This window comes from Cryptomeria japonica, chromosome 6, assembly GCF_030272615.1.
Source record: "Cryptomeria japonica chromosome 6, Sugi_1.0, whole genome shotgun sequence".
In the NCBI taxonomy this organism is placed as follows: Eukaryota; Viridiplantae; Streptophyta; class Pinopsida; order Cupressales; family Cupressaceae; genus Cryptomeria; species Cryptomeria japonica.
Window position 1 is genome coordinate 349,915,112 of NC_081410.1, and position 72,089 is coordinate 349,987,200.

Consider the following 72,089-nt stretch of genomic DNA (forward strand, 5'->3'; position numbering starts at 1 on the left):
TGTTAGTGATTCAGATGATGAGACTCCTTCAACTTCGACTCGCAGGGTTACACCTCCGCAGGGTCCACTTGCAGTTGAGGAGCCTCGTTCTCCACCTCCACCTAGACCTCGTTGGGCTCGACAGACACTTGAGTCCATGGGTTCTTTTGTTGGGGATCCTTCAGATACACAGAGAACTCAATCACAACATCAGGATCTTCCACATGCATTCATTACTACCGCTTCTGATCCACAGTCATTTAGGGAAGCATCAGGGGTTCTTGAGTGGGACCACGCTATGGAGGAAGAGTATAGTTCCTTGATGAGGAACAACACATAGGATTTAGTCCATCTCCCTAAGGGGAGAAAGATGGTTCGATGTAAGTGGATCTATCGGACCAAGTTTGCAGTGGATGGTAGTGTGGATAAGTATAAGGCTTGGCTTGTTGTGAAAGGTTTCTCGCAGGTTGCAGGTGTTGACTATACTGAGACCTTTGCACCCGTAGCCAAGATGAACTCCATTCGTTTGACACTTGCTATTGCTGCAGCTCATGGTTGGGCTGTACATCAGATGGATGTGAAGAGTGCTTTTCTTCATGGTGATCTTGATGAGGAGATTTATATGGAGCAGCCACAGGGTTTCATCCAGGATACTTCCTTGGTTTGTAGACTAAGGAAATCTCTTTATGGCCTTAAGCAGGCCCCCAGGGCTTGGTATGCCAAGATGGATTCCTTTCTTCTCTCCACAGGGTTCACCAGGTGTCATTCCGATCCGAATGTCTACATTTTGCGACAGGATGACTCTCACTTGATACTTGTGCTCTATGTTGATGACTTGATCATTACAGGGAGTACTTCATCCATCATTAGCAGGGTCAAATCTATTTTGCATGATAGATTTGCTATGACTAACTTGGGTCTTTTGCACTACTTTCTTGGGATAGAGATTTCACAGTCACCTTCCGGGATTACACTATTGCAGCCCAAGTATGCTCTTGATCTACTTGCACGCTTTCATATGGCTGATTGTAAGCCTGCCCCGACTCCCTTTCTTTCAGGAGTCAAACTTGAGGCTCAGTGTTCTTCTCCACCAGTTGATGCCACTTTGTATCGTCAGCTTGTGGGTAGTCTCATCTACTTGACTCATACATGCCCTGATATTTCTTTTGCAGTTGTCATGGTTTCCCGCTTCATGCAGGAACCACATGAGCTTCATTGGAAAGCCGCCAAATGAATCCTTCATTACATCCAGGGTACACATCACTATGGGATTCACTATGCAGCAGGCATAGGACTTCACTTGGTTGGTTACACAGACTCCGATTGGGCTGGCGATCTAGTTGATCATAAGTCTACTTCTGGTTACAGTTTTCACCTTGGTTTGGGCCCCATTGTTGGCAGAGAAAGAAGCAACATGCTATTGCTCTCTCTTCGACTGAGGTTGAGTATCGAGGTGCTGTTAATGCAGCGACTGAGACCATTTGGCTCCAACAAATTCTCACAGAGTTTGGATTCACCACTCCACGGCCGACAGTTCTACATTGTGACAATCAGAGTGCTATTGCAATCTCAAAGAACCCGGTCCAGCACCAGCGGACCAAACACATCGAGATCCATATGCACTATATCCGAGAGCTCATCCAAGAGCAGGTCATTAATTTGCAGTATTGTCCTATAGCAGAGCAGGTTGCTGACATATTCACCAAACCTTTCACCGAGAGTAAGTTCCAGCAGTTGCGAGCTCTCTTGGGGGTGCGGGATGTGTCATTAGGGGGGGTCGGCTGACTTCTCCTTCCTCTCTTATGGGGGGGACTTTTTCCTCTTTGAGGTTTTGTCCTTCTTCTTTGAGAGTCTTTTGTACATTCCTCTCTCTTTTGGGGGGGAGTTTTTTCCCATTGGGTTTTCTCCCTTTCTCCGTTTGTGAGAGATTGCATTGCATAGTTTTGCTTGCATTTGCATATTGTACATGGGTACCTATCATGGCCTAGTAGCCGGGACCCATCTTGCATTGTTGACTTGAGTCTTCATTCCCCTAAGTTGCACTTAAGGGGGGGTGTTGGTGTAAATAAATATTCATTTTGGATATTATTACACTTACTTAAGTTAACTTAGGATAATGCATCTCTTCGTAGTTTGGATTTGAGACACTTAGGGAAGTGTGCACATAGGGATAGAGCTTGTAGGAGAAATTCCACCTTTTGTGGTTTTATTTTGCTGTTACACTCCACATTCGGTGGGTCATCCACCTCTTGTGGAATATTATATTATTTCTCCTACCTACCCTTAGTATTTCCTACCTACCCTTGTTTCTCATTGAGCCACATGTCATATTTGTGTGCTCATACATCCATATGGCCTTGCCTATATAAGCAGGCCTCTATTCATTGTATTGGTTAATCCAGTTGATCATTTGCATATTGATGAGAATACAGTTTGTTCTTGTCATTCTATTGTCTCTTTTATGCTTTTCATTGTGCCCTTGATCTTGGCAAAATCCTACAAGACCCAACCCTAGGTATGGTCATAACCTCCTAAATAGTAGGGATATCCTCCATAAATGTAGGAACTGTCTCCTAAAAATAAGGAATTGCTCCAAACTGATCAACTACTGCCAGAACACCAAGTCCCAGACACTGTATAACCACACTGAGTCTCTATCCATCGTTGTCAGCCTACAAGACCCCATAATAAGCTAACTCACATGTCTCTGCTAGATAGAGCTAAAGAGGGGACATGACATTCCTACACTTGGTCTAACCGAAGGGATGGTGAAGATCTCATCCAGGTAAGACTTGATAGATCCCTTCTTTCTAATGATTGGATTCTTTCTCATAGATGCTCCCTTTCTGTTATTAATAGAATTGGGTCAGATCATTATCCCATTACTTTTGTTGCTAAGAATTTTAAGAATAATTAGAGATTCCCTTTCCGATTTGAAAAGATGTGGACCTCCCACCCTAATCTTGAAAAAATCTATTGCTAACTGGTGGAATCTTGATGTTAATGGAACTGTCATGTATAAAGTTGCCAAAAAACTTTAAAACATCAAAATCAACATTAAGACTTGGAACAAGAAGGTCTTTGGTGATATATTTGATTCAAAGAAAAAATTAAAGGAGGAACTAGACCAGATACAAAACTCAATCCAGAAAGAAGGCTACAAAAAGTATTCCAAAGCCATGGAAGATGATGTTCTAGTCAAAATCCACAACATCATATCTAGGGAATAAATCTATTGGAGGCAGAGATCTAGGGCCAAATGGTTGAAGGCAGGGGATAGAAACACTAAATTTTTCCACATGACTTCTCTAAAACATAAGGCAGCGAATAGAATCACAAGACTGATTGTTGAAAACAACACTCTGCTTATCAAGGATGAAATCAGGGATGAAGCTATCAGATTCTTCAAGTAGCTCCTTTCTAGTAACAAGGACATTGATTAGACCCATCAACTCAATTTGGTTAATATTATTCCTAAGGTTATTAACCCTATTCAGAATAAGGCCCTTATTGCTATCCCGTATACTGGAGAAATAAAAAAAGTTGTCTTTTCGTTTCAAGGGGATAAAGCTTCGGGTCCTGATGGTTTCCCTATGTTTTTCTTCCAAGATTTCTGGCATATTGTGGGGGAAGACATGGTTAATGCGGTCAAAGAATTCTTTGGATCTAGAAGAATCCTTAAGGAACTTAATTCCACTTTTATTGCCTTAATCCCCAAAGTTGATGGGGCAGACTCTATGGGAAACTTTAGGCCAATTAGGCTATGCAATTCTTTCTACAAAATCATATCCAAAGTTATGACCACTAGAATTTTGGTGGTGCTTCCCTTCATCATCTCTGAGGAGCAAAAAGGTTTTGTTCCTGGTAGGCAGATCTTGGACTCAATTATTCTTGTTCATGAGAACATTCATTCCCTTAGTGCTGCAAAAAAAGAAGGTTTCTTGATAAAGTTGGATTTGGCGAAGGCTTATGATAGAGTTGAGTGGGATGTTCTCTTCAAAATCATGGGGGCTTTTGGTTTTGATGATAAAGTAATCAAAATAATCAGAGAATTGATCACTACTCCTATGTTCTCTATCCTGATTAATGGATCTCCTACAAACTTTTTTAAAACTTCAAGAGGGCTCAGACAAGGAGATCCCATATCTCCTATCCTTTTTACCATATTGGCTGAAAGTATGAGCAGATTGATTCATAAGTCGAAACAAAGCAAAACTATCAAAGGTCTTCAACCTTCCTTCGCTAATGTTTTTTGCACTCATCAACAATTTGTTGATGACACTATCCTCATGGGATATTCTTCGGTTAAGGAGGCTGATGCCTTCAAAACAACTCTTAACTCCTATGCTTTGGCTACTAGTCAGCAAGTCAATTGGGACAAATCGGCTATGTACTTCCTCAATACTCCGGTCACAAGACAACAGAAAATTGCTAAAATTATTGGGTGCAAAGTGGAAATGCTCCCTTCCACCTATCTGGGCCTTCCCTTGGGGTTAGTTCCCCCAAATTCCTTCTGGAATATGCTTATTGATAAAATTAATAAAAGACTTGCTGGATGGAAAGGCTCAATGTTATCTTAGGCTGGGAAAATGCAGCTCCTTCAAGCTACTCTTCAAAATCTCCCTATTTATGCACTCAGCCTGTTTGGTATCCCGACTAAATTTGCTAAAGCTATGGAAAGAATCCAGAAGAGATTCTTATGGTCAGGAGTGGAAGAAAAAAAGAGAATACCCTTGGTTTCCTGGGACAAAGTGTGTAGACCAAAGAACAAAGGAGGGTTGGGGATTAAAGCTCTAAAAACCTTTAACAAAGCTCTTCTTGCTAAATAATTATGGAGAGCCTATGATACTAAGAAATATTGGAATCAAATTTGGTTTGACAAATATATTCAGAATCAGACTATCCAAGGGATCCTTAACTCTGAAGATATCCCTACTAGATCCTTCATCTGGAATAGCATTACCAAATCCATAAAAGTGGCAAAAGCTGGGGCTGGATGGGTCCTTGGAAAAGGTGATAGAATAAGGTTTTGGGAAGACCCCTAGATGAAGAATGAAGCCCTTTATGATCAAAACAATAGTCAAATTATTGCGGAGTGTAAAAGTAGGTTTGGGCTTATGGTATGTGACTACTGGAAGGAGGACAAGTGGGTTAAACTTGATGACATCCATTCTGGATTTTCCTCTCTCCAGAAGGAGTTGCTGTCCTTTTCCCCTAACAAAGGCTATGATGATGTTTTCCTCTGGAAAAGTGATCCTAAAGGTGAATTTACGGTTGCCTCCGCCTATAAACACACATTTTCTCAAACCAGCAATCCCATTTGGAGTAAAGTTTGGAACAACATTCTGATACCTAAAGTCAACATTTTCTTTTGGCTTACCTCTTGTAATAGCACCCTTACTCTTGACAATTTAATCCGAAGAAGTTTCAAATTCCCTAATAGATGTGAGCTATGCCAAAAGGAGGGGGAATCAGTTGATCATCTCTTTTTTCACTGTTGCTTTACCTGGGAAATTTGGTGCAAAATGTGGGAAAAATGGAAAGTTAATTGGGTCATGAACAAGAGCATCAAGGATATTATTTGGCAATGGAATTTTCCAACCAAATGCCAAATCATCAAGAACCTTTGGTCCTTGACCCTCCCCATGATTTGCTGGGGCATCTGGAAAGAAAGAAATAATAGGATATTTAGGGAAGCTAAGTGTAATACTTAGGTGGTCTTTGAAAAAATATGCAGGGCTATAAAGGAAAACATCAACATTCCTCACAAGAATAATCAGCAATGGTCTATTACTGATATGAATGATATGGAAAGAGACATCCTCACTGAATGGAACCTAATGCATAAGGTCTACAAATCGAAAAATAAGAATAAGAGAGATAACATTGTATGGCAATTTCCTGAATATGACTGGATAAAGGTCAATTTTGATGGGGTTGCTAAAGGGAACCCTGGAAAGGCTGGTGGAGGAGGAGTTATTAGAGATGCTCAAGGAATTTGCATTACTGCTTTTGCTTCTCCTTTGGGGGTCCAAAATAACCATGTGGCTGAAGCTCTGGCAATGCTAAAGAGCCTCTAACTAGCTCAGGAATTCAAATTCCAAAAAATTTGGCTTGAAGGGGACTCTTCAAACATCATACAAGCCCTCAAAGGTACATGTTCTGTTTCCTGGAATATTACCAATTTAATTAAAAATGCTAAAGATATTCTAAAAATCTATGTTAGCGTTAGTATAACTCATACCTTTAGAGAGGGCAATAAGGTTGCGGATATCCTTGCTAATGAAGGGGTCAATTTGGAGAAGGATGTCAAATACATTGGAGAAACTCACATCAAACGGGAAGTTAGAGAGCAATTATACTTTGATCGCATCAATGGGTCAAGTTAATCTCATGATTAATTTTTGGGGAATGAGTTCCAAAGATAGACTTTGGGGGCGGATTAATTGTTAGATTATGAGTGTTTTTCGGCATTATATCCAAGATCATATGTGTGTGAAAGATTATAGTAATAATAGCTGGGTTTGTGCGGCTAGAAGCAGCAATTTCAAAACTACGAAAGAGTCTTTACACGGGAAGCCCAAAAATAACAAGCTTTCAGAGTTTTATCTGCGGATTGAGAATTGCAGCAGTGGGTATCTTTACTTGAAGCTCAGAATGGGCGGTAATCTAAACATGAACGAGCCTCCAGGATGTGAGAATTGGAAGAGTGAAAGAAAGGTTTGGAGAAGGCTCCATAGACACGGTTTCACTGACTATATGGAAAAGTTTCACGGAAGTAGAAACTCTGTGTCTTACGGTTTTGCTAGAAGCTGGAGTAACAATAGAGCCACCCCGTTTGGGGAGATTTGGCAAATCGATGAAAACTTGATTGCAGAGGTCACAGGGCTCAAGACGGAGGGGACTAAATTCTACAGGGATCGGAAGTATGCAGCTGAAGCTTTCAAAAAAATTTCGAAGATGGAGGATGAGAAGGGCAAGCTTGCGAAGAAGGACAACATCTCCTACTACACTCCCTAGCAGGTAAAGCCTTTCTGGCAAAAAGTTCTTAGGACTTTAATGGAATATTTGACTGTGGATGGCAGATTTACAAAAAATTATAACTATCATTTCGCTATCCTGAACCATTTCTGTCATGGGGCTAAAATTTCCTTGCCCTTTTATTTAGCATCCTCTCTAAATGAGAGCCTTGCAGACCATGCTAAATAGCCTAATTCTTATCCTTTAGCCCACCAGGGGCTCATTTTGCTGATATATGAACATATTAAGGAAAAGGCTAGGGCTACCAAGGATGATCCTTTGATCATTAACGCTCATATATCTGAGAGTTGCAAAGACTCTAACTCGAATGGGGATCAACCCAACACCCCTACCCATAAAAAAAGGAAAGTTGAAACAGAGCATGAAGAAAAGGAGGTGCATTATGATGAAGAAGAGGAAAAGGATAAGGACACTGATACTGAAATGGAGCTAAACAAGGATGAGAACTTTGGTGAAGGGGAGGAAGGGGGTAATTCTGAAATCCCTCACTCTAACCCTAAGGGTTCGGAAAGCGAGAATGAGGCACTGAATTCTAAGGAGTATGACAACCCTAACGCCGAGGAGACCAAACATGGCAAGGACTCTACAGACACCATCTTGGACACCGCCTGCAACTGCACTCTTGAATTCTTCAATTTCCAGAAATGGGTTGTTGAAAACATCACCAGTATGCAGGGTAAGCAAAGGGAGTTGGAAGATAAGATTAATAAGCTGATTAAGATGTCTGACTCTGGGAAACAAAATGAGGATATGGAAAACAGTGAAGCAGAGGAGGAAATGGAAATGGAGGATTGGTTGGAGAAAGATCTGATTAAAGGGGACCTGAAACATTTGGAGGATTTTATTAGAACTATGAAAGAGCAGGTGGAGGAGGACAAAGACAACGTCAACACCCGGATTGCCCGTAATGAGAAGGCTTTGAAAAGCCTTATGAACCACAGCCTCCAGGTCCTTAAAGTTTCTTCCCAGAATATGAACGCGCTGGTGGATCATTTGGAAAAGAAAAATCAGGACAAGAACCTGGTAATAATTGAAGATGTTCCAACTTCCAGCCCTACCCACCAGAACCCTAGGCGCAGAACTAGGCAGACCACTATTGAGAGGGACACCAAAATGAAAGAGAGTCAGATTAGATAGGAAAACAATGACTTGAGGGAAGCGGCCAAGGCGATGATGCTCTTGGTACAGAATGCTGAGGAAACTATGAAGAGTTTTTAATTATCTTGTAATGCTGGGCTTGGGGTCAATTTCTTGCTGGCCTCTTGCTGTCCTTTTCTCTCCTGCGGTTTTTTTGCTGGTCTTTTGCATCTATCTTGTTTTGTTTCCTTCTTGAATATCTTTTGAATGTAATCGAGTTTCGGGTCCCTTAAAACCTGTTTTTACTTAATCAAAAACAAAAATCAGAATTAAAGGTGTAGGGTGTCGGGTTCACCAAAATGTAGTGTGGAAAATTGATTTAGGGTTTGACAATATAGAAGGGGGAAACCACTAAATCGATTTTCACTTAGGACCATTACATTCAAAAGAGGAAGGGAGTCCACTAGATTCAATCACTAATCAGATAAGGATTTAATACTAAATGGATTGAATTAATTTTGGGTTTCCTCTTTTATAAATTGAAATGTTGAAACCAGGTAAAGTGCTAAAAAATGAAGGTAAAACTGAGAAAACAATGAGCTAGATATGCGAGATTTTTGCATGCACTTGGATCTGAGTAGTATAAGCCAAGTCAGATCTAATCCTCGAAAAAGCTTCTAAAAAGCTGAGACCATGATGCGTCACAACGGTCCTCCGAACCTTTCACATGCCAAATGGGGATGATTCATTTTTGTGAATAAAGCTTATTCCGAAGAGTACAACTTTGTACCTATTTCCTGCACACAAAAAGAAAGGGAAAAAGGTTGGGAATAGGGGTTTGCCTAAGACAAACCTTGGTTTGGAATCAACTTTGAATGAAATATTGCAAATACTTGAAATAAATGATGGAATGGTATACCTTAGATCTCCAATGACTGATAATGATGCTTTGCTTCTTGAATGTAATCACATATGTTGTATGAAATGGCATGAACATGACAAAACCTTAACACACACATGCTTGCAAATGAATAACGTAAAGTTGCTCCACAATGGATAGATGAAGAACATGTAGCCTATGAATGCTCGATGATGAATACTTCAATGCTTGAATGCTTGTGCTCCCAATTTCACCTATCACGAATGTATATCCAAATGAGAGGGGAAAACCTCTTTATGTACTTGCTCGTCATCAAACAAATTAATTTCATGACATAGGCCGACATGAAGCAAGGTTTCCTACTCAAATTTGGGATAGGGCAAAGGGTTTAAATTGGGGCCCAATTAGGGAGGACCATGGCGTGGTGCCATGGTCCCAATGAGGACCAGGGATATTTGGACCAGGGTTAAGGTGCGATGCAAGGTGGAATGTGATATTGATGCCAACACGCCATGGTCCCAATGAGGACCAGGGATATTTGGACCAGGGTTAAGGTGCGATGCAAGGTGGAATGTGATATTGATGCCAATTTTGCATGGTACAAGCATAAATGGGTCCCGATTAAGCACGAGGATGAGAACACTAAGGTAAGGGTCCCAAATGCGGTCAAAATTGCAAAGGTTGCAATTTTAGGATGCTACAACTAGTAAAGTTGCACTTGAAGTTGCTCATCTCTAGGAGTTGTTGGACTATTGAAGGAATGCCCCTTGCATTGTTGCTCAGGTTCCTCTCGACTCCACTTCTCCTCGTGGGCATAGCCACTCTCTAGACTAGACATCAAGGTAATTACAGGTCTTGCTCTCATGGTCTAACTCCTTGATTCTGCTACTAGTGGAGGATGGTATCAACCCTTGTGTTTGCCTTCTCGACAGAGCATTAGTTGGCTAGGCACTAGCAAATTTCCCCATGTGCCACTTGCCATCTCTTTGGTCCACATTCAGTTGCCCCTAGAAGAGAAACCAAATGATAATGACCCTCCTTTGCAAGGAATTACTTTAATTGCTTATTTTATGTCAAACTTGACCCGTTTTTATTCTTTTGTTTCTTAAGACTAGACCCTTATGATAAGACTCATGAATGTCCCTTTCTACTACATTTTTATTTGATATTATACTATTTTTTAAATTAATACAAAGCTAAATAAAATTTATTCATAGAAAATATGAAAAAAATAGTATTTGTCTTCCTTAAAAAATTCTAAATAACACTAATAAATAAAAAAACTATGATTTCTCATTTCTTGTATTTGGGGGTGTTGGAAAGATTTGCAATGAAATTTGAAAGGTTAAAAGAAATCATAAGATTGAGATTTGCATGACTTCCAAAATTCAAATAGGGAAGGAGAGCAATGGGGTAAACTATTATAGCATAACTCCAAACGAAAGACAACCACTTATGATGGGCACGTGCGATCTCCGCGTCTGCTCCGCGTTAAAGAAATCATAAAAAGTTTTAAATTTTTTTTCCAAATTATACAGAAATTTTCTGGAACCCAACAAAATAAAAGAGTCGACCGGTTAAAAGCATTGGCAACTGGCAAACCTAAAGGTAAATGAAATTGAAAAGAAAAACAAATGAGAAAAGGAGGTTTTTTAACTCGCTATAATTGTAAGAGGCAAAAACGCGAACCGAATTTAACCATGCGGCCAAACAAATTTGTTTCCTCTTCTTGGAATTGAATCCATATCGGCAAGAACACTGCCTGTAGCAGAACAAAAGCTTCCCTTGAGGTCTGGGTTGAGATTCATTCCAAAAAAATTGAATCAGATCTCATCACAGAGTTAACTAAATTGCATAAATTTTGCCACTTCATTTTAATGTAGAAAACAGGCGCAATGGAATTCTCATTTCTCGTATCAACATCAATGGAGTTGCATTGATCAATAAAATAACAGCAGAGTCTTTGATCGTTACAGACTGGTTTTTGCGTGCATATGAACTGAGTAAGACCAGTACAGTAACTTGGTGACTTATAATCAAATGTACCATATCTACTTTGGCTTTGTTGACCTTTGTTGCATGCCAGTTTTGACTGTGGAGCTACGGAAACTGAGTATCACTGTCGTCTGATGATGAACACTAATGTTGCTGTGTTATTGTATTGGTTTTAAGTGGAATTTGATGTTGTAGGTATAAATGGGCAAGTGGGTAATCGGAAGAAAACAGATTCCTTATGCCCTGGTCATCAAAAAACAGTATTTGTATTGCCGCATTTGCAGTTTTTAAACGAGATCGTGATTCCGAAATAGATTGATTGCCTCTGAGCTGCCAAGGTTTACAAAGAAGGCATAAAACCGAGATTTCAATACTTGTGCATTGTACCCACTTGTTGAGTCGGTCTCAGGACTTGGGAGGGGATCTGAAGAGGAAAGTGACCCACCGTGCTTTCCAATGAAAAAGAAAGGCCATGAGTTGAATAAATACCGTCTTGACACAAATTTGAGCTCTGTTTCCTAGATCTGCAATAAGCAATGAAAGGAAGCATGGGGTGTGGCAGTGATATGGTGTTTGAGGGAGAGATTGGATGGTAGAATTTGTGTGTTTAAGTGAGAAGATCTCACAATGCAGGTCCACATATCTCCTAGCATGGGGCAAATCACCATCTCGGCTACAAATGGCTTCCTGGACTTTACAAAGGTTAAGGGTGCTGCACGCCATATTTCCTATAGAAGCATTTTCTATACTGTATTGATTCTAGCCTTCCTTTTACCTTTCGTCTTTATTTTAACAGCATTAGTTACACTGGAGGGGGTCAACAACTGTTCCTCCCTAGGTAAGTAATAAATATTCCTTCAGAAATTGCTTTGATTTCGATGTGCTCACTCCTTGTTTTTCCGTTCTTTTTCGGCTAAGATTAAGATAATGTGCAGGAAGTCACTTTTGTTTTTTTTGCCCTTGTTTAGATTGCATTGGCAGAAGATTAGGTCCGAGGCTTTTGGGGAGAGTAGATGTTTCTCCTGTAAGTTCTAAAGATTCTCTACCACTATCAATTATATTGTGTGCCAATATTTTGTTTGAAGGAAAATCTCAGAAAACAATCTCTTACGCTGAAACAAAACTATATACTCATGGAATAGGCAGTATTTTCCTATGCGTGCCCTTGCTACTTAAGACGTGTGATAAAAATCTCTACTGGTGTAGAAAACCAGGGTAAAATATCAACCCAATTTGCATAATTGTAACGGAGAGTGATCAATGTTTTTTGTGTGAGTGCCAGAGCTTGTCTCTTAAACTTTCAGCACATTTATGCTGTTCATATGCACGGTGTATTGCCGGGGATGCAAATGTGCTTCATTCTACTTTGGTTACTCGCTTTTGTGGGGCATGCTTGAAGTTGATTAGGTGTTAAACGATCAATTTGTTTCTATCCTGGGGTTTCTGCATTTATTGGAATCTAAAACTAGAGTATGTGGCATTTTGCAGAGAATGGGAAGAGAAATATACCAACTTCTCTTACAGGCAAGCAATGAAGCACTTCCAGAAGGATTAACAATCCCAGAATCATTCCCTGATCTCATTACTGATATGAAGACGAATCCATATGATGCTAAGACATTTGCTTTGAAGATGAAAGCAATGGTATGTTTTAAATTTATCTATATTATTTTTTGGAGGTTTTCACATGCACTTATTTGTCATTTTTTTGTTCTCTGATACATTCTATTATTAACATAAATGACCAGGATATATAGAATCTTTCTCTGTTTTAAAATTATGTTTGATCAATTGACAGTTAATTTTTGTTCAATGTGCTGGACCTTAATACCAATCTGAATTACTGGGTTGCAATTAATGGATCCAACCTAGAAGGAGACAGAAAACAAATATTTCATATACAACAGATCCGAAAGGACTGATGTATGTGTTAAATGTAAAATCTATACTATCAAACCACAAGTTGTAGTACAGAGGATGATTAGAATCACACTTCATAGTGAGGAATAGTTACACAAAGAATATAGGGAATGATGCTTTTAATTTATCATTAGTGCTCAATAAAGTGCTTACGGGGAGAACCTATCATAAATCGACACCCTTAAGTCAACATTGGAAATACAATTTGAAGGACCGACAGTTGTTGGTTAAGACACAACCATTGGTCTAACCACCCACAACCATTCTATAACGTGCTCTACCTAAGCTGACAAATGTTAACAATATAACAAAGTGAACACAAAACATTTATCAACTGTAACTTATAACAATTGGCAGAATCATTTTCTGCTGAATCCTCCAGTCCTGAAACTTAAAGAACTTTTTCTTCTATATTATAGTTCTATAAGACTAAACGATGAACAGAAATCACAATGTTGGAAACAACTCTTTACACAATTTTAACTTCAAAATCCTTGACCCTTGACCCTTGACCAGATCTCTTCATTCTAAGTAATTGGGTCCTTGCAGAATCAACCCTGTCACTATACTGAATGGGAGAGGGATTGGGAGTGGCTTGGGGAAAACCACATATCCACAGGGTACCTGGGTTGTTTCTGACTATTCCCAGGACTGGAGAACCCATGCAATTTTTTTTTTTTTTTAAATCAATTATAAAACCAAATTTTTAATATCCCTTGAAGCAGAAGTCAGAACTATCGACATCTCCTTACTCCCCTTGCATGGCTCCTGCAATGCATTGTTTGGCCATCTTGTTTATATCTGCAACGTCTCTTAATCAAATGAATAAAGACTTTATGTGAATCATCTATCTCGAGCTGTGTTCTCTGCAAGTATTTGAATCTGAGAATGATCGATTAGAAAGTCACAGTTATAGGAATGTTTTGCATGTAACAGGATAGATCATAACAGTTTTGAAACTGTTTCATATCTTGCCACATTGATAACAAATAAGCAGGCATAATTGCAAGCAGAGGATAAAATATTTTTGTTGTTTAATGTGCACAAAGTTAATTGTTATAAAGGGCTAGACTTAAGTTTAATATATCATGATGTTTTATCCTCTGCTTACCTGGGAAAAAGAAATTGCCATACGAGAAAATTCAAACCCTACTTGATCCCATATCCAAACTGGCAACTTAGCCTCCAATATAGGGATTAACAGAAACTTTAGATATAATACCAATGTAAGTATCATTAAACCCGTACAAAGGAGTTCTCCAAGACGATCATGTTTGTTCTTTACTCAAACTTAGATATCACAAAAATAAAGTTAATTCCAGTTGTATGACGTTATTCAGTGTATTATCCCTTGCCAATTTACAAAAAGAACAATTCCCATATCTCCAAGTACAACCATCCCAGCAGGGAATAGGCTTGCTCCAAGTTCTGTAATACATCCTAGGGGGATTTGTCACATACATGGGATGTTTCAAAAACGTTACACAACAGCATTTGGCAACTGAGAGTGCCAATTAACCGTTGAAATTTAACTCTTAATGATCCTTTAATTTGGTTCTTTAGTTATTTAAAATATGTTCTATCCAGCAAATGGATAAAAAAGACACCACACAAACTGAAACAGGGAAAAACAGTGTTGTGTGGGTGGCCGTTCCATAGTTGCATATTTTTCATATGTTGCCAAGGCCTTTGTCATTTATGGGTTATATTGTTTCATGTAAGAAACTTTTCTTTATTTCTATGCAATGCAAATGGAGATGTAGCATCTCCTTCATTCCATTTCATGAACATGCCATTGGTTTTCTCCAGGTTTTGGAGTCATCTACAACATACTGTTGCATGTAATAATACGGACTAATAATTTTGGAACTTGTGTTTAACAAAATGATATACATATGTAGTAATAATGGTTTTGAACCAAGTGAGCCAACTTTTCTCTTCTTCCTTTGATCTTCTGTATTCTTGTTCGACATTATCAAATTTAATAGATCTTTTGATTTATTAATTCTTTCGGAGCCTTGCAAGATACATGTTGACTTGTAATTGGTTATAATATATTTTCTTTTCACTAGTACGATAATGTCAACTATTGATTGCTTGCAGATTTGTGCGTAATATTTTACAATGTCATACCATTCCATGTTTGTAAGCAACCCTGTTATTTTGCTAGAAACAGTAGGTGCAGATTCAATTCCTATTCATCGAAGGATACAATGTCTTACACATGTACTAGAAAGTAAAGGTCTGTGTATATATATGCTAAAAACTTAAAATTGTTCTTTCCTTGATTGAAACAGATTTATAAAGATATATTTGCTATTGTGAGAGACCAAGGGACGTCCCTAGAAGATAATTTTTTCAGATTTTATCTTAAATTGCATAGTCTAGCTGTTTATCTCGTTTCTGATGTGGTCCTGGTACTGGTTCAAAACTCCTAGAAAATTCACTTTTCGTTCAGTTTGGTTCCAAAGGCATAGCTGAAATGAAATTAACACCAAATTTAGTAGTTTAACATGACCTCATACAGCACTTGCTCTTCACCCTCTTCCTGCCCTATTTTTCTCTGCGATATTTATTTTTTTCTACTTCGAAAATGGTTAAGATAGTGGATCCTTGTTTGGCCATGGATGGATTATTCATTATCAAATTTTTCAGAAGTTATCAAGGTTAAACGTTTCCTAAATTTGCTACAAAAAGGTTGCTTATGTTGACATAAGTTTGTATAGCATTTTTTAGTCACTGGATTTATCTAATTTATAGTAAGAAACATTACTTGTAACATCTGATTGAAACTCATGACTGCATTAATCAGATTCTTGCCATTCAAACTTTGCTAAGTATTTCAAGTATATATTTATTTCCGCACTCTTTCTATTCGTCATAACTTAGAAACATGGAATGTCATTGCTTGTTGATAGCCACAACTTTATATAAACAAATATTGCCTTATGTCAATGCGCGGGGTCTCATAGCTAGGAAAGTTACCATCCCTCAACCATTATGCTTTTTATCTGGTGCTTGTCAATTTTTATCATCCTTATGAATTAAGCTGTATGAATATAAAGATGCATGAGGATTATAACTATTTGTATTGGGTGCATTATATAGCTGACAATCTGTGACAGTCTCTTGATGCCTATTGGCAGACAGCAGCCAGACAAAGGGTCAAATCATTTAGTTTGAGAGAGATGAGTGATGAATGTGCCTTTGATTCGCCAAAGAGGTTTAAATGGCATGCTTAAAAGGCCTTTTGAACTGATCACATTAAATGCTGTCGAATGTAACAAGCTGAATGCCTTTTGAACATACATGTCAAATGTCTCTACCAGAAATCAGCATCAGAAGAATGGCAATCTATGATCATTTTACTTGAGTAAGCACTGTGCACAACTTCTCTGTAATTCTCATAGGCCCCATTTACAATCTTTTCACCCATTATGATATGATCCAAGTCAGTGTAATGCAAATTTCTTTTGAAGACAAAAATAACAGCATTTTCCATGGATAACATGATTAAGCCTGTCTTGGCCATCTAAAATACCATGATTAGCCCCAGAAACTATTGACATGTGTTTTAGTGTGCTTAGGGTGCTGATGTGACGGCATAGATTCCTTGCCTAGTAAATTATTCACATATGTACATCTGGCTATCATTCTACCTAGATCATAAGCATATACTTCAGTGATATCTTCTGTCTCACTTGGGTTTATGGCCATTTTAGAACATCCAACAAAAGTAGTTTAAGACCATATTAGTGATGTTAAAATTTATAGAAATCATGATCCAAGATTGAACAGTGACAACTTGCAATCCGACTTCAAGAAAATGTTTATTGTCATTGAAATGTATGTCTTGTTTGATACTGTCCTCTTTGCTCAGACCTTTGAATGTCATAACTCATATGACATATCCAATTGCTTTGCACATCTGTTTTTGTTTAGTAAAATCTCTTTGATAAATTGAGTGGCACACTTTAAAATTTCATAACTCAAATCCAATTGCTTTTCACATCTGTTTTTGTTAAGTGGAATCTCTTTGTTAAATTGAGTGGCTTATTTGTTGTGTGAGAATGATCTAATTATTTTTAATTTCCTTAATACATCTTCCAATTTTCCTATCAAGCTTTGTAGTTCTAAAATCTGGTATTCATTGCTTGTCTTACCTAATTCTCATATTTTTTCTTTTTTGTACTTCAGACATGACTCTAATTTTGTGTGGGCATCTCTTGTGCTATTCTCCCCATGGTTTTTCCTTGATGCCTATCTGTTTCCATGCTTATTCTCATTTGCCTATGTTCTTTCACTTAATGCTTTATATCTTTCATGTATGTCTTCTTGATCTTCTAATTGCTTTTGATTTTTTAGTAATTTGGCACTTAATTTGGTACCTCTCATGCATGATGAGATCTATATTTAATTTTTCACTTGAGTCTAAGTTCATACAAAGAGACTTATTTACCAGCATTTATCTATCAATGGCTGTAGGTGAAACACTCATATTCATAACTGAGATTATAATTCAATCTTATAGTGCCCAAGAAATATAGGGCACTTGAAATAGCAAAAACTATTGGCAGCGTTGTTGTTCATACAAGTACTAATGGATGGAAATATATTTTTTGCAGATTATATTACACTATTTACAACTTATTACATGTTGAGCAATTTCAATAACAAAAGTAATTCTCCAGATAAAATACAAACTCATAAAATACCAATGGTTGCCATGAAGGTTGCCAAAATGTTTCAAAACCTAAGAAATAGTGGAGCCTCCATGTGTAGTTGTCATTTCCCATAATTATCACTCCATTCTTTTTATTTTTGTTAATCGTAGGTCGTGCAAATGTTTGCAATAATTGGCACTCTTGTGTCTGGGGATATGATACTCTGCCAACACTTGGTTATAATTGGCAGGGGATATGATACTCTGTGCCAATGCTTGCAAATAATTGGCATTCTTGTTTTGTATTATCAGTTTGCATAAAAACTGCACTGCATTTACTTCAAGCAGTTCTTCTTGGTGAGATCTATGGACAAGCAATTATACTTAGCTTCTTATATCTGAAAGTTTTCCAACTCTGCTAGTGGATATGCATATTTACATTTGTGGTTGAAAGGATGTTTATTAGATTTTTTTCAAAGCACTTTGTTTTGCATATTCTTTTATTATAATTAAAAAATTTGCAATTATGCAAACAAAGTGTCCTGTTTATCTGCAATAAATGGATGGTGTGACCAGTAAAAATCGCAAGAGCAATTTATTTTTCTTTCAGGCTTTTAATACTCTGTTATCAGCAATTTATTTGATCACACTTATAGTGTTTGTTAGCCTCGTTGAGGTCCTCTGAAGCTTGTTATCTTTTTGGGTAATTGGCAGCCTACTACCTATGATCCGTGTCTGTCAGGAATGTTTACCTAATGAAATAATCAAATTTCTTACATGTTTATCCTAATCATAATTGGTTAAGTTTGTTAGAATTTTTGGCATTTCCCTTAGAAAGGATTGGGCCCATGAGATTACCTAGAAGGGTCCAGCTTCTAAAATGAATGGATTAATCATGTCTTTGGTTAATGTGATTGTTGCTTATGAGTCTATGACCTATATAACGAGAGAAAAAATATATGATTTTTGCTGCAGCCAAATAATTTAATATCTGACTCACACACATGCAAACTGTATGGATTATTCAGGTACAGCAGATGGAACAGAAGGCCCGGTCAGCAAAACTGCAAGAATATTTGTACAGACATTTTGCATCAAGTGGTATTCCAAAAGGCATGCATTGCCTCTCTCTAAGGCTGGCCGATGAGTATTCCTCCAATGCACATGCCCGGAGGCAGCTTCCCTCTCCTGAATTAGTTCCTCGGCTTACGGACAACTCATATAATCACTTTGTTGTGGCGACTGACAATGTTCTTTCAGCATCTGTGGTAGTCTCATCAGTTGTGAAGAATTGTGCAAAGCCTGAAAAGATAGTATTTCATGTTATTACAGATAGGAAGACTTATGCAGCCATGCATGCGTGGTTTGCTTTGCATCCTCTCCCTCCTGCAACTGTGGAGGTAAAAGGTGTGCACCAATTTGACTGGCTGACAAAAGACAATGTCCCTGTATTGGAAGCCATGGAAACTCATTTTGAAATAAGAAGATACTACCATGGTGACCATGCAATTGGAGCGAATCTTAATGATTCCCCAAATGTTCTAGCTGCAAAACTGCAAGCACGAAGCCCAAAATATATATCAATAATGAACCATCTTCGAATATATCTTCCAGAGGTGAGCATATTCTTTAAATTGCTTAATATTGGCACGAGTTTTTGTTCTTGTTTCTTTCAATTAATATATTTTCAGAATCCCTCTTTTTTATTTAGTATCATGCTATAGTTGCTTTCAAACATGTCCTAGCTTTTGTTTCATTATGGTTACTTACACAATGTTTCTTGGATTGTACTGGTTAATTTAATATATTTTTTTCCCATTTCCTAAAAATTGGTTGAAATGTGGAGAAACCATGTTACTTTCAAATCAAATTCTTATTTCTTATTGACTGCACATTGATAACAGCTTTTCCCAAATCTTCGGAAGGTCATTTTTCTGGATGATGATGTGGTAGTTCAGCGTGATTTGTCTCCACTGTGGGATATTGATCTTGCAGGCAAGGTCAATGGTGCAGTAGAAACATGTAGAATTGCTGACCCGTGGGTTAGGTCGAAGACTTTCAAAACATATCTTAATTTCTCTCATCCTCTTATAGCAAAGAATTTTAACCCAGACCAATGTGCATGGGCATATGGTATGAACATTTTTGACTTGCAAACCTGGAGGAGAACAAACATCAGAGAAGTTTATCATCATTGGCTGAAAAAGGTAAGTTAATTGCTGAACCTAAGCTTACAGTCTCAGAAACATCATTCTTTAGTAGTTTCTCTACAGATATGAGCATTCAAATTTGAGATCTGTTAAAAATATCATCTTAAATTTTGCAGAATTTGAATTCAAAATTGTCACTCTGGCGTTTGGGCACTTTACCGCCTGCATTAATTGCATTTAATGGCTATGTCCATCCCATTGATCCTTCTTGGCATGTTCTAGGATTGGGGTATCAATCCAGAATCAATCAAGATACTCTGCGAAAAGCTGCTGTTATTCACTACAATGGGCAGGCAAAACCATGGCTAGAGATTGCATTTCCGGAGTTAAGACTCTTCTGGACTAAATATGTAGATTACAATGATGAATTCATTAGAAATTGTAATATTATGGAGTCGTAGTTTAAGCATTTCCACTCCATTCAATGTATTCACTATTCAAAGTTAGACCAGGCCCGCAATGGGGTCGAAAATGAACTGTGCAGTAATTTTGTCCACCTGCTAGCCAGATAGAGCAGCAGATGGATGAAGGCTCAGTATTAGATGAGCCTATCATATCATTGTTTATATAGATCTATTTTTTGCATCGGGAAAAAGTTCCAAGACGTAGCAAGATAAACTCTTGTTCGAAGATAATTGTAAGCAAGATTTCATTCAAAATTCTATTCATTTGTAACTGTATAATTACGTTCCAATGAAAATATTTTGAAAGTTTGAATGTGCTTTCATCTGTGTAATGCTTTGAGAGATCTGTGAATTCATGTCATTTGATAATAATTTCTCTAGTTCTCACAAAAAGGAAAAAGAAAAAAACCATTCAATTGCAAAAAACGCACTGAAATGATTCTGACTCTTCAGCTCTCATATCTGCAAACAAGTCCTTCCAATACTATGACAAAGAGTAGAACATATAATAGGCTCTGCTCTGCACTCATCAAATAACATATAATAGAACAATATGTTAAAACTTAAAACAAAGAAGATAGAGAGATCAGCAGCAACTTTGACAGCGTTACATGAGGACTTATTTGAAAGGCTTGATGCTAGTTCAAACGTAACTGATATGAACACCCATATATGCATACACAGGCAAGTTTTGTAGTCCCAGTTGCAACCAGGAGATGAGGTCTAAGCACAAGTTCAATTATTGAACCCACAAGTATCAAAAAGTTTCGGGGATGAGCATGAGTTAATGATGCATTCCTGTGCTCATTTATAAATTGAGGATTAATATGTTTGAATTTTGAGTTTTTGTGGGATTTAACCTATGAGCGGGATTGATATGTTTTTGAAACGAGGGATAGGAAGGAAAATAAATCACCCCTAGAATAGGCAATTATTGTACTATCTCTAGGCAATTATTGTACTATCTAACATCAGAATCCAACTTCCTAGTTGTGTATTTGAAAATGTGTTAATTTTGTGACTCTTGGTCCCTTAGTCTGCTTGGTCTTATAGATGTCATTAAAATTCCTCCATTCGATATTGGAGATTTGTCGATATCTACGAGTGCCACCAGAATTTCTACTTGTCTGAAGAAGAGAATAACATCAGGGGGGCCAGATTATGCTTGGTGCATGTATTAGGGATATGTAAAGTTTGATAAAACAATTAAGACTAGATGCTTGAGCTATGTCAGCAAATGTATTTATGATGAAAGCATATTCCAGGTGAGACCATTTATAATGTTTAACCAGTATGTTGATGCTGAGGAGCAAAACCATTTAAACAATACTTTATTTCTGTTATGCTTAACCAGAAGCAATGGAAAAACATGTATCCTGCTGACTTTTTTGAGGGAAAGGCAAGCCAACCGGCAGAACAAAGCTCGTTTCTGCCCAGGTATAATTTATAAATGCCAATAACACTAAGATCTTAATTACATATGCAAAATTAATCAGACATTTTGAAATTTTTTGCCATGAGTTTTGAAGTGATAGGATTCGGAAGAATTAGGTGAGATTGCAAAATCTCGTGTCTGAAAAAGAGTATGACTCAATGTCACAACCCTGGTACGAAACGCATTATTCATGACTGCGACTGTGTTTTAAATCTGAATGCTAATAATGTTCAAAGTACAACAGAAAATCTGGAAATTTACTTATAAGATTTTTTGGATCATCCTTCTTTATCGGACTGCTCAAAATAATTTTCTACAAATTCTGAGTATACACCCGCATTTATTTCGGAGTTAACCAGATCAGCCAATCCTGAACATCAAGCTAATATTTTCACATAATCAAAATAATATCACTTAACTATAAATTAATCAATCTAAGATAAGTATATACGTCACTGGATAAGAGCCAAAATAAAATAGTCAATATAAGTACTTGAATGTCAACATCAACCAAGTGTCTGTCAGTGACCACAAGGAGAGAAGATTTTATTTGAACACTTTTTTCAGTAACCACATGGCCTAATGTGCTCCATTTAAGTAAGACCCTCCCTTTCAAAGTGTGGTCGTGAATGAGTACTATAGAGAATCAATGGAGTACAATTTTTGAGAATCTACATCAATTCATCTCTCTATATAAAACTCAATGATTAAATATTATTTAACCTTGACCAAGGTTTTGGGGTTTGAGACAATAATTTTGCATATACAATTTTGATAATTAGGATGACAAAACAATTTATGTACTTCTAAATGTTATATATGGGTTAGAGATTACTTTTCCGGAGTTAAGACCCTTCTAGATTAAATATGTACATGTTTTTATGATAGAATGTACATCATTCCATTACAAAAGGTAACATTGTATTTGTTCATTGGAGAATGCAAATGTTGAGTAACAATGTAGTTGTTGATTGAAGAATGGAAATGTTAACAATTTCAAAATTTCATACATTTATGCACTTGTACTTGACTTTTATTCAATGCGCATCATGCAGTCTCAACGCAATTTTGTGCATTACTTAGATTCTAGTCTTCAAGTACCCTTACACTATTCACTCGCATAACATGGCCTTGTACATGGGCATACATGATTTCACTTAGATACACCCAATTTGATATCACGTGTGCCCAAAATCTAATTGCAATTACACCACATGTTTGTGCCAACCAATTGACATCATATAGGTTTGACACTTAGCATCATATGAGTTCAACACACTTCACATTATTATCCACATGGAAAACACACTATAAATACATGACATTTTTCAACATTTTGTAAAAGACTTAGCCAACAACCCCTTTATAGAAATAGTTTTTTATTAGATAAGCAGGGTTTTGAAAGGGCCTCAAACCTTGTACAAAGTGAAGGATAAAGCTTGGAACACAACCAAACACCAACGAACAACAATAGGAATGACAAAAATACTACAAAAGATAGACTTACAAAATCCAAACTAGACAAAAATAATTCTTACTAACAAGCTATTGCATACATAATATTATACATATGTGCCTACATAGTTACGTGCAAATATTCTTTCCTCTTATACAAATACATTGCAAATTCTTTTGCATATCTTGATGTGCATTTGGATACTAATCTAGGGTTTCTTATGCATATTCTAAAATTTTTGCAGGCTCATAAAATAATTTGTATTTTTGTCCTCCAATCCTTTTAGGGTTCGGATCATAGTATCAAAGTGTGAAAAATATTGTTATTCACTTATAACATCAATTGGAGGGTCACATCCTTAGTTCAACATTTGAAAATCTTCATGAATATTGAGAATAAAACAAAAAGAATGATAAATGAATCACATAGGGGGCAACCTTATAGACTGATTGGTAAGCTCATTCTAAGGCTTTGGGTTATTCCCATGTAGGCCCGAGGTTTGAGTTTTGCCAAGTTTACTTGTTAATTGTGGCCTTTGAGCCATTGCTGTCAACCAATGGTTTATAGGGGCGAGCTTGTCTTGTCTCAATGCGATGAGCACTAGGATAAACATAGTGCGAGCCACCAAGTCGCTAAGCCATTCCTATTGATTTCTATCAATAAAAAGAGAAAGACAAATGAATGTACACCTATGGTACCATCAAGCATGCAACAATTCTGACAATTATGTGATTTAATGAATAATCCTAGACCAACACCAACACATCTCAAACAAGTATCTCCAATGCATCATCACATTCCTTTTAGGTACAAGTCAACTTTGACATTCTAGTCTTCAAAGGTAAAATCAATCTATAGAATTGAATAATTTTAGTTGACCTGAATCATACTACTTCATTAATAAATTCAATGACGTTGAGAAGATTTTGTTTGCAACACTAAAAGTGCTTGTCATGTTACAATGCGATAGAACAAGATCTAGTTAGAACTTGGAATGCCTTTGTAAATGCTTTGTAGGATGAATATTATTACCTTAAACACTATGAGGATGAGTTCAAGAAGTTTCATCAAGTACATTAATGAAGAGATTAAACTATGGAAGCCACACCAAAGAATTCCACAACAACTTACATATCTCTATAAAGAAATGTTGGAATATCACTAAGTCCTCAAATATATTGATAAAATTTCACCTCTTATTCATACTATGATGGAGTTCTTGACATCATATACTTTGGGTTAGACTTTTCTTTTTAATTATAAAAAGCAATGATAAAGCAACATCTCTCCACACATAAAACTAATCCTAAATAGGAGAACACACATTCTTCTACATTGCACCATAATACACTAGTGTAAAAACCTCAACAAAACTTCTTATTGTAATCACCAAACACAAAGCCTCCTAGGGCCTATACACTAGACAATGAAAAAGGGAATAAATCATGAAGTTCACAATTGTGTAACTATTGCCACTGTTGTTTGCACAATGCTTGTTTGTCATGCTCAAAAAACTCTTGTCACATAGGTTGTATCAAATCCAAAATACAATGAAGAAAATATTAAAAGGCATAATGTCTTATCCCAAATGATTAAAAGGGACAATGCCTTAGTCCAAATACTCCAACAGACACTTTGAGAGAACATGAAAAATTCTTTGAGACAAAATGGCAGGTTAATGGTAAATTTGCATACATCATCATCAATGGTGACAAACATAAGGACATCATTACATAAAGGTTGTGTACTACCTTGGCCTTGGACTCTCAAGTAATTCGCATCTAGCTACATACTCCTTGGAATCACTATAGTAAGGGAAGCGGATATAAGTTAGTTGTAGGGTACACTTTAAGAGTTGGCCCTTGAAAAATTACATATAAACCCCAACATATCTCTAATGTAGAGATGTAATTTTCTTGATAATTTTTTTTCGATTTTTAAAAATGTCATAGAGTGGTTGTCTATTTTATATTAAATATTTTAAATAAATTGTGGGCAATTGGGAAACTAAAAGTCATTCCTTTTTAATCAATTTGGTGAATTAGGACCTAAAATTTCTATAAACTATTGATTGAGATGAAGAATTAAGGCTAAATTTCTCATAAATTTTTAATTCAAGTGACAAAGTAAGCCTAATCTTTTTATATAAAATTTAGATTAAGATGATGAACTAAGTCTAGATTGTTTATAAACATTTAATTGAGGTTGCAAACTAAGCCTAAAATGTTCATAAATTTTTAACTAAGGTTGTGAATTAAACTTAAATTTCAATAAATTTGTAACTAAGAGGGTGAATTAAAACCTAAATTAACATAAATTTGTAATTGAGGGGGTGAACTAAAACCCGAATTAATATAAATCTGTCTTGGGCATCGTTAACACTTTTACTTAATTCAGTTTTATTGAATTAAATGAAAATGTAAATAATGATTGCAGAGTTCCCTATATCCAATTAATAATTCAAGCCAATTGGATCAACTCTACAACTTAAAGATGAAATCATCCTACATTGAGCAACCTTTAATGGGTATAACTTACAATAAATTGTCAATGCAAGTTCATGAACTTGAGATGGGCCTACATTGTTTGTACACTATGAGGTGCCTAAGTTCTTGAAGTCTAGGAATCAATTAACTCGCAACTTACTTTAAGGGAAAAAATGGTTGAACTAAAATATAAAATTGCATTCACATATAAAAGATTGATTATAGTGTAACAACTAATGATCATAATGAAAGGTAGTTAAATCCATATTAGACTTTGTTCTCATGAGACATTTTAACTTACTACTACAAGAATTAAGAATTATGAAAATGTGAAACATGCTATCAAAATAAATCATAAAGCATACTGAGTAAACTAGCTATCAAACCAAATTGAAGAAATACTAATTAACCTATAGAGTGCAACTTTACCTCAAGTGGACCCTAACTTGGGTAGGTGCACTTTTATACAAGTTGTAGAATTAAGCTACTACAATCAAAATCTTCTCATATATTCATTGAGTGATGAAAACTAAAACACAAGCTTCTACAAAAGTGTTAATGACCTATGGTTCTTCTTCCAGAATGCATTTGATGACTAACTCAATCTAACAAACTGATCCTAAGCTATCACTTATTCCAAGTAAATAGGAAGAGAGTTATTAAATCTAGGAAAGAATAAAAGAAGACATAGTTCTAAGGAAACTATCTAACCACTCATAACAAGGAACTTCAATAACAATAATGAAAATGCAACAAAAATGACCACAATTATGGTGAAGGTATCTCATGCATTGAAGAAGTCTACTATAGATAGGAGTCTTCATGATGTTGTTGGATAGACACCTCATCATTTGAACACCCACTTTGCACTCCATTTCCTTTAGGTGTAGGGCTTGTTGTTGTCTCTGTAGTCAAACGACTGTAGGAACTTTATAGGAAGTGTTGACTATTTTTGCTGCAATAACATATTAGTACATAGAAACACTCTTCATAATGATAATCACACAATTCCAACACATTTTCACACATAACTATGCATATATATTATCTATCATTCACAAGTAAACATACTTTAGTACTTATAAAATAGTCTTATTAGTTGGAAAATATGATGATTTTTAGAGTTAAAGTTTGTAGTAACTAGATAATAATAGTCTATCAAGCAAAATGAAAAAGTCATTAAAATGTGCTCATCAATGACCAAGACTATCTTTTCACTCAAATTATCACACAAATGTTGTTTAAGATATGCAAAATATTATTTGTGCATTTATAATATGATTATTGTATTTTTACTTATTTTATTCAATATAAAAAGTATCTTCAATTAATTTAACTATAAATGACATTATGAAGAGGTAACTCATTGATTGCTTGATGAACCATTTTAATCTTACTCTCTTCACTATGTAATGCTAGCCTTGTGATGTAGGATTGGGGGTTCAACTTTACTTTTCTTTGCAAATCTTGACTATGAATATTTTTCTTGTTGAGTGTTGTGTTTGGAATACTACATATTTTAAGATGTAGATTCCTCGACATGTTGGTTGTTGGTGACGTATATATGCTTGGTGTACCATAGTGTTTCAGTTCATAAAGATGCATATTATTTATGCAGCGATTAAATGTGATCATTGATTATTTGATGTTCAAATTCAATGATTTATATGTATATTCATGTATGAAATATTTGAATTTGTAGATAAAATAGCTTATATGTATGCATGTATGTATGTATGTATGTATGTATGCATGCATGCATGTATGTATGTATGTATGTATGTGTATTTGTATGTGTATGTGTATGTGTATGTGTATGTGTATGTGTATGTGTATGTGTATGTGTATGTGTATGTGCAATGCACAAGCACACACGTGTGCACACACACACACACATCTGCAAATTTAAATCTTTTATAATCTAAAGATTTAATTAACTCCATTTGGACATAATGATTTGCACTAATATTCACATTAAAATGATAATATTGATTCTTTCTAAGGAAAAATATTTTTGGCTACATAAATGTAAACATGTTTCTTATAAACAAATGTGCACACATACGCATACATACATACATACATACATACATACATACATACATACATACATACATACATACATACATGTATATGCATATACATGTATATACATACACATATATATATTTGCAAATTCAAATATTTAATAATCTAAAGATTTAATTTAACCCATTTGGACATAATGACTTGCACTAATATTCACATTAAAATGATAGTATTGATTCTTTCTAAGGAATTTTTTTCTGGGTACATAAATGTAAACATGTTTCTTAAAAACAAATATATTAAGAGTAGAATTGACATACTATATATTATGATTTTAAAATAAACAAATATCTCTCAAATACAAGCCAAGATCTTATTATACATATTTGTTAAACATTCTCTTGATTTTCTTTGCAAACAATATGGGTCATAGCTTTTATACTTCTAGCAACCCTATTAACAAGGCATCTAATTATGAGGATATCAACAACACTTAGAAAATGGAGTGTGATTTAAAATTCATAAAGGAATATAAGAAAAGGATGAGGAGATTCTTTAATTCTAGTGATTTTTTTTTCTTTCCCAAATTCAATTAAACCTCCAGCATATTAGTGAGAAGATGAAAACGTTGTTATAAGAGGTAAAGGCATTTCTTAAGAGGAAATGATGGGACTAGTCTTTTGTAAGGCACTTGTATTTGCATTTATAAGTAATTTTATAATAAAGAAGACTTATTAGACAAAGATTTTTGTTAAATTGATTTATGAATATTCTTCATTTTAGATTTTATTGAGTGTGTTATAGTTAGGAACATTCTTTTATAAATTTTAATTGTATTCTTCTGTGATTCTTTTGTAAGCATAATATTATTATAATTACTATTTGCAAGTTAATATATTAAAATCATTTTAACATAAATACCTAGATAGCTATTCATAATATTAATTATATTAACTCTATTTCTAAACATGAATGTGTTGGTTACATAAAAGTATTCAAAAATTTAAAATAAATAATATTGAATTATCCTACAATATTACTATTCATATAGTTATAGTTTGATAAAAGAGATTGTAAAATTGACATCTAAATTTTAAAATCTGATTACATATCAATCTATCATGACCATGAAGAAGCTAACCAAAATAAATTATTAATCAAGATAATTAATTTACCAAATATCCAAGTCATTTGTGTTAGACATTGGTTGGGAACCATCTTGCTCTTCTCTGTTTGGAGTTTGAGTTGGCTCCTCTAAAAACCTTTTCAAATTACTTGGTCTCTAACTAAATAAGAAACAATATTTATCACACCTCATCTTTCAAAACTAGAGATAATATCTCAATCAAACATGAATGTTTAAACATTGTATTTGGTTTTATCAAGCCTAAAAGGTGTTTCTAAATTTTGGCTTTAAAATGCTAAGTACTAAAAACTCGTTCATTCTCCATTGGACTAAGAATTATGTTTGGCATAAATCTATAAGTTTAAAATATTTTAAAATATTATATTATAGAATTATTGTTCAAACTTCAAATTTTCTATAATCTAGTTATTGAACTATATTTAAAAGAATGGTTAAATAATTTAAACTATTTAATCATTATTTTTAAAAAATAAGTAGATTTTTGTATCAAATTTATCTTATTTATAATTCTTTATATCCATATTTCATTTATTTATACCATTCTATTGAAATAATAAGTCAAGTTCCTCACCTTTCTCTACAAATCTAGTTGAAAATTAATAGAACTCATACTATTGACAATTCAATATTGAAGATAAATATACTCCATTGCTTCAAGAAATTCATCCTAAGGAAAGTTCTCTCTAATCTATGATAAAATACTTCTCATAATTTCTTGTAATGTATTCTTTATAGAAGACAAAACATCATTAAAATCCTCTTTTATAATTTTTATCCAAGCCCAAAGCAACAATCAAATTTACTAAAACAATGTAATTATACCATATATCCATGCATTAATGCACACAAATGACCTACATCTTCTACTCTAGAAAATTATCTAGTTGTTAAATGTTTGTCACTCTTTCCAACTTGCAAATTTTGAACCTATAAATTTTTCAATTTCAATGACATATAGACTAGTATACCTATATTCTAAAAAAATACACGTAAAATAATGCCGAGAGATATCACATAATTTTCTTGCATGTTTATTAGTTGTCAAGGACACTCTTTCACTCTCATTAAAGATGTAACAATTTCATATACTTAGAGACAAGTGGCAATGATTCTATTTATTCAGAGTAATAAAATAATACTTATAGAGAAACTGAAACATGCATGCATTTACCTGTCATCTACATGCCAAATTTATTCAAAACCATTTTTTTGTTTACAGATATTTATATGTCATTGGAAATGCCTCTTGACATAATTGTCTAGAGTATGACATACCATTTTCCTTAGCTTTGAATATTATGCAATGTACATTATTCTATCTTGTTCTCTTTTGAAAAAAAAATCATTTCTTTTAACAATAGAAGAAGCCCAAAAAGAGTTAGTAATGTCTCAACCTCAATGAAAAGAGCTAGTTAACACATTTTACTATTCTAAACTATTTCTAAAGAGCATTCCCATTAATGACTATTACTCTTGGAATGATCCATTTGTTGGTCTGTTTAATGATATCTAGTTGGTATCATCTAGTTAACACATTTTACTATTCTAAACTATTTCTAAAGAGCATTCCCATTAATGACTATTACTCTTGGAATGATCCATTTGTTGGTCTGTTTAATGATATATAGTTGGTATCATCCTTAAGACGTAGTTTGCTACATGGTATAAGTTTAACAAGTCTTTAATACTTAAAAAATATTTTTGTACTACAAAAATATGTATATATTTGACACAAAAGGTCAAGTCAATTTGAAACTAGATGAAAATTGTTTCATAACTTTAAAAGGTAAATTCATTTTATGGACCATATACAATGAACATGATTTCTTCAAATAATCTCAATAAGATCATTTCTGTAATCTTGCATGACTAATGCCCCATCTACAACAATACAAACTAGCTTCCTTGGAATCACCAAATAACCCATGCCTCCAATACTCATCAAACTCTTTTGGCAATTTCTATAGGGTTGGTAGATGTAGAAATTTATTTAATTTTATGAATTATAAGTAGATGAGATTGGCATATATTTTTGTCTATAGTACGAAGTATTGTTAATGAAAATGAATTTATTGATTCAATTTCTCTTAGACACCCTACTTCTCCACCAGATCAAGACATCGAATCCATTCCTAACCATTATTGATAGGCCAATATAGAAGTGGATTTTCTAATAAATTACATTAAATTAGTATTTTTAGAAAGGTTTCTAATGAATGATGTCTATTTAATATATGTAATATAATTGTAAGTTGTATAGTTTTGGAAAATTGAATTGCTTCCATAATCTTATATAGAACTACAAACAGTGAGAGCATTTCAATCATGAATATATTCATCTCCTTTTTTTAGCACATCATTGAATTAAAGTAACTATTTAAGTATATTTGTTCATAAAATTTACCTACATGCTTCTCAATTTTGTCTAATTTTTGTTACATCTTATTTTTATTATATTTTAGGCTGTATATCTTTTAATGACATAGTTTTGGCATGCCTACTACAACTTAATTCAATACTATTTTTGTGAATGAATACTTTTTTTCCTTTAAAAATATGACCATGGGTTTCTCCCTACTTTAAAGTATGCATAAAATATATGCATTTTTGGTGCCTTGTAGGATCAAAACGTAGGAAAATAGTCCCTAGGGAGAATAAACAAAAATCCTAGAAAATTATATTCAAAGATAATTTGTTAACTTTTCTATAGGTTCTGAAATAGAATTCCCATTAAGGATTAATGAGTTAAACTAAAACTATATTATATATTATAGCATATAAATCCATATCCTAATTTTCTTCATGAATTTTATTTATCAAGAGTGACACTATCTGTTGGATTCCAATAAGTATATCTTGTAGACACCTAAAATTGTCCTAGCTTAATAAAATAAATATTTTTATTTACTTAATTATCCCATTTTCTTTTATTAATTAAATGAATTTTTACTTGTTTAATTAATTCACTTAATCTCTTCTTGGCCCCCTTTCTATCCTAATTTAAATAAATATTTTTATTTATTTAAATTCTCTTTTTCCCAAATTAAATAAATATCTTTATTTATTTAATTTATGTGGCATTTCTTCTATTAATTGAAAAAATATTCTCTATTTATTTAATTGATTTATTTAGCTTTTACTTTCCATGACAAGTGGCATTCATATCTTGATTTAGCCCTAACCACCTTCCCTTTATTTTATTATTTTCTCTACCTACTCTTCAATCTTAGAAAACCATCTTTTATCCCACTTCTTGATCCCATCCCTCCATTTTTAGGATGTTCTCTATATAAGAGGCTTCCTCCCCTCATTTCCATAAGAATCAAGTTCAATAATACTTACACTTTGCCGAATTGTCTACTTCAATCACATCCGTTCACCAGTGAGCTCTTGTACAAGCAAAAAAATATGATAGCAACCATACTAAACACGATTGGTGGAGATAGGAAAGCAATGAAGATCAAACCCATAAAATATGTGAATGGTATTATTTGAGTCATTTATGATTTTGCATATTTTATGGCTCTTCATTGATGTTATGTTGGATTTCATTATAGATTTAGGGTTTTGTGGTTGAATCTTGTTAGGATTTACAATATTAGGAGTTCAAATTTGATATAAACACAACTATTAGACTCGTTGCTTACTTGAGGAAATCAATGACCTTCTTCACCTTGTTTGTACTTTGGATTTCTATGTTTGAGTGCATATTAAGTATCAAAGAATTCCATACTAAGGTGGTAGGGTCATTGGGATAAGTGACACATCCAATCATAGATAAGCCTAACTTGCGAGCCATTATTTGTAGAGTATCCTCTAGATCGCCCAATGCATTTTAATTTACTTTCCATCTCCTAGACCATATCAATTTCCTCCTCAAAATCTAACATAACATAATGAACATAAATAAGATATTAAAATTTACCTTGTATTAGTGTTCAACAATCAAGAACTCTAGATTGAGTTCTCTCATTGAATCACATAGAGGAGCAACCCAATTATTTTTGAGCACTTTATTCATTTACATATTAGAGATATTGCCCAATAAATTTATACATTAATATGAGTAGGTTGACCTCATATTGTTGTCCATATTTCATTAATGTAAACTGTAGACACCTAAAAATGTCTCATTAATCGCATACTAATTATTCCTCTAATTGATTAAATAATTCTTTAATTCTTTAATTAATTTAATTAATCTTATTTTTCTAAATTCATATTTATTCATCATCTTACCAATTATTCTATTTCTATTTCTAATCATTTAATCATTAACTCTTTCTTAAATAGTAATTATTTAATTAATTGTGATTTTAATCATTTAATTTAAATAATATTTATTATTTAATTAAATTAAATTTCTAAATAATTAAATAGTTTCTTTAAATTATTTAATTAATGAATTTATTCTTCTAATTCCAGTTCCAAGTTCTCAAATTCTAATTCCGTCTAATTTCATTATTTTTTCTAATTTTATCTCATTTCATTAATTCTCCAAATTCAAATTCTTCCAATTTCAAATACATGTGCATGATTTCAAAAATCAAATTGAATTCCAAAGTCAAGTTCTAAATATATTCAAATAACAAATTGAATTTAAAATAAATTCAATATTTGAATCAATTCTCATGCAAAAATAAAATTGAAAATCTAAGTCAAAGTTCAAGCACTTGCTAACTTAATTAATTCAATTAATTAATTAATCAAATCATTATCTTTCCAATCTCTATTTCTATCTTCCACTTTGTTTTTTTCCAAAAAACTTTCAATAAGTTAACTATTCCATCTATTTTAATTGATTAATTGCACCGTTCTTTAATTATCCTCCAATCATTCTTTTTCATCTTTCAATTAACTTTTTTTTTCAATCAGTTAACTCAATTAACAATTCAATCTATTCAGTTCCACCTCCAAATCAACAGTTCAACTATCAATCAACATGTGATCTCACCCGAGTTCCACCTCTCAATCAATCCTCTCTAAAAATCTATAAATTCGGCATTCAATATCCAATTTCAACAATCACGAACTTTGAATCTTTGTGTCAATTGCAGGTTACCAGCGTGATATCTAAGAGTTATCATACCACAAAGAAGAGAAGAACAATGGAAGCCATGATGCACAATAGGGAGTTTTATATTATTTAATTTGATTCTATTATGCATCTATTTCATTGGTTTATGTTTGAATTTGCTTCAATAGTTAAGGAATTCATGATTTTCCTTATTTCCTATTTAGCAATGATGATTTTAAGCATATACATTTTGGTGAACCTGACGTGAACATCAACTAATTAACCCTTTGTGTTTCTTTTGTGATTTTGCAGGATTGTATGAAATTTTCAGATGTTTTGCAGGTTTTGTATGGATTTCAAAAGTGGATTTAACTATCACACATTCGTTCAGATAGAATCACACAATCATATAGATGAATTTATGCATTCGTGCAGATAGGGTCACACATTTGTGCTGATACCTTAACGCATTCGTCTAAACAGGATTACACATTCATTGTTAATAATTTAGTATTCTGTTAATTGTATTTTCTGATTTATAATCCTCTGCTCTGTCTAATTTCTCCAGTCAATTCTGCAAATCTAAATATTTTATCCTCATATGATGCTTTTAATATAATATCTCATGGCATATAAGGTAAAGTTCAATATTTTAGGTGCTCGAAGAACAACAAAATAAAGGAGGCAAGCTAGACATTACCAGTGAATCCTGAAGGCAGAAAAGAGAATACAAGACCTAGTGGACCAAGAAGCTATTTCCAGATACAACAACATTGTTCTATCATACACAGTGAAATATGACTTGATTAATACAGAATGGTTGATGAGAGATCTGACTAGGGTCTGACATTCTATTTTGTAGGTTTCTGGTGAAGTTTATGCTTTTGGTAGGGTTTTTTAATTTTCTGTTTATCTGTCATACATTTGTCTGGTTAGGTTTACACATTTGCCCTGTCAGATTTACATATTTGTCCAGTCATCATTATACATTCATCCAATCATCATTACACATTCGATCTATTAGGATCACACATTCGTTTAATAGGTAGTTTGGCTTTTTGTTTTTCTATGTGTTTTCTAGTTACTGATTCCCTGATTGCAGCGTGTGGCAAAATTATAGAGAAGGCTTGATCATCTCAGATTATTTTGAAACTACTAACAATTTGATTGCAGGATCCTTTAGGGTTAAATCACTTTTGGATTTTGGGTATTGACATGCATGATCTCACACTTCATATTGGTCCTTAAAATAAATCTGGTTTAAAATTGACATGCATGCTCTCACACTTCACTTTGGTGTTTAAAATAGACATGCACATGCAGATCTCACACCTCAGTTTGAGCTTTGAAATTGATGTGAATCTGGCTTATGAATAGAATAAATCACACATTGCGATATTTAAGGGAAAAATAACTTTTTTGGGTGGACCTATTGTTGCATTAAGTACCTTTCCACCCACCTTCGGGGTTTTGGGATAGAGGGAAAGGTGATAACGACACCCACTTTTCTTTTTAGTAGTGAGGGGTATCTTTGACTGGGGATTTCATCACCCCACATAGGTACTTCGAATTGGGATGCGTTGAGGATGTCATCTCTCCCAACATACTCTTGAGGGGTTTTTTCGAGCCACTATATAAATATACTAGTCAGGCGGCTAGAGTGTTGAGTGAATTTGACGTATGTGGGGGCCTTCCCTGCACCAATAAGCTTAACTAAAGCATTAAGTGGCTTTCTCTGAGAATCTGTTGTTGGATCAAGACCCCTTGAAACTTACAATAAGAACCAACTTAGTAACCCAAATCCAACGTTTAGTGGTTATGGGTGTATAGATCATACCCCATAGATATCCTCCATGTACCTTGCATGATGAGACAGAAAATACTCGGTGATAAGATCTTCGGATCTTCGAGGTAAGAGAGACTGGCATGCCTGAGAAGTGTGTGTCATGGAGTGGAGCCAGTGCTGCTAGACTCTCTATCTGTTTGTCTTGTTTCGGTATTTTGCTACAGGCCCCCCATTGAACGGTTTCCACTATCCAGCCTAAGATTGTCTTCTGTGTTTTCATGTGTATTATCATGCTATACTAGTATTGAGTTAGTATTTGGGTTAGTTTAGGCCCTACCTTACGTAACTCTAAATTCTTAGAGTTTGTCAAAACACAATTCATCTAGCTATACTTATATTCAGATAGTGTTCTCAGAATTGAAAAAAATAGACTTGTCCTACAAACAAAGTTACTTGAAACAGAGTCTACCTTGAAACATCTGACTGTCCAACAAAGTCCAAAATTTTACATACTTGTGACCATAGGTGTTCGTAGAGTCCTTACATTGTCCTCATTATCATCTTTATTTTAATCCTCATTTACATCCTTAGGATTTGAATAAGCCCTTGCATCATCCTCATTATAATCCTCATTTACGTCCTTAGGATTTGCATGTCCTTGCATCGTCCTCATTATCGTCCTTATTATAGTCCTCTTTTACATCCTTACTTTGCATAAGTCCTTGCATCGTCCTTATTATCGTCATCCTTATCATCCTCATTATCATCCTCCTTATCGTCCTCATAATTGTCCTTATTATCGTCCTCATAATGTTCCTATATATGTCATCATAATCTTCGCATAAGTCCTTGCGCAAGTTTTACATAGTTATTAGAAAGTCATTATTTGTGTCCCATTAGCATCCTAGTCCATTCTAGTATCATTATAATCTTAATTTTAGTCCTTGTCTAGACTCCATATACATCTATCATAGTCCATTATCATATGCGTAATCATTCAAGAAATTCATAGCATGTGTTCTAATGGGTCTACTAGGTGATGGTTTTCTCCCCTTCGAGCAACCTAATCTAGTGCTGAACGATGGTCAATGAGAAATCATTGACGGATTAGATAACTTGGTTTGGCAATTAAAGATAAGTGCACCTCAATATATAGGAGTCGAGATTGAACTAGATAGAGAGTATAAGATTGCCTGCAAAATTGATAGAGAAATTGCAGCAGAACTTCTTAGACAAGAACTTGAGAAAATTGCATTACAAAAATCTCAACAAAGTACTCAACAAGTTCCGCGTCCTAATCCCCAAAAGAGAGTTAGGTCTAGTGTTGCATACATCACTTTTTGGTCTACAGTCTTGCATTCATACCCAATGTCTGTCATCATCTCACATTAGGTATTAGTGTCCTCATATAGTAGTCTTAAATGCCCATCACAAGGTCACAAAAGGCAAAGAGTAAAATGGATCCAAATAACAACTTGTCAATCAACCCTACTTGGAACATGGGTATATCAAACAATCAAAACTATCAACAACCAACTCCCTATGGCATGCCAACAATACAAGAACTACAACAAAACTTAACACCTAAAGAAATTGAGTTAGTTCAACAGGAACCACACGTTCTTATGATTCTAAATGCCCTTGTAAACAATGATAGAGATAAATATCTTTCTTTGTTATTACAAAATGGTGCCAAGTTACCTCAAGGTTTTGATGTCACAATGCTCTTACCACCAGAAATTACCTTAGGACAAAATAGTAGTCAAGTACCAAATGTAACACAAACACAATCTATGACTTCAAGTTCCTCCCAAAATGACATCGTCAACTCAAGAAACTTTGGTGTCAAACACAAGTTATCAAGCAAGTGCATCATCCTTAACAATGAATGTTAGCACACAAACACAGGCTAATATAACTTCTCAAACCACACCAATATTATCAAGTGATTCAGCACCAAGTCAAACACAAGCCTCACATGTTTCTCATACGACAAGTGTGACTCAATCTCTAGTTTCCTACTCAACAGGTCCTACATACAGTCATCAGAACATAAACCTAGGTTCCGCTAATATAATGAGTGTAGCCCAACCAAACATGGGTTCACAATTTGCTTATTTCATAATACCTAGCAGAAGCCATGACACACAAAATTACAGTTATGGTACATTTCAACAACCTCCTATTTATACTACCACAAATCCTTTTGTGGGAAACATACACGTGCAAAATGCACCATTGACTCAAATGAAAAATCTAGCCCAACAAGTACAAAATCTACAACAACAAGTGACAACTATGCAAACTAGTAATGAAAAAAGAGAGATACAATGTAGGACTTACATCCCTTTCCCTTTGATCATACAATATACATGCCTTCTTTCCCTCCACATTTTGAAACACCTAAATTCGATAGATACTGAGGGAAAGGTGATCCTAGAGATCACATCAGATAATTTTTCATTGCATGTATAGAGGTTGCACAAGAGGACACCTATCTAATGAGATTGTTTCCAAAAAGTCTTGGAGGTCCTGCTTTGGAGTGGTTTTCACACATCCCTCCAACAATCACATCGTGGGGTGAATTAGCTGAACAATTCATTGCAAATTTCTCACATAACATTGATACCCCAATTACATTGATGGATCTATGTCCTGCAAAACAAAATGAGAATGAAACATTCACATCCTTCTTACAAAGATGGAGATCTCTATCGAAGATGCAAGACTAATATTTCCAAAACTGAGCAAGTTGACATGTTTTCAGAGAACTTAATTCCAAAGATTAAGTACCCGATATAAATGCAATGTTTGACCTCATTCAAAAAAATCACTAAAAAGGCTTTAAAATGCAAGAAAGGACTTGCAGAACAAGGTATCATAAAATATGGAGCTTCTACAAACAACACAAACAATGATAAATACAAGTTCTGGTCAAGAAACAAGAATGTGACTAATGACGATGTTGTCAATGCTTGTACAATGAATGTGGCTCAACCGATTGTATCTTTACAAGGACCAATTCAATCATCCAACTAGAATAAAATTTTGTATACAAAAAATAACACAATGTCAATAAATGCAAACGTTGCAAAAGCTACAAACACAAGATTCCCAAGAATGAATGATCCAAGAAGAAACTACACACCATTGGGTGAGCCCATTGAATCAACATTAAAGAAATTAATACAAACCAATGTGATCACTTTTCCAGAGATTAGAGTGTATGAACTAGGTCCTTTCAAACCATCTTGGTGGAATGATAACGATTTCTGTGAATATCATCGTATAAAAGGTCATAAGACTGCAAGTTGCTATAAGTTGAAGAACCTAATTTAGGATCTGATAGATCAAGGTGATATCATAGTTGACACCAACAAAACTTTGGAAAACATAAATCACACCATATTTAAAGATCCTTTTGTCAAACATGAAAAAGGTAAGGCATCAACATCAGGAACACAAGACAACATTGCTAACTATACAAAGGTCTCATATGACTATACCATTCATGCTATTAGCTCAGGAGATGCAGTAAATTTTGATCCAAAAGAAGAACTTGATGATGAAGAGAAAAGTAATGGACCGATAACTATGATAACCAAGTTTGCATGATGTCAGAAGCACCAAGGTATGATAAAGATGAGAATCTCTGTCTTATGGACTGGGGGTAGGAAGAACCATGTAATGCCTGCCAAAATACCCTAGAGAAAATAAGCTAACTAACATCTAATGGAACAACTTTTTTGTTTTTATTTTGTTTAACAACTAATGTAATCTTAAATATCATTTATGCAATGTGAATAATCAACCTTCAACTTATTATTAATATAATCATAACATTAAACCATAATCATTAAATCAAATATGCAAGTGGAATTACTAACTACATACACATTGCTCCGCCTCTCTAGGGTATCTCAACGTCATTACTTAGTTTCCTCTAACCCAAGCAATAAAATATATTAATCATTTCCCAATATTAAAACCATTACTATTCCATCTTTCCCATATGCAAATCATATACTATCTCCATTAAGATGATATGCAATTACATGTTTATTGATGCATTCTATCCTAACATTAATCTCCTACTAAATGATATACAATTCTTGATACATTATTTAATCATCTACATATATGCAATGCACTTAATATTTATTTTCATATTACATGATCCTAAATACTCTCCTACCTTATGATAGGCAATCCTTTAATTCCTTAAATTACATAGATCAATCCCATAACTATGGTTCATTTTAAGCTCCAATTCCATATGTTCCTACAATTCCTTAACCATCCATATCCCTAAGTTTATTATGCAACCAACGTGCTTATCTTTCACTAAATGCATAACATGGAATACATTCATTTTAACACATACATTTCATTTACGAGATTCTTACATCCTAATATGATTCTAAACCCTTAATACATCCTATATGCCTAATACAAGGTTCTAATGCCATTTATACCAATTAACCATTGATATGCTATGAAAGTATACCTATTATTTCAATGCATTAAGTAAAAACCACATTTAAGAATGACATTATTTAGATTCCATAATCATTACTTATGTTCATTCTACCATCTAAGTTTCATTATCACATTGGCATCTACTACAAGGCTCATTCTCCCACATCTTTCCAAGTAACACTTAATACAAACATAAACAAGATCTATCCAATATGAAACCATTGCAAGAATAGAAATCTACATGAATCACTTCCTCCTTCAAATATTATTACATAAAATCAATTATAAATGTCATAATTACATTACATTCATAGGTCTCAATCCAAGACATCATCTAGATTACATACACCATTACAAATACATGAATTACATAATGAGACAATAGCTCATCCATCTACTACATCTCCTATGATAATTACTAGGTTAATTTAAATCTTAAATAATGATTTCTAAATACATAAATCTTCTGCATTAAAATCCATAATCCATCATGATGAAGAATCCACATCCATGCAAGAAAGAACACCAACAAGGGGAAAAACCCAATGGTAAAAAGCACCAACCACCCGACCATGTGGAACCAAAGGAACCACCCCCCATGTTAGGAGATGATACAATTTTCCAACACACACACTACATCTAGGTTGAAACTTAATACCAAAAGACAAGATTACAACAACACTCTCAACATGGAGCAAATACAACCAACATAAACAACCATAATAAGAAACTCCTAGAGGCTTATCAATAAAAAGGCATAGTCATAAGAACATCAAAGGGGACACATGTAGGAGTGGAATGTCATCACATGCCATCCACATAACACATAACATAAGGCTCTTAGCGTTATGGGCATGTGGAGCCATCTCAAACTATGAGAGACTAAGGGAGATTAGCTTACCGTCTTCACGACCTTCTCATGCTTATCCTAAAACATCCTCCCTAGGACTAAGTCATGATGATCAAATAAATTAATTATATTATTTAATTATATATATAGCCATCCCATGAGTTTATTATTAAGTTTCCATTTGATTATAATAACATGGTAAACTCCCAATGTGCCCTGACAGTCTAGACTTCATGCATCCTTACAAGGAACCTCACACAAGCCTATCTCTCGTGACCCCGGTCGTCACAAGGAAGCCCACTCCCCCCCTAAAATGGTATGAAACATGACAACACAAGAGGCTATAAAATCATAATTAAACATGAGAATATACATAAATCTGAAATCATAAACAATCCATATGCAGCCAACAATCTCATCTCATAATCATGAAACATGTGAAAGGTCACAACATGAGAACCAAAACCAATGAGCCTCTTGGCCCAATAAAAATATCAAGGCCATAAGAAATTCCATGAAATCTGAAATGAATCATCAAATAATCTCAGCAAGGCCTATCCACTTGCCGGTGCATAATCACAAGAATCTCAATCTCTCTCTCTTGGCGCATCAACAAGAGAGGAAGTGCAAGCAACTCAAATAGTGTAAAATACATATAAAAAATGAACATAAATCATATGAAGACTTAAAAAATCATAAATAAACATTAGAAAACATCATAAATGCCCTCAAAAAGCCTTTGGTACGACCCAAAATCCAACTGACATCAAACAGACCTCAAACTAGACAAAACCCTAAGAATACACAAATTAGCACATACATTCATTGAAGTGGCGCATATGAATGATATTTTAGCGCATATGGCTGATATTTTAGTGCATATGGTAATTATTTTAGCGCATATGCAATTTCTTTTAGCGCATAGGAAACAAAGTGTAAATTTTGCAAAAAACTGCTAAAGTGCGGGATCAAAACTGCTCGTAACATAATGAGCAAAATATGATGTATTTATACTCGTTGAAATTGAATAAAAATGAAATTTAAGAAGGTATAAACAACATAAAATAATAAAATTCACCCAAGGAAATCCAATTGAAAATATTCTGTATACACCTAAAAAATGGTCTAAAGATAATTAATTAAATAAGCAATTATTTAATTAATCCCCCTTCCTAATTTAATTGAATTCATTAGCATTTTGATTAAATCCCTTTCATCTACTTATTAATAAATCTAAGGATTTATTTAATAGGTTCATTTCAATAGTCCCCTTTGATTAATTAATCCAAATTAATTAATCCTCCTCCCATTTAATTCATTCTTTCTAATCCCCTAATTAATTTAAACAAATCAATTTTGAGTTGTTGAAAGTTAATTAGCCTTTTCCTATTGTTTGAATTTTTAAATTCAAATTACCCACATGGCTCCTAACTTCTAACCACCTAACCTAACCTATTCCACCTAACCCTGGGTTTAACTAACCCTATCCTATCTTGCACATCCTAACCTCCTATGGTGTGGATATTCTCCCCTTGAGACACATGGTACTTAGGCCACATGTTTCCTCTCTTGGACACTTGCCCTCTTATGAGAAAGACTCCTTAACACTTGTCACCACAGAGATGACAAGTGTCCCTCCCTCCAACCTCTTCTCCAACCTCCTCCAATTTCACCCTTGATATCTTTAGACTCAATCTTGACCGTTGATTCCTGCCACCTCACCCTTGGTCTTGGAAAACCTATAATATCCCCCATTTTGGAGCACAAAGGATCCCATCTCATATCATTTTAGGCATTGTTACTATAGGCATATCCCTTCTAGCATATCATTTAAGCATTGTTATTATAGCAATTGCATCTTAGATCTAGTTTAATTTGATCATTTTCTAGCATAATTGTTGAATCATGTAGCTTAATCAATCTCTTTTCTATCTTAATTGTATCATCATCATAGCTTAATCATACATATCATTATCTTAATTAGCGTGTAGTCAAGTCACTAAGATTGCTTATCTAGCTCTGAGAGCAAATTCATACTCACATCTCTTAGGAGGCGATAGGTCGCTTTGTCATGGTTTATCTTTCATTTGATTTCAATTTGCTAACCATGCTTGTAATGATCTATTGAGTGTTTGTGCTGCAGCTGCAGGTACCCTACTTCACACACATGACATTTTGGCACCAATCGTTGGGCAGGAAATCTAATTTCTTGGCCTCTCTCATCATCAAATCTTCAATCTCACGACTTTCTGGTCGGGCCTGTTTCAGAATCTCGTATGAGTACCTTTATAGTACAGTACAAGTTTCTTTGTGCACTCTTACGGGTATGTGAGAATACTCTTACGAGTTTCTGCTTCTATATTTTCAAAACAGATTTTATTTTAGGGGTTTTATGCTTCCATTTGGCTATTACTAATGCTAACCCTGGTCTGTTTGTGAATTTTCTAGCAGCCTAAATGGTAAATGAACATCTTGTTTTCTATGCTTGAGAAGTTGTCTAAAAGGTAGGAGAGTATGCTCTTGTCCATTTGGACAATAAAAAATCCTGACCCTTGAAATGCTTCTATGTTTGAGATTTGATTACCTTTAGTGGGCCTGTCATAGTGGGAAAAAGTAATCACCCTGTGAGAATGACCCAAGTGAGTACAACTAGACCTAAGCTTTCTGACTCACTCTAAAAAATAGGCCTCTCGAGATTAAAGTCTTGGAGGATGGGATTATTTGAGTTTTCTCTTTTGAGATCTCTCATATCATACATTTAGTAGGGCCTCATGGTCTCAATCATGCTGACATGACTACTTCTTGTTTCAGTACCTTGTTGGGCTATAGACCTCAATTGTGCTTGCGTGACTACAAGGGGTAATTTCAAATAAAAATCCTTACGATGAACCCTAAGATAGAAGCTATCCGATTCACCTCTGAAAGGGGGATAATCTTTGTGCAAGAGAGATAGTAACTCTCCCAAGACACTTGCCATATCGTGCCCCCATTAGCATTTGGAGTCGGATAATACAGCGTTAAGAATCCATTGCATGAGACTCAACAACCGTACTCTAATTAGCTATTGGGTGTGTACCTAAGTTTGCAAGCAAAGGTTTTCTCTCTCAACCAACTTCCTTAGAATTTAGCACTTATCATATCACGTGTTTGCTGTGTCTTCATCCCTGAAATAGAAAATAAGACATCTAAAAACTAGAAAATAGAATCAAATCATCAAACTTCATTGATCAAAATGTAAGGAAAGCAAGTGCGGAATTCACTTCCCTAATGTCAATTCGCAGAGGAGAAGTAGAATAGTGTAGACATAGTTTCAACATTTACTGAACATGGCACAAGTAAAACATACACAAAGATCAACACAGAGAGATAACATATAGAGTTAACGTGGGAAAACCCTTTCGGGAGAAAAACCCACCACCAGCAAATGATCAACTTTATTATCAGTATCTAAAAACAATACAATATAGTCTCATCTACAGACTTCCTTCACTCTGTTATACAGTCATTCCAGATTGACATTCAAAACACTTTGATCAAGCTCTTCACATAACACACCATCTCGGCTATCCAAATTTCCACACACACAACCTTTGGATTACAGTCGGTTTTCAATACCAACGGCTTGATGGTTCTTCAGAGTAACGGTTCCAAAACGGCTCGAAGTCTAACCGTCTGCCTGCATTCGTGAAAAACAATTATCCCACATGCAGCAGAGAACCAGGTCGGTTCGTATTCATTTACACCAACATTCTCATATGTAGTGTCCGAGAGTTGATCTTTTGGATCTCGGTTCGATCTTGGTCCCATGGTCGGTCTTCGCTCCATCGGCCATTAACACAACATTCAAAAGTAAAGCCGATGGCCCGATGATACCTGATCGCCTAAGGTGACTCCATCAGGTCACCGGTATAACTCTCCAAAAGATACTCCAATCTCTAATGGCTAGGAGTGACCTCCATCGGGACATCAAAATAGTAACACAACTACTATGCCGATACCAAGAGCATGGACTCAATAGCTCATCGGACCAAGTCCAAAACTATTATCCCGATCTGCATTGCCAGCCCGATAAGATGACTTCATCGGGTCACCGGAACACAAAAAATAATGCTATGCCGATAAGCGAAATAACCGAGACCAGTAGAGCGGGCTCATTGGGACATCGGCATGACATTCAGGATGTCAAACTGATAGCCGATAGGTGACCTGAACTGAGACCGGTGACTTTATCAAATCATCGGCACATCGCTACACAAGTTATTCTGATAGCCAAAGTTACCTCGATAACCGAAGTCAACTTCATCGGGTCATCGGGATGACTACAAACCTGCTATTCCGATACTCGATAGAGATGAATACATCGGCAAGACTTAACTCGATCAATATGGACTATTGTCAAGTGAATTAGAGGCACATATTCCAACAAACTCCCACTTGACGAGGAATTCACTGGACCGAGATACAATTCCATACGTTATTTACAGGCATGGGTACAAAGACCCATAAAATTTGAACACCACCTGAACTTGTGTGTGCACACTGGTTTCATTAAGGCATCTGCAACATTTTCCAGAGTGTCTACCTTGTTAAGACAAACTTTTCCATCTTCCACCATGTCACATACAAAATGATACTGAACATCAACATGCTTCGACCTGGCATGGAAAGTAGGATTCTTTGCCAAACATATGGCACTCTGACTATAACTCCAGAATTCAATCTGTCTCGCGTCAAAACCAATGTCAGAACTCAAACGTCTAAGTCAGACTGCTTCTTTGCAAGCATGTGTGGCTGCCATGTATTCAGCCTTTGTAGTGGACAAAGCGACTACAACTTGCCGCTTGCTCATCCAACTAACTCCTCCACCATTCAGGACAAAAACATATCCATTGGTAGATCTCCTGCTGTCAATATCCCCTGCCCAATCAGAATCTGTGTAACCACAAATGCTGAGAGTTCTTTTTGAATCCTTCAGATTACCATGATAACATAATGCAAAATCTGAAGTACCCTTCAGGTATCTAAACACTCTCTTTATAGCATCCCAGTGTGATCTCCCTGGATTCGACATAAACTTGCTAAGTACTCCCACTGGTTGGGCAATGTCTAGTCTTGTACATACCATAGCATACATCAGACTACCTATAGCACTTGCATAAGGTATATTTTCCATGTCTTCAATCTCTTTTGGAGATTTTGGACTGTCCAGCATAGATAACTTAGTTCCTTGCAAAATGGGAACAACCTGTGATTTACAGTCAGACATATGAAACCTGTCAAGAACATTGGTTATGTATTTTCTTTGGCTGAGCCAAAGTTTTCTCTTAGACTTATCTCTTTTGATCTCCATTCCCAGAATGTAATTTGCTGGTCCTAAATCCTTCATTTCAAATTTCATACAAAGCTGAGATTTTAAATCTGAGATCATACTTTTTGCGTCATCTACATACAAAGCTATGATAAGAATCCAATCACTATCAGTTTTGTAGTAAACACAATGATCAACTTTGGATCTCACAAATCCCAAGGACAAAACAAATGTATCATACTTCTAATACCACATTCTAGGAGACTATTTCAAACCGTACAGAGACTTCTCAAGTTTGCATACCATACGTTCTTTACCTTTTTTCACAAAGTGCTCAGGCTGGGACATATAAATTTCTTCTTCAAGATTGCCATGAAGAAATGCTGTCTTCACATCCATCTGCTCAATCTCCCAATCATATGCTGCTGCAAGTGACAAGAGAAATCTAATAGATGTTAGCTTAGCTATAGGAGAAAATATTTCCCCATAGTCAATACCTTCCTTTTGCGAATACCCCTTTGCAACCAGTCTTGCCTTATACTTGTCAATGTTGCCATCTGGACCATACTTCTTTTTGAATACCCACTTATAGCCTACAGGCTTTCTATCTTTAGGCAATGTCACCAAATCCCAAGTTCCATTTTTATCCAATGATGACATTTCATCATTCATGGCTTCCAACCAGGAATCTGAATCAAACATTTCAATTGCTTCTTTTATAGTCCTAGGCTCATTAGTATCTGCAAGTAACACATAAGCACAATTAACATTCAACATAGAGTGATTGTACTTATTAGGTGTATGCCTTTTAGGTTGCTGCCTCTCTCGAGTAGATCTTCTCAACTCTGGTGTTGAGGCTTCTTGGGGTTCACCAGGAGGCTCATTATCATGTTCTTCTTCAGAACTACTTGAACAACTTGAACTCTCCTCATCTTCAGGTATCTCTGGAGATTCTTCTTTGACTAGAGGTACTTCAACCTCAGCTTCTCCCTTCTTTTCTATTTTATGATCTAATGACATAGGCTTCATTTCATGAAAAATCACACTTCTGCTGAATAAAACCTTACCAGTCACTGGATTCCAAAGTTTGTATCCTTTCACACCAACTCCATAGCCAATGAAGATACATTTTACCACTTTGTTATCCAACTTAGATCTATTCACAACAGGCACATGAGCATATGCCTCTACACCAAAAACATGTAAGTGCCTTAAAGAAGGTTTCTTACCAGACCACGCTTCCATAGGTGTTTTGTCAACCAATGCTGAAGTAGGAGAACGATTCAGTAGGTAACACGCTGTAGCAACTGCTTCAGCCCAGAATGTTTGTTCCAGCCCAACTCCACTCAACATGCTCCTTGCTTTCTTCATTAGAGACCGATTCAACCTTTCAGTGACTCCATTTTGCTGTGGAGTGTAAGGTACAGTCTTATGTCTTTTAATTCCATGATCAACACAATACTTGTTAAAATCTGCACTACAAAATTCACCACCATTATCTGTTCTTAAACATTTAATCCTTCTCCCAATTTGATTTTCAACAAGGTTCTTAAACTCCTTAAACCGACTGAACACTTCTATTTTACTTTTAAGAAAGTATACAAATGCCCTTCTTGAATAATCATCTACAAAGGATACATAGTATTTAGACTTAGACAAAGAAGGTACATCAATTGGACCAAACACATCAGAGTGAACATAATCCGAAATAGCAGAAGATTTATGAGAACTAGAATAAAACTGAACTCGGTTATGTTTTCCATAAATGTAGTGCTCGCAGAAATCGAACTCAAAACTACAATCATCAAGACCTTCAACCATATTCTTATTCTTCAAGGCTTTTAAACCTTTTTCACCTATGTGGCCTAACATGTTATGCCAGAGCATTGTTTTCTCAGCAGGAAGTTTAGCTCCCAACGAGTTTGCATTATGCATCCTTACAGAAGACTTTTCAGAAGTTACATTACAACATATAGGTTCAGCATTTAACTTGTACAGTGTACCAATGCGATCACCCTTTGCCAATACAATGGAACCCCTAGTCATCTTGCAACCACCAGACACAAATGTAACTTGTACTCCAACATCATTAAGTTTACTTACATAGAGAAGGTTTCTTGCTAGACCTGGTATATGAAGAACCCCATTGATCCCCTTCACTCTACCATCTGGAAATTGAATTTTGATTCTGCCTCTCCCTACAATCTCCAATGTAGAGTCACTAGCCAGATATACCTTTCCACCAGCACATGGTTCATACTTCGAGAACCATTCCTTTTGGGACGCCATATGGAAAGATGCACCAAAATCTACTAGCTAGGTGTCATCTGAAGTAGGCACTGCCAGAGCTGCTACAAAAGCATCAACATCACTTTGAGAAGACTCAGTGTCAGAATATTTCTTCTTCTTCTTCTCCTTCTCCTTCTTGCACTCCTTTCGGATATGCCCTTTTTCCCCACAGTTCCAGCACTTCACTTTTGACTTCTTTCCTGGAGATTTAAAACTCTCTTGAGACTTGGACTTCTTTCCTTTCTTCTTGTCTTTGTCCTTCAATCTACCTCGAACAGAGAGTGCATCCTTTGTCATCTCAGAAGACTTCTTTCTCATTTCTTCTGACAAAAGAGTATTAACCATAGTATCCATCTTAAACTGGGTCGTGGTACTACCAATAGCCATCACTAAGTGTTCCCAAGAGTCAGGCAATGAACACAACAACAACATGCAACGTTCTTCTTCCTGAATGGACACACCAACATAAGTTAACTATGCAAGAACCATGTTGAATGCATTCAAATGATCTGCTAATGGTGTCCCTGCGTCCATCCTCAGAGAGTACAATTTCTTTCTCAAGAAAAGTTTATTCACCAAGGATTTGCCCTGATAAATTTCACCCAACTTCTCCCAGAGAAGATGTGCAGACTTCTCGTCATGGATGTTTAACAAAACAGAATCAGCCAGACATAACCTAATTAGACTTCTTGCCTTCCAGTTGGCTAAATCCCAATCTTCTTGCTTCATGCTTGAAGGCTTAGAAGTTGCAGTTACAACACCCTAGAGATCTCTGTCGACCAACAAGTCTTCCATCTTAAGTTTCCAAAGTTCAAAACTGGAACCATTGAACTTCTCCATATCTATGCATCCTGAAGTACTCGCCATTTCAATCTATAAAACAAGTAGACACTCTGCAAGACTCCCGCTGAGATAGAACTGACACAAAAAACCAACTCAACCCAACAAGGATAACAAAACGGGATAGGCTCTGATACCACTTGTAAGGAAAGCAAGTGCAGAATTCACTTCCCTAATGTCAATTCACAAAGGAGAAGTAGACTAGTGTAGATAAAGTTTCAACATTTACTGAACATGGCACAAGTAAAACATACACAAAGATCAACACAGAGAGATAACACACAGAGTTAACATGGGAAAACCCTTTCGGGAGAAAAACCCACCACCAGCAAATGATCGACTTTATTATCAGCATCTAAAAATAATACAATATAGTCTCATCTACAGACTTCCTTCACTCTGTTATATAGTTGTTCTAGATTGACATTCAAAACACTCTGATCAAGCTCTTCATAGAACACACCCTCTCGGCTATCCAGATTTCCACACACACAACCTTTGGATTACAGTCAGTTTTCAATACCAACAGCTCGACGGTTCTTCAGAGTAACGGTTCCAAAATGGCTCGAAGTCTAACTGTCTACCTACATTCATGAAAAACAATTATCCCACATGCAGCAAAGAACCGGGTCGGTTCATATTCATTTACATCGAATTTCTCATACGTAGTGTCCGAGAGTCGATCTTTTGGATCTCGGTTTGATCTCGGTCCCACAGTCGGTCTCCGCTCCATCGGCCATCGACACAACATTCAAAAGTAAAGCCGACGGCCCGATGATACCCGATCGCCTAAGGCGACTCCATCAGGTCACCGGTATAACTCTCCAAAAGATACTCCGATCTGCGATGGCTAGGAGTGACCTCCATTGGGACATCGAAACAGTAACACAACTACTATGCCTATACCAAGAGCATGGACTCAATGGCTCATCGGGCCAAGTCCAAAACTGTTATCCCGATCTGCATTGCTAGCCCGGTAAGATGACTTCATCAGGTCATCGGAACACAAAAAATAATGCTATGCCGATAAGCAAAATAATCAAGACCAATAGAGTGGGCTCATTGGGACATCGACATGACATTCAGGATGTCAAACCGATAGCCGATAGGTGACCCAAACTGAGATCGACGACTTTATCAGATCATCGGCACATCGCTGCACAAGTTATTCCGATAGCTGAAGTTACCCCAATAACCGAAGTCGACTTCGTCGGGTCATCGGGATGACTACAAACCTGCTATTCCGATACCCGATAGAGACAAATACATCGGCAAGACTTAACCCGATCAGTATGGACTATTGTCAAGTGAATTAGAGGCACATATTCCAACACAAAAATCTATCCAAATAATTTTTTTCTCTGTTCTATCCTCAGTCGTATGAGCTTTCTAGTTTGTCGTATGGGAAATCTAGTTTATTGTCTAGTTCTGTGGGAATGCTCGTACGAGTCAATTTAGTAGAAGCTTTTGTGTTATCTTTTGTTGTCTGGTTCTCTGGTAAGGTTCGTACAAGTTTAGGCCTTTTTCGTGCGAGATTCCTAGTTTATCGTATGGTTATGTCTAAATTATCATCTGAGACTGTCTAAACTCTCGTACAGATTTCTATCTCTGTCAGTCAAGAGCTATCTTCTTGCATGTCTTTTTTAGACTTGTCATGTTTTCTTGGTCAATTTATAGTGAGCATAAACACCTGATATCTGTCATTCTGTGCTTAGATTATTTTCTTGGTTCACTTGGACAAGTAGTCTTCTATCAAATCGGATTCTAGAGGTAGACACCCCCAAGGTTTTCAAGTATTCCCCCTCAACAAGTTCAAGATCTAAACATCTCAAAGTGCATTATCACCCTCTTTGATAAACCGATCACTCAAAATATAGTTTCTCATCAGGATCTATCATCATCTATCACGAAGCTACAACGTTTGGTCAAGATAACCTTGTCCCACATTGTAGGATATATCGTTCCTATTAGACTTGGTTTTATCAAAATCATCATCATTGCACTCCAAAAATCGAAGATTGAAAAACTTGCAAACTTTCAAACACTTGAATTATCTTTTCGTGTCATATCACTCTATCATATCTACATTGGTAGTTGATCACTTATCGAAACAACTTTTAGACAATCGAATCCTTTCACAATATTCAACACATGTATTTGCCCGTTTTAACTAGAGCATAGAGATGAAGGATCATAGAAACATAAACATAAGTATTTGAAATGACTGAAGATTATAGGAACTGTAGACACCTAAAAATGCCTCATTAATTCTACACTAATTATTCATCTATTTAATTAAGTAATTCTTTAATTATTTGATTAAACTAACTATTTCTTCTAATCATCACCCTTCAACACTTCTAATTATTCTATTTCTATTCTCAAATCATTTTAATCAGTTAACCCTATCTCAATTATTAATTAAATATCAATTATTTAATTAATTACGACATTTTCCTTAGTTAAATAATCTTTATTATTTAATTAATTCTATTTCCTAAGTTTAAATAATTTCATTTAAATTATTTAAATTAATTAGCTTATTCCTCCAATTCCCCAAATGATAATTTCAATTAATTCCATCCAATTTCATTTCATTTCTCCCAAATTTCTAATTTCACTTCATTTCACTTCATTTCATCTAATTTCATATTTCCAAATTCACATTTTCCCCAAATATGAATTTCAATTAATTTCATTTGCATTTCAGCATTCGAATGACCAAATTCAAATCCAAATTGAAAATGAAAATCAAATTCAATTTCAAATTCCTACAACACCTGCTAAAATCAAAACTGATTGATCAAATCGGATGTCTAATCAGTTAACTCAGTTAACTCATCAATCATCCTTTTTAACTCTCAATCACCTTGTTTTGACTAATCCATCTATTCAATCTACTGATCAATCAATCCTTTTATCTCTCTAATCAATTTAGTCTTCTAATCAATCAATCCAGTCAACTAGCTAGTCTATTTAGGCTACTGGTCAATCAATTGAGTTCACTCTCCAATCAATACTGTTAACAGATCAATCTAATGAGTTAACTGATCAATCTAAATCAGTTACTATCAATCAACACTTGAGTTCTATTTCTCACCCCCTTTGTGTTGAAAATCTATAAATTCAACCTCCTTTCATCATTTCAAGCTATCTTTTTTAGAATCATAGTCTTCAAAACATTTGTATGTAGGAAATTGGTGCAATACCTGAGAGCCATCAACCACGCAGATTGGAGAAGAACAATGGAAGCACAAGTGGAGAATAGGGAGTTTTAATTAGTTTAAATTTCTTATTTCCTTCATTTATTTCATTGAATTGTGTTTAGAATCAATTTAATTAGTTAATGATTCTTGTGATTCATCCTTTTAGTCTAATTAGCCTCAGATTCCTAATGATTTCAAGCATGATGACATTTGGTGAGCCCGACGTGAATCACTCTGACCTTTGATTTTGTTTTGATATGTTTTGTAGATTTGTACGGACACAGGAAATTGGACGTCGCAATTGAATACGTAGAAATTCGCAATTGCTCATATCATATTGCAATCTCCTTGACAACATGTTGCAATTGATCACACAAGATGTCACAATTGCCTAAACAGATCACAATTGCCCTAAAAGATTGATAATTAAAAAATTCCTGTGTCATTTTTGCATGATTTTGTATTGCACATCTAACCCTGAATTTTTATTGAATTCTGGAAAATTTCATTTCTGCATATAAAATGTTTCTAATTCAATGGCAATAAAGGTGACATTCCGAATTTTAGGTGCAAGGAAGGCAAATAAAAATAGGAGACAACAAAAAACTTATCAGAAACTTCTAAAGGGTGAAAAGGAGCTCCATGAAATTGAAGAAAGAGAGGAAATTGCCTAGTATCACAGAACCATCCATCGCTTTCTAACCAAGTACAAGTTCTTTGACGAAATCAATGTGTTGGCTCGCATAGTGTGGAATAAAATCATTGCAAAATAACTCTTCTATCTTCTGTCTTTTCCTTCTGTTTTTTTGTTAAAAGTACGAAAAAAAAAATATATATATTTTTTTTCAAAATATATATATATTTTTTTTCAATTTTTTTTTTTTTCAATATATATATATATATATTTTCCAGAAGTCGCAATTGCTATCACATCATATCGCAATTGATCAGTCATCATATTGCAATTGCTTACACAGTAATTCACAATTGATGGTTCATCATGTCACATTTGATATGATATCAATTCACATTTGATTAGTAGGTTAGTCACATTTGATAGGTTTAGTTTTCTATTTTCTGTTTTATTACAGTTCTGGTTTTTACCAGAATACTTCTCTGTCTGTGAAAAGACAAAACTCTATAACCTACAAATTAGGTTGGATAGCCCACCGTGTGTTGTCTAACATTATTATTTTTCTATAGGGGTAGCTTAGAAACACTTCTTTTTTGTGCTTTAATAAAGAACAATACAACTTTCATCATTGCTATGTTGGTTAAAATGAACACCATGTCTGTATGGAGCAACATCTCTACTTAGAATAGAAAATCATTGCAATGAAGGGATAAAAAGAACCTTGTATTTTGTGTATTCTAAGGGATAGATATTATGCTCTCCCCTTCAATGGGTGATCAGAAAACTAGACTCTCTTTTTTAATGTTTTCCCACTATTTTATGCAATTAAATCCTTTAGAAGGCCTGCCCTCCTGAGTTGCCCTTAGGGTGCCATTAAGGCTGGTGAGAGGGGAATGACCTAAGTGGCCAACGACCAAAGCTAAGTAATCCAAGCCACTATAATCAAATGTGTATGTGATAAAAATCATGTGCGACGAGTGTTACATGCTGTCACAACAACATTATGCCTCCCTCAGTGCCTATACGGTATGTTAAAATTTGTAGAGTGTAACCTCTATAGACTGGGAGACCTCCCTCAACGGAGTGTAAAACGTTGTTGATTGTGACCACTCAAACAAAACCCTATCTAAACACCATAGAAATTAGAAGTCCAGCTGAGTCAGTAACCAAACACTTGTTTTATCATAGTGCAAGGGTGGGGAAGAATATGCCCCCAAGACACTCACCATAAATCTCCCAGGATAACAGACCAATTGAGGAGCAATATTCTTTGGTCTAATTTTCGGAAAAAGGCAAAAAAACAGGTGCACCCTAGGGTGTGACATGACTGTTTGAGCTGATGGAGTATCAAGATGTGGGCTATGATAATACTTGTGACCTTAGGAGATTCTTCTTGATGTGATATCGAATTGCCCAAATTCAACGAAAACAAAATGGGGTCTTGAAAAAGACTCCAACATTCATGGGAATTTGAAAAAGGTTCCTTAAACAAGTATTTTTTCATGGTTTTATTCTTTTTGATGTGTTTGTTGTGTCCTTTACTACATTTCACCAAGTTCAAACATTTTAGAAAATACTAAAAAACAAAGTGGAATCTCAACCAATTTTTTGTCAAAAACATCAACAAGATCAAATCCCTCAACAAAGTCAAGTTTCAATATCAACAAGATCAAAACCCTGCAGCAAACAGGCTTGTCAACATCAACATCAAATCAAACTTTTGCAAAATTATAGAAATGCAGAAAACATCTTACATGTTGGGATCTTAGGATCAAACCAATCAGACAAACATCATGGATTGGCATTATGTATTTCGTAGGGAAGGTGAAGAATTCATCTCTTCCATTCCTATTCCATTTCCGTCCATAGAAACATTAGCTCAACAAATCAATACTTTGCAACAACAACTGAGAGACATGACTAGTCCTAGCAACCATAGGGGCTAGTTAGAAAATATGATGAGGGAAGTGATAACCATGAGGGAATCATTATTAGGCCAACCTTCTTCTTCTTGTGAGACCATTCACACATGCCAACCTTCATTCTTCAACAAAATCATTCCTACCTCAGTTCAACCAACATTAGAGTCATGTGAACCTTCTTTCAACCCAACATATCTATCATACCAATCATATCAACCCAACATTCAAACTCCTTTCAACTAAAACCAAATCCCTTTCAACCAAAGTCCAAATCAAAATTCACACCAACCCAACACTCAAAGTACCTCTTTCAACCAAAATCAAACCCCATTCAATCAAAGTCCAAATCAAAATTCACACCAACCCAATATTCAAACCTCTTTCAACCAAAATCAAACCCCTTTCAACCAAAGTACAAGTCAAAACTCATTCAACCAAAATCAAACTTCTTTCAACCAAAATCATACTCCTTTCAACTAAAATCAAATCCCTTTCAACCAAAATCCAAATCAACCACATCTACCCACCATTTCATCATCCCCTAAGGTTACACAAGACTAACCCATGCCATCTCTATCCAATAACACAATCTCCCAAGGGCTATCCATAAGACAAATCTAGTCTAATCCAAGTCATGATTCAGAGAGTCTCATTCAAGATCCTTTCTCATCAAGTCAAAAGGTTGAAACCTTCCAAATATATCCCATGCAAACTCCCCCATGTCAGAAGGACAATCCAAAATCAGAAGAAATCAGTCATGAAAAAAATCAAGATCAGGAGAAAACCTTTTCATCCTACTTAGTTTTTGATGAAGACTCCACCTACCAAGAATCTTATGATGATCCCGTCATTCTTTTCTATTCCACTCATAATAACACCCTTGTTTCTTAAGAGAAAGATGTTCTTTCAAGTACCATCCAACATCCACCTCCTAAATAAGATCCCATTATCATTTCTCCTAGTCTCTTTCATGATTCCAATACACAAGTTGTTCATGAACCCCTTATCAATAAATCAACAATCCAGATCATACTACATAGGACAACTTGTCAACAATTGTATGTGCGCCATCATCAAATGCCAATATCGTAACAAAAACAAGCATAAAACCATCTGATGAAATCAACACCCATATTGTTACATCATCTTCTTCAAGCACAAGCATAACACCCACTAATGAGATCAACACTTGGTTGGCTTAATCATACTCTTCAAGTGCATCAATAAAAATAGGCATCGTACCCACTCATGTCACAACTTCAAAACCAAAATCTATTTTCCTCATACACCCACACTTGAAAGACTGGGGGCAAGAAGATTTACCACAACTAAATTGGTTTGAAAATAAGGAGGCTACAATAGAAACTGTACATGAAAGACTTCTAGCTGACTATCCTATTGAAAAAGACAGGTTCATCAAACTCTTCAAACAAAGACCAATGAATTATCTACACAAAGTTCATACCAACTCAATAACAACATGCACCTAAAAAGATATTACATCTAAGGGTGGGTTCATTTCAATTCTAGTACTGCATTTGCATATCTCTTTACCGCATTGCATTATCTCTTCTCATATAGTTGCATCAATAAAATAGGGTGATTGTTTGAGTCATTCACCTGTCTGCACTGAAAGGAACGAAGGTTGTCTCATTTCCTAGATACTTGTTCATAAAGTATTTCAGAGGTCTCTAGTCATTCATCTTAAACATCACGTCATGATTACATTTTATCCTTGGTTGGGTAGAAGTTTCACTATCAATTCTTGTTACCCAAAATCTATCACTTGCTATATCTCATACATTAATAAAAAAATACTGTCATTATAGATACCTAGTTGGTCATGTGGCTAGTGAAAAATCCAATATTCTGCTTCAGCGTCGCTGTAATTGTCATACCCAAGTAGATTTCATTACTTACAAGTCAAGGCAAATAAAAGAAAAAAGTGTTATGTCAATATCCATCTCAAGGCAAAAGAGAAAATAACTGAAATATCATGCATACAAGTGCGACAAAAAAATCTTGACTATGGGAACATGCAAGTAACTCAATCAGGGCTATGGATGCCTAATTGCAATGGAGAAATATATGAGAGATTACGATGCATACCTCGATGAATCCCTAAAAGCTTGCTGGTAGTGAGGCTCTATCTAGGTTGCTTTTGAAGTTAGAATAACTCACGTAGCTAGCCACATAGGATTCTAAGGGTCTTTGATGGTTATAAGTCACAATGAACTCAATTGCACACACATGGGAAAAAGAAGATCAAAATTTCAAGAATTGATGGAGAATTTTTCCGCACCTCCATTCATAAATCTTGGTTACATAGTGTGTTAGGTTGGATGGTCTAAGTCTTTTGAGAATGGGTTGAACTCCTATCTTTGAAACGTTTCACACCTTTAATCTAATTAGTGCATTTAAGAATGAAAGACACACACACACACTCATCCTTGTTCGAATAGGAATTACATTTTTGTCATGTATCCTACATTAGCATAACTCATATAAGAAATTCATTGTCTCCACTGCATTATACATCATCCTGTTATCATCATAGGTCTGCATACTTGAGGGCGTAACTGAAAAAATCCTAAAAATCAGATAAAGTCCTAAAAAAAATCAATCAAAAACATTCACAAAAAGTCATGAAAAAATCAATAAAAAACATTCACAAAATGTCATGAAAAATAAAAAAATCACAAAATGTCATGAAAAAAATAAAAAACATTCACAAGATGTCATGAAAAAATAAAAAAAATAAAAAAAATCAAAGCAAGAAAGTATGGGCTATCCATCAAATCAAATCAACAACAGATAAAATCTCAAAGTCTACAATCAAATTGATCACATGTCTTGTTAATCAATCAAACTCTATCAAACAACAACATGTCTTATACAAGGAAGGTTACACTCGAAACCAGACAAATCGGTCTTATACGGGGTACTCACTCTTTGAAACCGGACATTCCTATAAATGATCACACAAATCAAAACAATGACATAGATTAGTATGACTGCTCAATTTTGTCCAAGTTAGTCTCATCTTTATCAATTAATGGCAGGTCGTGCTTCATCAATACCAAAAACATCAAAAACAAACTTAAAAATAAAAAAACACCACAAATACAATAACATCAAAAAAATCAAGCCTAGAAAATATTACACCGCAATTGATGTCAAAATCCTAAGCAATTGCTAATATTACATCGCAATTGATGTTAAAATCTAGTGCAATTGATATCAAAATCTAGTGCAATTGCTAAATTCCACCGCAATTGCTAGAATGGGGCAAAAACAAAAAAAAATTAAAATATCAATTCACGAAAAATAAAAAACAAACTAAAAATCCAAAACCATAAAAAACTTGCAATAAACACGTCTTGCAAAAATCAAATATCCTAACAGATGTCCAACAAACACTTCACATGAAGTTAAACAAAAGATACAACTATCTTGTCAAAATGTCTGCAATCAAACTGATCACCGGTCTAATCTATCAATCTATCAAACTATCAATGTGATCAACATCTTGTCTTCAACATAATTGGTATAGTCGAAACCAAACAAATTAGTTTTAAACGAGGTTTGTAACTTTCTGAAACCAGGCATTATCAAAATCACATCAAGCAATCACACGAAGACAAAAATCAGTATGGTTTCTGCATTTTGTTCTAGTTGGTTTTATCTTTTATCAAATTGACAAAGATAATTTCTTTTAGCTACTCAAGGATGTCCAAAAAGTGACTAGAGGAGCCATGATGGGCATGATCCTTTTCTTTGTTTTTTGTTTGTGGTTTGAACCAATGAAGTTATGGGGCAATTGCTCTAGTGGGTGTCTGTGATAGGAGCATTTAGCTTGTGAATGCCACACATACCTCAACCCCTAGTGTAATTCCTAGAATGGAGGGTTCATTCCTTGTCTGCTACGTGTTTGTTTCTTTGCAATGAGATATATTTACATCTTGGTTCCTCATACCCTGATTTACAAAGCTTCATTGTTACATAATAAGGCTCAATGATGAAAATGTATTGCACTATGAATAAAGACAAGAAGACTATTCATCATCAATCACATCATTTCATTTTTTTTTTTCTGATCTCATCATGCTGATTGTCTCTTCAAATCATTCTCTCATCAAGAATATTTTCTTGAATCAACCTTTTCAATTCTACCAATCATTCTAACATGATCTCTCTCATCACTTAATTCCAATCTTTTCATCTATGATTCTATCATTTTCTCATATAAACTATTCTATCTATCAATCAATTATTCTGCACTTTCATCATATTTTGATCTATTATTTGTCTTATACAGGATGTATCCTTCCTAAAACTAGACGTTTTTGATCTATCATTTGTATTATATAGATGTATCCTTCCTGAAACTAGACGTGATCATCTATCTTTGTCTTATACAAGATGTATCCTTCTTGAAACTAGACGTTTTGATCATTTTTTATCTTATACAGGATGTGTCCTTCCTGAAACAGGCTTTATCTTTATCTTTATCTTATCAATCTACAAATCACTTCAATCATTTCCTTTCTATAATAAAACTCATTCATGTCATCAAACTTCATATTATCACTATCTAGCATATTTCCGAAAAACTTGTCTTCGATCCAAAATTTTCCGACCACTTTTTTTGAGGGGGCATTATACCCTAGCGTCACTGGGGCAGTTTCTATTTTCATTTTCTTTGAAACAACATCGTTTCGACATTGTCTCAAAGACGGGTAAATGTAGACACCTAAAAATGTCTCATTAATTCTACACTAATTATTCATCTATTTAATTAAGTAATTCTTTAATTATTTGATTAAATTAACTATTTCTTCTAATCATCGCCCTTCAACGCTTCTAATTATTCTATTTATATTCTCAAATCATTTTAATTAGTTAACCCTATCTCAATTATTAATTAAATATCAATTATTTAATTAATTACGACATTTACCTTAGTTAAATAATCTTTATTATTCAATTAATTCTATTTCCTAAGTTTAAATAATTTTATTTAAATTATTTAAATTAATTAACTTATTCCTCCAATTCCCCAAATGATAATTTCAATTAATTCCATCCAATTTCATTTCATTTCTCCCAAATTCTAATTTCACTTCATTTCATCTAATTTCATATTTCCAAATTCATATTTTTCCCCAAATTTGAATTTCAGTTAATTTCATGTGCATTTCAGCATTCGAATGACCAAATTCAAATCCAAATTGAAAATGAAAATCAAATTCAATTTCAAATTCCTACAACACATGCTAATTTCAAATTCCTACAACACATGCTAATTAGATGTCTAATCAGTTAACTCAGTTAACTCATCAAAGAGGAACTGTTAGAAGATACTCGCTTCAAGAAATCTGTCCTTACCCATTCGACATAAATATAAACATGATACCATTTCCTACAGGTTGTGAAACTCCTCAATACGATAAATATAATGAAAGCACTGATCCCCAAAATCATATACAAGAATTTTGCACGATGAGTATGGAGTTTGCACATGAGGATACATACCTTATGAGATTATTTCCAAAGAGCTTAAGTGGACTAGCTATGGAATGGTTCTCCAAACTTCCACCTGGAATTAGATCTTTTTGCAGAATTGGTGGATAAGTTTGTTTCACAATACTCTTACAACATTCAACATGAAGTCACAATGCTCGACCTATGTAATACTAAACAAAAGAGTGGAGAAACTTTCATGACGTTTCTACAGAGATGGAGATAGTTAGCTTCACGATATCCTCAAAGGGTGCCAGAATACTAGAAAATAGACATATTCATTGACAACCTAAATGATCAAATGAGTTATAATCTAAAAATGCAATGTCATCAAAATTTTGAAAAAATGATTGATAATAGAATTAGAATGGAAAAAGCTATGGTAAAGAAGGGTGAGTTGAAGCTATACAAAGGAGTTAATCCTCCTAACAACAATTTTAACAACAATAACAATGATAAGCCTAAATTTTGGAATATAAATCAAAATGTTGTCAAAGATGGAATAGTGGATAACAACCATGTAAAACCAAAACAACCAGTTTTCAATTTATCCAGTCACTCAACAGTAGCTCAAAAAAACAACAATCACCAAAAATCAACTTTCAACAATTTCTTTTGAAGGAAATTTACAAACATTGGTGAACCACTTGGGTTAGCACTAAAGACGCTTCTCGCAAACAAATTGATTACTTTTCTAGAAGGAAGAAACTACGAACCTCAAGTGAAACCCTCTTGGTGGAATGAAAACCATTATTGCAATTTCCATCGAAATAAGGGACACCACACGATAATTGTTAGAGGTTGAAACATGTCATCCAAGATCTGATTGATAATGGAGTAATAACTATGGATGGATATACGATAAACAAATCTCATACAACTTTCAAAACTCTGCTTCCAAACTATGAGAAGGGTGAATCATCGGCAACACATAATGGTAAGGGTAAAGCAAAGGTGAATTATGCTCATACATATGATAGTGTGGTAAATGTGATTATAATTAAAGAAAAACAACATCAAGAACCTTCTCATGCTATCTGTTGTCTTCAAAATTTGATTCTCTTTATCATCCTTAAAATAATATGATTGAACTTGGTGCAGAAGAGACATCAAAGATAAGGAAATTCTCAAGACAACATATGAAAAGGTTTGATTGAACCTTCTACACTTCGGACTTACTCAGAGCCCAAGTGGGTATACCTTTGTGAATTGGATTCACACTTTCAAACATAAACCCATAGCAAACCAGTCCAGAAAACCAGTGGATCTATTCACCTTTAAATTAACTGAAAACAAAGAATGGAAATTATACTTAAATTCAGCATCTCGATCAACAAAACATGCAATAAACAACTTCAATCAATACCAGTGCCTTATCCAAGGTCACAGAGTCATCTAAACTTAGATAATACTCCTCAAACAAAATATCTTTATGCATCCCGTTGGCTTGGTTTCTATTAATCCTTGTATATGCCTGACACCTACAAGAACTTATGCATTCCAAATTAAGCTATGATAATCAAAATTCAAAGTCTCTTCCAAAGAGTTTACTGGTATGAGTGATCCCCGCATCTTTAACCTCCCTCCTAAAGAGAAAAGCTAGCGAACGCTTCTACTAAAAATTGCTTTGCAATTCCATTCAAACAAAATAACCCTGGATTATTTAGAATGAAAACAGTAAACAAATTGTAAACACACTTGAAGACGACACAAAGCTTCACTCAAAACCGATGGTTTGTATATTGATATTAAGTTTCAAGAGATATTACAAGAAGTTTTTGAATATTCTCCATTAGACTTAGAAAAGCTCAGATAAATTTCTGTAGCGTTTTCTTACAATTCTTTTGCGATCCTTTTTCCTCTAGTCCTGGTATCCATTTATAACAACATGGATGCACAAAGCTTTAGACTTCTCGAGGAGAGTTTGTTACAATCATTTCTTTCAAAATAAAGAGGTTACAAGCTTTTCGCAAAAACAGTTACAAGCTCTTTTCGGCCTCTGCAGTTTCTTCAACAGGCTGTTCGGTTGCAACCTCTTCTACCTTTTCAGGGGTGCTCTCCAACTGTTCCGGATCATGGGTGGCATATTTAGTTGTCCACTCATCATACACCTCTTCTGTCGGCCATGAGAAATTAATCACTTTATCCTTAGTCTTAGTCAACCTTTTCCAAGAATTTCTCATTTTGTTGACTTCTGAATTGAGAAAACCATAATGTGACTTAATTTTCTCTATCTCTTGTATTGTCAAAACAAAGAAAGAAGCATCATCTAAATCAATAATTCCTTTAATTCTTGCTAACAATTTAGCTTCTATCTCCTTAAGCCACATTTGTTTGTCCTTTAATTGATCCGGGCTAGCAAAAACTCCTGGGAGCAACTCAAAAACTTGATTAGTATACTCCTTTTTGCACAAACTAACCTTTCTATCAACATTATCCACCTCTGCTGTTAATTGTACTAAAACTTTAGTGATGTCAGAAGTGGATCTAATGATGGGATTGGCCCTTGCTTCATCGTAGGATACACACATAAACTCTAAATCTTGCTCCCTAGGCCTCCATTTGTCAAAAATAGGTGTCAAAATGGCCTTGTCTCCCCTGAGCTCATTCCATATATCCACAATTTTACCTACATTGTTGTAGAGCAATGAGGCATTCATTGTATCTACAAAACTAGAAATTGTAGCCCTTACTCTCTCCTCATACTTCTTTGCATATAAGGCCTGAGCCTGTTTTAAGTTTTCTAATTCTTGAGGAGTAATTTCAACCATTTGAGAGCTGGAGGGTGTTGGAGATGGTGGAAACTCAATGATAGGGCTAGTAGGTGGAGGTCTTGCAGGAGAAGAGGAGATCATCAGTGTTGAAAACTCACCTTGATGGTATTGTCCAGTCAACTGGCTCTGCAGCTTAGCAATGATGCTATCTTTACCTCTTACCTCCTCCCTAGCATTGTTATAGGCCTTCAAAACTGTTTCCAACTTGACTTGGAGGGCCTCTTTCTCTTTGGCTTCCTTTTCTGCTACTGCAACACTAAATTTTGCAGTCTCTAACATAGTGCTAGCAGCTTCCACTACTCCTGTACTCTGCACTCTCTTCACCATCATCCCACCAAGGTAACTTGACCCTGGGGTGTCTTTGCTTTTCTTACTCTCATTTCTCTTGAGAGACCACATGACAAGTGCAGCATTATCCTTATTGAAAGTAATCCCCTCCATGGGTTTGGTCTCCTTCCTCACTGCGTCTAGTACTAGGGCATCTGCTATATCCCACTCGGGTAGAATAAGCACTCCAGCTTGTGCTACCATATCTCTCCCTTGCTCAGGGGTGATGGTTTTGAACTCTTCCATCATCTCTTGCTTTATTTCCTCTTCTATCAGGGCTAGATCTTTATTAGGCTACTCAGCCTTTCTCTTTTCACATCTAGCATTATATTTATCTATGTTCTATTTCCATATAAACTGCATAAATGCTTCTGATGTGACAAAATTGTTGTCAGCCAAGAAGGCATTAGTTGCCTGCTTTATCTCAAGATCCCACTTTTGGCCTTTGAATTCAGTGGTGGTAATATCCATTTCAGTAGCAATGGGTTCTTCTGGCATTCCTTCTTCCACTTCATCATAAGTGTAGGCAATTTCCCCTAGACTACCTAACTGTAGGAGTTGCTCAATTGCTGCTTGCTCATTTCCTATATGGATAGGGGATTGGGATGGGGAATACAAAGGTGTATCTGATTGTACTTCTTTCCCTACCCTTTGCTTCTTTGGGCTTTCTTGGATGTCAATGACATCTTGTATCTTCCTCTTTCCTTTAGAGGTAGAGGGCTCCCCTGTCGTAGGCATCAACACACTATAACTGGATTTCTTGTGCAGTGTATAATCACCAGGAGGGATTGCTTTGCTGGAAGCTGACCTACTTAGGATCATTCTCGCCTTTTCAGGGTTTCTTTTGATTATAGCTTCCCTCTTCTCCTTCAGGGTCTGCATCACATCTTCAAAGCAAACAATTAAAAACTTTATTTTCTCCTCCAGAGGGAAAAAGCTAGACAATGGGTCATAGCTGACATCAAACTGATGCACGAAATCCAAGGCTTTGTTATAAGCCACCCATTTCTCTTTCCTTAGCTCCTGCTCATCTAGATCAAACTCATTTCTAATGAGGTCTTCAAGAAACTGAAATTGATGGGGCCTACCTCTGCATGCTGCCTTCTTTCTAAACATGCCTTTTAAGAAGTCTTCTGGATCAGCACACCTGGACACTGTAGTGGACAAATGATAAGGCTTGAGAAAATCCTCAAAGCAATTCCAACCTACCTTTGTTATTACAAATTGGTGGGCTATGGTAGCTGCAGGGAAAATAGTCCCTTTACCCTTGCCTATTAACTCTGCCTCTTGTACACCACCAATTTGTCTAAGGATCTCTGCAATTTTTACTTTGAGAGGGACCTGGTAAGGTAGCAAGAATGGGGTGCCTCTAAAACCAAACACTCTGAAAACTATCGAGATTGGATACAAGTAAATGTCACCCCAGTTATGAAAAATTTTTAGGTTCTCTGCGAATTCTTTTGGTCTTATGAATTCCAAAAGAACCTTGGGGATTCTTGGGTTCTCCGAGCAGAGGAGAGTCCTAATCTTGGATGCAAAGTATTTGTCAAACTTCAAGAAACTGGCATCCTCTCTATCCCATGACAACACAGTACTCCATAATTGTACCAACATTTTTTCTCCTTCTTTCTCCTTGACAAGGTCCAGTCCACTGGCAAAGTAATCACCACCTTTGAAAATAAATAGATGCATCAGAAGTGAGTACCATCCGAAAGGCCTATCCACCTTTCCATTCTTTATTCCTGTTAACCCTCCATGGATAGCATCAGCAATGAAAGAGGCATAATCAAATGTAATTGCAAGAGAAGGATTCAAAATCTGAGCAATCATTAACAAGTAGTGATTTGGCATATTTGCTTTAGCATCTTCTCCCAAAACTTGGCAAAGTGCCCAATACATTCCTTTAGCCCTCAGGGTGAACATACTTAATGAAAAGGGCTCTTGAGTGTTGGGTCCTACAACTGTCAACCCACCTATCTTCACAAAAAATTCCTTGAGAGGCCCGTTCCTGAGATGACTCCTCTGTGCACTGTAAATTTGAGTTAATGATTTGAAATTTATGGGTTCTAGAAAATTGGTAAACTCATTAAGCCCAAAAGCCTTCCTGAGTTCTTCAGCATTAATCTCAATAAGGGTTTTTCCATTTATATCCTGAATGCTTCTTGTGACTGGATCATAGTTGAGCGCAATTTGGGTCAACAAATCTATGTCCATAAATACCCCTGGGACTACCAATTTTCCAACATCTAATTCCCAAATACTGTTTTGCAGGGCTAGAGAATTTCTCATTCCAAATCCAATCTTAAATAACCCCAACCTAGACAATCCAACCTGTGGGTCTCTCAACCAGTTACCCTTGTCATACAATCCTTCTCCTATATTTAAACGGGGAGCTCTAGGCACTAATTATTTTGCCTTTGATGCCTGATTAGTTGACAATGTCAACTATTCCAGAAAATCATCACAGACACTCCTTTCTGAATAATTAACTTTGCTAGAAAATTCTCTTTTAGGGGCCATTTCAAAAACGTAAGAAATGAATACCACTCCTAGACAATTCTATGATGAATCAATTATCTTATCTAAAACACACCACACAGGAATTGCTACATAGGAGTACGAGAAAACCTGTTCTTGACTTGAAGGAATTTGCTCTGCAACTAAACTGACTTGCTCTGTACCTGAAGAAAATAGCTCTGCATCCGCTCTTCTGCAAAAATTCTTTAAAAGATATCTTCACCCGGTTGATAGGAAATCAAATATTGTACTCAGGGTCTTAACTACAACATTGATTCCGCATGCTTCGGCCATCCCTTCAAAATTGAATTCATAGGAGAGTTCGTATTTTTCACTCCAATGGGTCACAACATTCCTGCAAGTCTTTCATTTTGCTCTTTCACAACTTCACGAAGCATAACTATTGGGCAGCTTAGTCCTGCGAAATAGCGCCGACCGTCCGATCAAAAGAAACTTGATCGAGCGTTATACTAACTAACAACTTTGGCCCCACGCTGGGTCCCACTTCTTTATTGGCTACATGATACCACATGGCGCCCAACCACTGGCCTTGAAATTTCCTTCGCATTCAACTTAATGCTAGCCACGTGTCTTTCTTTTGTACCGCCGGTTCCACCTTGGCGGGCCCATAGCTTTCTTCTAAGACCACGTGTCACTAGACACATTGCCATCTATCATGACATGTGGACGACTCTCGTTCACTCTCGCTATTTCGTAGGGTATAAAGCACGAGCATCTTACCCTTGCGAAATAGCACGGGCCATCAGATCATCTTTTAATTGATCAGCATTTAACCATCTGAATAGGCCTTCGAGAGTGGTGGGCCCTCTGATTCACTATGAACACCTAGCATCTAGTCACCTTCGGAGCTGACTCGACCATCTATCATGACACGTGGACGGCTCTTGTTCACTCTCGCTATTTCACAAGGTATAAAGCACGAGCATCTTACCCTTGCGAAATAGCATGGGCCGTCAGATCATCTTTTAATTGATCAGCATTTAACCATCTGAATAGGCTTTCGGGAGTGGTGGGCCCTTTGACTCACTTTGAACACCTAGCGTCTAGTCATCTATAGAGATGACTCGTCATTTTTTCATTTGCCGAGAGAAAGCACTGGGCTCCAGTTAATTCTTGATAGCTGCATTCGCCAGGTCATCTCCTAACTGGCGACCTGACTCACCTCTGGGGCCCGCCTTTTAGCCTTTAATCCTGACCTGCTGACTGTTGTGACTTATGTTGCGTGCCGCCATTTTACTTTCTTTCATCAACTAGCTAGACCACCTAGGTGGCATGCCATGTCATTTTCGCAACTTCGCTGGTTTTAAACTACGCGCAACTTCGCCTAGCGAAATAGCGAAAGCCGTAGATCCATCCGCGAGATGCGCACTAGTTACTGGGCCTAACAACTTTAGGAGAAAAACATATAAGGCATAAATTTTGCGATTAATTAACATTACCGCCTAGGCAAACAACAAGGGGGGACACTTCCTACGATCCCATGACCCATTACTTAAGTGAATAAAGTAATGAAAGAATAGAAACCAGAGGGTTTTAAACAAACATTGGAGGATCTAAAATCAAAAACCCCTGAACCCTTGAGGCCTAAAACAAAGCTGAAGCATTTGAAAAAGTGCCCTACTCAAAATTTCAACAAACCCTAACCAATCATGGGAAAAGAAAAAACCCATTTTTAATCAGTGATAACACTATCATAAGAAGCAAAGCTAAATTTGTTTTGCTGGGTCCTACCACTAACATGTCATCCACTGCAAAACAATATAGTCTAGTGGATTAATTACAAAAAACTCCCATGCAAATATCCATCTTAGAACTTTTAAAGCTTTCACCTTCACACAAATAAAATCTTGAAAGAGCATTAGTAGATACAACAGTGTCCAAAGATATTGATATAGATCAATTCCAAACCATGGTGGGACATCTCACAACCCCTCACTGCTTATCATTCACTGAAGAAGACAACATGTCCTTGCAACATCCCCATAATGCTCCCTTGCATATCAAAGACCTCATTCACAAGATGCACATTAAACATGTCCTAATAGATGGGGGAGCTGGCTTAAACATTTGCTCATTAAATCTTGTCTGTGCTCTAGGTTATTTAGAAGATGCAGTTGATCCCCGGAAAAAGATCACCATCAAAGCATATGATGAAGAAGAGCGTTCCTCTAAGGGAATTGTGATATTACCCATCATAGTGGGACCTTTGAAGAAAGACACAACATGCCAAGTTCTAGACTTGGACTTATCATACAACATACTCTTGGGAAGAGCTTGGATACATGACATACAAGCTGTTCCATCAACATATCATCAGTTCTTAAAATTTCCCTACAATGGGTAGGAAATCACGATCTAAGCAGATTCAAATCCATTTCAGCACTGTAGTAATCTAAAATTAGCTCAAGAAGTCATTGTTCCTCATAATAGGGAGGCATCATCTTCAAACACACAATTCAAAGAAAATTCATTTGCCTCAATTTTGTCAAGTATGGAAAAACAAATTCAATTAAGAGATTGAGGGAATGAAGAATACTCACTATCACAACCACCACTTTCTCCTAAATCCTATGAAAAACCATCAAACTCTAAACAACAACCAATTGTAAAACATATTCCAATATATGATGGAGAATTTGTTAGTGCTCAGACATTATCAGAGGAAATAAAAGACAAAGATGTGCTACAATGGCTATACAAGGATGAAGAAGTCCAACAAAAGATCAACAATGTCAGAATACCCACAAAAAAATATGGAAAAGGATTTAACATTCTTAAAAAAATGGGATACACTAGAACAAGTCCTGTAGGAAAAAGAAAATAAGGTATCTTGGAACCTATCCAACCTCATACTCAACAGGCTATAGACAAATCAGGCTTAAGGTATGGACTATTTACTCTACCAGAAGACACATCTTCTAGCCAACAACAAGATGAATATGAAAATAGACAAGAACAACTTGCAATTGAAAGGGAAGAAAAATCTGCCAAGAAACAAGCACAAGAAAACATGAAATGGAAAAGGAAACAAGCTTCAAATCAATAGGAAAAACAAACTAAAGGCACCTCCCACGTAGCATTAAATCTCAATCAAAACAAGCAAGAACCTAGTACAAATCAAGGAGAGCTGATAGCAAGGTTGACATAACTCAATCTCAGTCCAAAAGAAGCAGAATATGAAAGAAGAAAAGATATAGCAAGAAAAGAAGAAGAAACAAATCAAACTCTATATGAAAAAATATGTAAATTGGAAGCTGCAAGTGAGACAGATTCTAATGAATGGGAATGGGATTCCTATCATTCTGAAGCATCAGCTGAAGAAAATTGCTTTGAAGAAGATGTAGGAGTCGATGTAGTTCACACATATACCAGTCAAATGTTAGGAACTAGCCCACTTGAATTAGAATCATATTTGGTTGACTTGGACTTAATCGAGGACGATCACGAGCTCCTTGCGCAAGGTCATTCTGATGAGAGTATAGTTCTAGTAATTGATATACATATTTAAAACTTTTACATCTCTATCATGACCCTAAATACCCTTGAAGCATCTCAACCTGAGGACCCCTTACCTCTAATCCAACCCAAACTTATTGATTGGGAAAATGAAAGACATACTGCCATTGATACCTTTCCTAATGACCGTGCCATATCCTTATATCGTAATGCAATCAAAGTGGCAATAACTTTCACAAGGAATTTCAACAACGCATCTTCCAGTCAAGTGGGTGTCAAATCTCCTAGTCGCAAAAAGGAAAATAAAGAAAACACTATTAGGTCTAATGTTGAAAACCATTTATTGGCAACATTAGATCAGGAAAAAGTAAAAAGAAAGGACACATCTAACAATGAAAACCTCCTCGAGGCACTGGAAGATGGGAGATTTGACACCTTACCTAAATTTTATCAAGATAGGTCATCTATCCTGATAGAACCGGTAGAGGCAGTTAACATTGGCACAACTGATCTATATCCAACAACTTCTCTATCAGAACTAGAAAGGAAAAAATATTTGGAACTCTTCAAAAGGAGGCAAATCAAAAGATGGCCATATGCAAACATTCCAGGGTTGGATCCAGATCTTATAATACATGACCCGAATATCAGTCCAAGAGCAGGCATCAATAATGGAACACAACATGGATCAGGAGAAATCATTCTATTCATGACACCACAAGGTCATACAATTCCAAAAGCGTACAAATTAAGCTTTCCATGCATGAACAATATAGCAGAATGTGAAGCTTTGGTCATAGGAATCAAGATGGCCATAGAGTGGAACATTACACAACTACAAGTCTTTGGAGACTCAGCTCATCATCAATCAAATTAATGACGATTACCAAACAAAGGATGAGAAACTAATGCGTTATAAAAAGATGAAAGATGATTTCAAGAAGTATTTTGTAGAAATGACTTTTGAGCAGATTCTGAGGAATGACAACAAAGCAACATAAGCCATAACAACACTTGCTTCTCTACTTTAGACACAGGAAAATCAAGAGCGTTACGAATTCCTGGTGGAAGAGTTGTTTTACCCTGCACATATTTGCCCTGGTTCCCGAACTATCTGTCACCTTGTTGGGCATGATTCCTCCTGCTATGGCCAAACTTACACATACTTGAAAGATAATATCCTCTCTCCTAACTTATCAAAGAACCAAAAGAGAAACTTTATTTGCCAATCCTCCCATTATCCTCTTGTCGTGGATACCCTTTTTAAATGAGGTCTGGATGGTACTCTTTTAAGATGTCTCGAGCAAGAAGAATTTGAGAAGGCCTTAAATGAAGTCCATAATGACATTTGTGGCACTCGTTCAAGTGGTCTTACCTTTTCAAAAAAACTCATACGCTTGGGCTATTATTGGCCAACTATGGAATGAGATTCTTTTCAGATAGCTAAAACATTCAAACAATGTTAGATCCATGGAAATTTAATTCATGTACCAGCACAAGAAATTCATGCTTTGGCAACATCTTGGCCTTTCTGCCAATGGGGTCTTGTTTTAGTAGGGAAGATTAATCCTTCTTCATCCAATGGTCACAAAGTCATCCTTGTAGCTACATAATATTTCACAAAATGGATTGAGGTAATACCTCTCATCAATATCACAAGAGAACAAATTGCTGCATTTATCTTGAACTACATCATCTGCCGCTATGGAATACCCATGACCATTATCATTGATAATGGGTGACTGTTCAAAAATCATGATGTACAAGAGCTATGTGAGAAATTCAAAATCCAACATAGATTTGTAACACCCCTACTATCCACAAGGGAATGGGAAAGAAGAAACATCAAACAAAACTATTCTAAAAATCCTCAAAAAGACAGTGAATGATGCTAGTAGAGATTGACATATTCAATTAAACCCTTCTTTATGGGCCTACCGTACTAGTATCCACACACCAATAGGTGACATACCTTTCTCTCTTGTCTATGGATTAGAAGCAATACTACCAATAGAAGTAGAGATAACTTCTCTATGAGTATCATTAAAAGGTCTTATCCCAGATGAAGACCAACAAGTATCTAGATTGCAAGAGTTAGAATTGACCAATGAACGCAGACAAAATGCCTTTGATCATTTGAAGGTATATCAACAAAGAATGTGTCGCAGTTACAATCACAAGGTCAAACCGAGAGCATTTCAAGTTGGAGAACTAGTACTAAAAGAAAATCCATGCAATGAGGTAGATCGAGAAAATAAAGGGAAGTTTGAACCAAACTGGTTAGGTTTGTTTGTAGTCACAACAATATTTGGGTCAGGATCATATCAACTCTCAACACAGGATGAGGATCAACTCAACAAACCCATCAATAGCATGCATCTGAAGAAGTTTTATATCTAAAAAAGCAGAAAAATCCAAA

At 35.5% G+C, this 72,089-nt stretch overlaps 1 protein-coding gene across 2 annotated transcripts; it reads left to right on the forward strand.

Moving 5' to 3' along the window:
- Window positions 1-10,512: 10,512 nt before the first annotated feature.
- LOC131077909 (probable galacturonosyltransferase 13) lies at window positions 10,513-20,482 on the forward strand. Of its 2 annotated transcripts, XM_058015503.2 has the most exons (7): window positions 10,553-11,674; window positions 11,769-11,810; window positions 11,941-11,996; window positions 12,461-12,616; window positions 18,584-19,171; window positions 19,460-19,762; window positions 19,882-20,482. In XM_058015503.2, exons 4-7 carry the CDS (start codon window positions 12,464-12,466, stop codon window positions 20,164-20,166), a joined length of 1,329 nt encoding a protein of 442 aa, XP_057871486.1. In that variant the 5' UTR covers window positions 10,553-11,674; window positions 11,769-11,810; window positions 11,941-11,996; window positions 12,461-12,463; the 3' UTR covers window positions 20,167-20,482. The 2 variants fall into 2 exon arrangements, with proteins under 2 accessions (XP_057871484.1, XP_057871486.1); XM_058015501.2 differs by having other exon boundaries at window positions 10,513-11,810.
- Window positions 20,483-72,089: the final 51,607 nt, after the last annotated feature.

Coding starts and splice junctions, on each gene's coding strand:
- LOC131077909 (XM_058015501.2), top strand. CDS start 11,600: ATGCAGGTCCACATATCTCCTAGCATGGGGCAAATCACCATCTCGGCT. Junction 11,811..11,940: donor CAACAACTGTTCCTCCCTAG/GTAAGTAATAAA, acceptor GCCCTTGTTTAG/ATTGCATTGGCAGAAGATTA. Junction 19,763..19,881: donor ATCATCATTGGCTGAAAAAG/GTAAGTTAATTG, acceptor TAAATTTTGCAG/AATTTGAATTCAAAATTGTC.